This window comes from Chlamydotis macqueenii, chromosome 2 (genome assembly GCF_036417535.1).
Source record: "Chlamydotis macqueenii isolate bChlMac1 chromosome 2, bChlMac1.mat, whole genome shotgun sequence".
Taxonomy (NCBI): Eukaryota; Metazoa; Chordata; class Aves; order Otidiformes; family Otididae; genus Chlamydotis; species Chlamydotis macqueenii.
Genome location: NC_141557.1, coordinates 142,263,057 through 142,333,728, shown reverse-complemented (window position 1 = coordinate 142,333,728; position 70,672 = coordinate 142,263,057). Strand labels below are relative to the sequence as shown.

General features: G+C 45.7%; 2 protein-coding genes across 5 annotated transcripts; both read left to right on the top strand.

The window, feature by feature from the left end:
• Positions 1 to 10,705: 10,705 nt before the first annotated feature.
• Positions 10,706 to 38,300, top strand: AZIN1 (antizyme inhibitor 1). 3 transcript variants are annotated; one of them, XM_086741120.1, is made up of 12 exons: positions 10,707 to 11,077; positions 16,827 to 16,964; positions 25,057 to 25,254; positions 27,089 to 27,262; positions 27,544 to 27,716; positions 31,274 to 31,408; positions 33,171 to 33,252; positions 34,615 to 34,689; positions 35,781 to 35,946; positions 36,509 to 36,627; positions 36,801 to 37,015; positions 37,631 to 38,300. In XM_086741120.1, the coding sequence occupies exons 3-12, from the start codon at positions 25,153 to 25,155 to the stop codon at positions 37,737 to 37,739; spliced, it is 1,350 nt and encodes a 449-aa protein (XP_086597246.1). In that variant the 5' UTR covers positions 10,707 to 11,077; positions 16,827 to 16,964; positions 25,057 to 25,152; the 3' UTR covers positions 37,740 to 38,300. The 3 variants fall into 3 exon arrangements, with proteins under 3 accessions (XP_086597247.1, XP_086597246.1, XP_086597248.1); XM_086741121.1 differs by lacking the exon at positions 34,615 to 34,689 and having other exon boundaries at positions 10,706 to 11,077; XM_086741122.1 differs by lacking the exons at positions 10,707 to 11,077; positions 16,827 to 16,964 and adding an exon at positions 25,968 to 26,138 and having other exon boundaries at positions 25,070 to 25,254.
• Positions 38,301 to 58,623: 20,323 nt separating this feature from the next.
• Positions 58,624 to 64,162, top strand: KLF10 (KLF transcription factor 10). 2 transcript variants are annotated; one of them, XM_086741118.1, is made up of 4 exons: positions 58,624 to 58,778; positions 60,533 to 60,772; positions 60,874 to 61,768; positions 62,660 to 64,162. In XM_086741118.1, the coding sequence occupies exons 1-4, from the start codon at positions 58,686 to 58,688 to the stop codon at positions 62,917 to 62,919; spliced, it is 1,488 nt and encodes a 495-aa protein (XP_086597244.1). In that variant the 5' UTR covers positions 58,624 to 58,685; the 3' UTR covers positions 62,920 to 64,162. The 2 variants fall into 2 exon arrangements, with proteins under 2 accessions (XP_086597244.1, XP_086597245.1); XM_086741119.1 differs by lacking the exon at positions 58,624 to 58,778 and adding an exon at positions 59,922 to 59,985.
• Positions 64,163 to 70,672: the final 6,510 nt, after the last annotated feature.

The following is a 70,672-nucleotide window of genomic DNA, read 5'->3' as shown; positions in this document are numbered from 1 at the left end:
AACATTAGTGAAAACTAATTACGCCGTCCTCAGCTCCCCGGCGCTGGAAGAAGAGGAGTTATCGGAGGAGGATGAGCCAAGAGAATGACCTGGTTTTCTAACGTTGTGCGCAGAGAGAGACATAAGCCGTGGCTGATGAGGAATGCTAACGGTACCGTGCAGCTGGCATCTCGCACTAAAGCAAGCAGCCGCCGCGACAGCTTGGTACCGCTGTCAGAAGAAATCAGCACCCGTCTTGCGGGAAGCCGAGCTGCATGCTTTCTCATCAGACTGCCTAAGGGGTTTCGCTGCAGCACTTTATTATTGCCTTTATTTTATACTTCACTCATTGGGTCATTAAGGATGCCACGCGAACGCATGATTTCAGTCTCTCATAGGGGACTCTGGCAAACAGAAATGGTACATGGGCCCCACGGCTTTGTGGTGTCACTGTCCTACAGAAGCTCATTGAGGTTGTGGTAGGAAGAGACAGTTTGCTCCATGGACATCAGTAGTAACCATGTCTGCTTCCCATGATTTGCACCTTATTTTTCATATGGCAGAAATCCTACCTCATGCTATCACATCCTCGTCTCCCTCCCTTCTTTACAGCGCCAGGTTGTCCCAATATCCCCTAACGCCCCTTGCCAAGGGCCGGCCAGGGAGGCACCACTGCGGCTGGTCCAAGCCATCGCTGTTCGGCTAACCTGAGCAGATGATCACCGAGCTCCCGCTGACACCTATCTTGGTGCAAGCGGCCACTCTACTCCAAAAAAAACAATGTGCAGAATGTGAGTTTTACCCAGTGCCCTCCCACCAGAAGAAGAGGACTCTATTTGCTAAATAAATCCTTTTCACTTGGAAGAAAAAGATGAAGACCAGACCTGCTGCAGGTGGGACTTTTAACATGACTCCCTATAAAAAGACAGGTGCTACTCTGGAGAAATGCAGAGATTTTAGAGGGCTAAAATCACAGAGCTGTATCGCACCAGAGCCAAGGGAGTATGATGGATTGCCTTTGCTGCAAGGAGAGACTGCTGCTATCTGTAGCTGTAACCTTCCCTCAGACTGAAAAAGAAGAAGCTGTCTGCTGCTTTGTGGTATTTCTGTAGGAAAATTGAAGTTTAGAAGACATGTATCATCTGTCAAAAATCTTTATGAATCTTGCTGTGATAAATGCAGGTGTGATGAATATGTACCACTGAGTTTTGTAGCAGAGAAGCGGAGCTTGTTGTTTGTTGAGGGCTCTTTTATCTAGACAGAGAAACTCACGGAAATGTTATCCCAGCCAAAAGGTTGGCAGGAGACAGGATGTCATCTGGATGATGGGAATATTCTTCTGACCAGCATTTAGAAACCAGAGGGCTTACAGAGGCCATAACAAGACAGAGCTTTAAAGGGCACCAAACACTGCAGTGTCTTAGCTGTGGTCCTGCAAGTGGGATTACCCACGTCCAGTCTCCCTGTTGCAGTTGCTGTTTTTATTCAAGGTGAACAGATTTATGAACACATTGTATGGACAGCAGAATAAAAAGGATGATTTGAATGTCTAGTCCATTTTTTTTTCTCCTCAGGAAAAATGCTAAGATGCCCTTACATCTCCATTTCTACGTAGTCCTTGGCAGGGACTCTTCCTATCATCTTCAGGGGGGTTAAATTGGTGAGAAGAAGAGTCCCCTGCACAACAAGAAGCAAGAAAACATGGAGCTCAGAAAATGGGGAGGGTACTAGGATGAGAGAAAATTCCCGAGGAATTAGATAAATAGAAGGAAGAAACATCAGGGAAATTGCAGAAGAGTGTAAGGCTTCAAGATGTGCTTGATGGGGCTATGGCCAGGCGTGGGTGGAAGAGAAGGGAGGAAGGACTGGGAGAGCAAAGGAGGTTTTGGGAGGGAGGAGGAAAATGTGTGGAGGGTGACTGGGGCAGAGCATCCTGGTGTAGGTGGCTCAGGGCCTGGCTTGTTGTTAGCAAGGTAAACCACAGAAAAGGGAATTAAATGCCCCCTTTTGTAACCCCTCATTTTATGCAAGGAAAGAATTTTCTCCAAATAACAACTAGAATTTGCTGTGCCTGCATTATTTTGAAACTTGGAATAGAACAAATCAAAGTGGGACAGATCTGTCCTTTGATGATAGGAGGAAATTTGAATATGAGTCAAAAATATTAAGAAATTATTTTTTTTATAAGTTGAATTTTTAAAGTCCCTGTGTAATTTTGTGTTGCTTGATTTTTAAGACTTGAGGCTGTCAGTGTAGTGTGACACATTAAAAAACTCAATACTCTTTCTACTGTAGCAGTTAACTCTACAGGAAGACTTTCCAGAGTCTTGAGGATCTGGTATTTCATGCGTGCCCTGCTTTTGCCACCATGTAATTTCAACAGGTATTGAAATATCAAAGCCTGACATTCACAGGGTAGCTTTAATAACTTGCACAAATGGTAAAATTTGGGCAAGTCCTTTTTCTGTAAGTCCAGGCACTTACGTTTTCAGCCAAAATATTATTTCTGTGATCAGGTGCTCTGCTGATACCTGCTTTCAGCTTTTTATTTTGTAAAGCACTTACATTCCTCAGCTGGATTAGGTCCACATGAAGAAGACATATACTGAAGGAAAGGGGTGATAATGGAAATTCAGAGTGCAGAGCAGCTGAGTAAGCTCCATGGCAAGCAGTGCTGCAGTGTAAGGGCTAACAGTTCATAAGATCAAATATTTGTGTTCTCAGGGACTACACTCTTCATTAATTTGCAATTACCATGATAAGCTCATAATAAATTTCAGGAAAAAAAGAAGTAATAATTGTCTTGTTAACAATTAGAAGAGTCATTATGTTAAAAATGCCATAAGAACATTTAAATTCAGGCATTTTCCTTAAGATTATATATTCATTAAATGACTGTAAATGACTAAGAGGCAGTATAATTAAGATTTTTATTTATGCAATGATGAGAAATACATACAAAACTCTTATAGTTCAAGATTTCTTTTTGAAAATTATGACTTGGGCATTGACAAGGACTTATTAGATGAAACTCGTTCAAAGAATGACTTTTCTTCAACACTTTAATATCTCAATTTCAAACTTATCAGTTTGCCACGGTTTAAGATGTATTAGACTTGTTAAATGCAAGAGTATAACCATTAGCTTTGGATAATAAATGGCCTGTTGTAAGAAATAATTTAGCATATCATCAAAGCAAATAGTAGAACTAATTGCATTCCATTTATCATTGGCTGTGTCAAATCTAGTGTGGTATTTAAAAGCAAACTTTGTCTGAGAATTAAATGGAAGTCATTGACATTGATTACGCTTATGATTGTGTTTACATGTGGTAAAATCTCAGAAACACAGTCCCTGGATATTATTATAATCATTCATAAGCATTTCTGCTTCTATTGCAGAAAATTGTAAACATTTCTTTGGCTTCTCAGAGTAAACCTAAGGCCAAAGCCCTGCTCCATAACTAGAAATATATTAGGATGTCCTGAGTAAAGGACTATCTGGGAGCTGGTAGCCTTAAGTACACGCTGCTTTAGGCATTTCTTTCTCGCGATGGATGACACCTGGGCAGCCACCTCTCCCTCCAGATCCAGGGGCATCTGAGCCGATGTGGGCATCCAGCTCAGCTGTGGGACTGCAGCAGCTTCCCAGGAGCTGTGCTGGGTCCCTGCCCCAAACTTCCAGGCAGCGGAGAAGAGGGGAAAACAAATTCTAAACTATGCAAGAAAATTATATATTATAATAAAGATTTATTTTTTTAATTTCAAGAATGAACAGCAATTATCTGCCCCTTTGGAAAACCATCTTTAACAAAAAAGTCCAAATCCCAGTCTTGGAGCGCCAGGCAAAGTTAACGGCCCAAGACTAGTTTCAGTGGTGTTTTTCATGAGCAGATGCAGGGTAAGCAGGCAGGGAGTAGCCATGGCAATATGCTTACTGGTACCAGTAATAGTTCCTCAAATAAGACCATCTCTCTCTTCCTTGCAATGGCTGAGCTCTCTGCGTGGAGGTGAGCAGCAGAGCCATGGCCCTGGCAGGATACCTTGGCTGGGAGAGGACTGGGTACTCCCAAGGACTGCCTGGGGCTGAAGGCAGCTCAACAGCTCAACAGCTCTCAGCAGCTCGGTCCTCCTTCTCCAGAGAGACCTGGCGGGGCCTTGGCTGCAGCCCCTGCTGTCCCGGCTGCTTCCTACCCGTGTGTGACCCCACTGCCCCGCAAAAATGTCTTCCTTGGGGTCTTGCCTTGGGGTTTTGGAGATGTTAAAACTAATTAAGGTCTTCTGGCTTAGCACTATGTCTTCTGGTTTGAGTGTGCACACTGGGTTGTATATTCTCACTACTGAAAATGGGGCAGTATCTTGAGCAGATGATATCCATAGCTATTGTTTCACTTCCAACGATGTTACGTCTGATCCAGGACGTTGCCCCACATTCCTGAGCCAACGGTGGCTGAAGTCCTAAACAAGATCAGGGATCTTAATGGGAACAAAATTCAAAAGGGATTTCCTTCCCCATTTTTGAGGACCACAGAAAGGCTGAACCTGGAAACAGAAATTGCAAGCTACAAATCTTAGGGTTAAACACCAGCCCCAAGAAAGAAAGAGCGGCAGGTACCCAAAGACAGTTTCCAAGAGGTGAAGATCAAACTTGGCTGCATACAATTAGGGACTCAAAAGCATGTTGACGGGTCACCGGTTTGAAGGCCCAGAGGACCAAGAGCATCACTACTACAGTGGTCTGACAACCAAATGCGTAAGTCCAGAGCCTGTTCATTCCTGTGTGTACGTGACATGGACCCTGCAGATCCTTCTGTATGCTCTTAACTGTGTCACAGCGGTAATCATTCTGTGCTGGTCACTGCTGCCAGCCTATCGTCTATGGGCCTCCTGGTTTGTATGGGGAAAGAAAAAAAAAGTTATTTTTGAAAAGGTCTGTCAACTTCTAAGTGAAAAATGCATATGTTACAGAAAATTCAAATGCAGAGGGAAGCAAGTAGTGCCACATTCTACTCATCTTCCTCCTGCTAACATTAGCAACTCTATTCATGCAAGCAAAGTAAACAGGATTTATCTTAAACGGGTCAAATATTTTCTTTCAAATGTGTTGTCGCTTGCTTTGAAAGCAGTGAAAGATTTTGCTAGGGTTTTTTCTGTCTAAGAGTCCTGCCCCTTTCACCCTGGTGGGAAAGGCCTCTGCCTTGACTTGTGGTTCTCTCATCCAAAAATGTGTGAGACAACGTTGTTAATGAAACAGAAAATGCAGGCGCATGTTTGGAGGCATTTCAGATGGCGCTGGAGTGCAATCTCAAGAGACCACTTTCCTTCTCACTGCTCTTGGATGACAAGGGGGAGATCACCGCCACCTCTCAGAGCTGGGAGGGCGATGAGAGACATTGACAAGTGCAAAGTGCTTCTCCAGGGGTGAGCTGGAAATCTTTCTCTTGAAGACTGTGAGTCTTCACTCTCGACAAAATGCCCTACCAGCCAGGGGAATCTCAGCAAAACTGGGGGCTGCTACGGGACACTGTGTCTAGAAATCACGAGAACATGTGCGTGTTCAGAAAGCTGGAAGGTGACTGACAAGAACAACTAGCAAGCCAAGCAGCCCAAAAACACTCTTAATGATTGCACAGAGCTAGGGCCACATTTGGAGAAGACGACTTACACAAGAACCACAGGGCTGAGAATAAACATCTGGGAACAAAAACTCCTTGCAAATGCAACAAAGAGAGTATTCACTCCAAAAGAGTTAATAAAAAAGAATCTCCCCGTTTGGTAACCACCAGTAACAGCACATGATATGCATATTTTTAACCTCCTTGCATGGTACACAGACCACTTTATCCCACTTTAGTGTTTGGACTGTTGCATTTTTAAGGTTATACAGTCTTATCACTGTTGACTAGTTCACTCTTCTGGGAACCACTGCCTCCTGTTTATCCGCAGAGGGAAACTCCATGCCTCTTCTCCGATCTGGAGATATCAGTAATGAGAAATGGTAAATTCCACAGAGGCCTAACCCTCAGCCTCCAGTGGATCCTCAGGTTTTAGTGATGACCCATGACAGGTGGATACGAGGAACTAGAGCGCGTGTGATTAATACACAACTCAGTATCTACCACATAATGAGCTCAAGTCATTTCTAACCTGGGCTGGGCTTGGGCACATTTCCTAACAGTAAAAAGTCCATACCCCATTGCAGATACCTAAAACTTTTGAGTCTTCTTTACCAGTTCACGTGGCATGGGCATGCAGGTTGCTAAACTCTCAGGTAATGCTCATATTTGAATAATCTTTTCAATAGTCCTTATTTAATACCTCAGTCTAGGTTTTTTGGAGGTGAAAACATTCTAGCATTGGACTGATAGGAGATGGTAGCTGTAAAAGCTGGGCTTATGATATATAATACCCGTAAAACAGGATTGAATTTTCTCTTGCTCTTTCCTTCTACCTTTGATTTTGTAAAACAACCCCAACTTAATTCGACTTACTTGTGATATCTTTAAATAGTGCTTTGAGCTGCTGCTTCCATTAATTTTCCATCTGTGACATCACCCCATGGGCATCTATAGAAGCTAAGTCAGTCAAAATAATGCTGGTATATACACCTTTTTTAACCTTTCCTTTGTGTAAATGACTTAACATGAGTATGGGATATATCCTGTAACTATTCCATGTATAAATTACACCACTTCTTCTTCTGAAGCCAAACTAATCCATACTAGGAAGTTGGGACCTTATTTCTGCCCCAGTTGTTTTCACCCAGCAAATGATTTAGCAAATATAGGTGAGAGGTGACTGCTCCATGTGAGTTAGGACAGAGATGTCTTTCCTCCTCTGAGGGCTTAATAATTGTGAATCATTCCTCCAGACAGTTATCTGTATTTCCGTCAACTGGACAGGAACAGTGAGAGCTCCCAAGTATGCAGCGATGACGAAGGTCTGAGGATCAGAGTATCAACTGATATTACTTCCACAAGGCCCTACTTACACAGGTCGTTTTACTACAAAGAGAGACTATTTGAACTCCAGTATTTCCACAGCGTTGTGGGCATGAGGGATCCAGGGCTGTCACAGCCTTCTTTTTCCTTTTCTTGTGCCTCTGCCCCGTGCATCAGCATTCCTGCCCCGAGCAGCTCAGACAAAAGTGCAATTTGGACTGATTCTTTCCTCCCACCGCTATGGCTGGGTGCTCTGGCTGGAAGGCTACAAGTTGTTAACGATACCTGGCACCGAGTGCCGCTGCGTGTAAGAGGAGCCACGACAGGGACCATGTTGTCAAGTTCAAGCATTCAGAAATCGAAGCAACCTTTTCCCTACATCCAAAGGTGGATCGTTATTTGTATTTGTCTTCTGTTGCACTGAGTTTTCAGTAGCTGGGGACATTTTATTCTCAATGGAAGATTAAATTCCTGTGTAATCACATAATTCCTGCACCTGAGGCTTTAAGAAAAAACACTGACTGCTGCAGGAGTTGGCAGCAGTGGGGGGAGAGGAAGAGGAGACGGAGGAGGAAATAATCTCATTCTCTCACCTGCAGGAGCGGAATCCAACCCCGCTGCTGACTCCTGGTGATAGAGGGTGCATCAGAGAGGGAGAGGAAATGGGAGAACCAGAGGAGAGAAGAGGTAGCCCATAGGAAGACATAAAGAGAAGGAAATACTTGGGATTAGCAGGGAAGGTCATCGGGCTATGCAGCCTTCAGACATCTGTCCAAACCAATTTGAAGCCCCTGACTGCTGGGTTGCCTCACCAGTGAGTATTTTTTGCACTCCAAAAGACGAGGCGGGGAAGGGTGTCTTTCCTGCTCTGGTTATCTGCGTCATAGGGATAACACCTGATTTTATCTACATCCAACTGTGAACCATGCTGAAAAGGAAATGTGTGGAGGCAAAAAAAAAAAAAAAAAGGGAATGTGGTAGAAGTGCCTCACAGTTGGAAGTAAGGGGAACTCAGGGCTGGACATATATTTTGTACTCTGCTAACTTTTTATCTTCAGAGAACAAAACGTGAATTGCTACTCCAGTAATCTATGAAATATATTGTGTGTATGGAGCTGTACAAGGTTAGGAATCCAAGTATTAAAACTGAGTGTAGAGAAGTGTTAATGAGGTGGAAGGAAATTTTATGTTAGCTTTTTTACATTTTGCCTCTCCAGACAAAACAGGACTGCTATTTTGTGTAGCACTATACTAAAAATATATATACATTGAGCTGTGGCATCAGTTTTCTAGTTCTGCATTAATATCACCAGTGGTAGTGGAAACACTGTATAAAGTGTTCATCCATCATTTTTTTCCCATTTTGTATATTGTGACTACACAGTTCAGTCTTGTACTCTCCCAAACAGTGTGCCATTTTTTTTTCCAGTAGATTTGAGAGGATGAGGTTTATGTTTCTGTTTTCAAGTGTTGCTTCCTCCATATGAGCAGGAAATCCTCCCTCCTTCCATACGTTTTTAAAATAGCTGACAGTGCCCCCAATTAATTGCCTATAAAACTGAAGTTCTTTTTCCTGTCCTACGTGACTGTCCTCCCTTCTTAAATAGTCCATCTGTTTTCTTACTTCTGGCAAGAATATTAAAAACATCCCCTAACAAACCAAAAACTCCTCTGGGAAGATGAATGTAGATGAGGTGGCAGTCACTGATGTGGCAGTTACATCACTTCTATATTGCTGGGATATCTTTGGATATTACCATCAGGAGACATCTAAGAACACAGATAAAATACATAGTTCTACATAGAATTAGTGTTGACTTATTGTTTGCCTTTTCCCTGCTAGATCACTTTTTGGCTGCACCTAAACACTTCCAAACTATTCAAGTCCTTTTCCTAGTTTAACTCCTTTACAAAAATGTGTTTTAAAAAATCTGCCTTCCCAAAGAATACAGCTTTCTAGATTGCTGCTCTGTGTGTCTCACTATAACCTTTGTCCTCCCCTCTCACTGTTCCTCCTTTCTTTGCCTGTTAATGATTCACATTTATTGTGCTGTGTCCAAGCTCTGCCCAAATCGCTCTTACTATCTCTCTATACCTTTTTTTTTTTGTTTGATTTGTTGGGTTGTTTTTATATACTCCAATTCCTCCTCCTGCACTTGCATTCTGGAGTAGGAACCCAAGCAAACAGCTAAGTCACCAATGAAGGGTGCAATATAGAACATACATGAGAAAACAGCAGTGCAAGCCACTCCATTTTTAGTCCTCAGTGCACGGTTTGTTGCAAATGTATGTGAGAGGTCTTCTGACTTCGTAATCAATGTACCTGCTTTCACTGACTTCATCCATAACCTACTAGTGCCGTTACCAGGAAAGATGAGACACTGTAATGAGACTGCATATGTTTGTCAGTTCACTTCCTCCTCATTTAAAATAATTTGCAAAAGAGAAGGTGACAACAGATGAGTAAACAAACGCCATCCCTGCATCCTGTGGAACCTCAGTCTCATTTTATTTCTGAAGAGATGACAGGTGTTTTATCTGTTCACCACTTCTCTAAATTGTCTCTGCTATAAAACTAAACAAACCCAGCTTTGCTTTGGAAAAAAAAATAACCAAACTGTACAAACATACCTTTGTAAAAAGAAAATTAATGTGCCTTGAGATGAACAATTACTTTCCAGAACAAGTATGTCTTTCAGTGGGTCTTGGTGAACTGGATAACTACATATTTTAGTGTCTGGAAAGAATTGTGACTACTGGAATGAGGTTTTTTTTAAAAAAAAAAAACAGCCCAGTGTGGTTCGGTAAAGCTGACATGGCAGACTGGGGCTGCCAGATGAGGGTTCATCCTCAGCTCCACCATGGAACAATTTTGTGACCTTTAACTGAGGCACCTGATCTCCGAGCAGCTGAAAAGTGCTAAAGGCTCTGGGAAATGGTGAAGATGTCCAAGGGCTCCAGCGAAACTCCGTGCACAAAGAGATGGGCCAGCCACAGCCTTCAGGTCACATATTTACTGACGGGAGTTCTGAAGGTCCAAAATTCGTGAAAGACTGAGGCTGCTACGAATGCAATGTGATCAGTCTTCTCCAGTGAGCGTTATTAACAGCTTATCAATGCTCGGTGAATCAGTGCCGCTTATTATCACAGAATCATAGAACAGTTTAGGTTGGAAGGGACCTTTAAAGGTCGTCTAGTCCCACCCCCTGCAAGGAGCAGGGACATCTCCAACCAGGTCAGGTTGCTTATTAGGCTGTTGTTAACCCGGTGAACGAGGCTTCCGACTGCCCATCAAGACCTGGTTTCTCTTCCCACCTGCTCAAAGCTGCTGTGACACAGGACGGGTCTCAGTTTGGTGGAAGCTATTACTGAAACACAGATTTAAGCTGCCGTATGAACTCATTCACGCATGGGTAACCCGCCCGCCCTGGATCTTGCGGGACACCCGTAGATGAGCCCGACGCGATCCCTGCCCTCTGTCAGCAACGACCCCGGCCCCTCCTGCAGCACCCGCGGTGCCGGCCAGGGAGGGCGGCCCGCCAGGGACACCGGCCTCCCGCGGAGCCCGGCCCCAGCCCCGCCCCGTCCGCACCTGCGCCCGGCCCCGGCAGCAGTGCAGAGGCCACCGCGCCGCCTCCATTTTGGGCGGCGGGGCCCGGGTCGGCGGTGCCAGTACCGGTGTCCTCCTGCCCGCCGGCGGCGCTCGGCGCATGCCCGCCCGCCGCCTCTCGCGCCCCGGCCCGCCGCCGGGGGGGGTGGTGGTGTCGGTGGCGGCAGCGGCGCCTCCCGCCCCGCGGTGCGGTGACGCGTGGCGCCGGTCCCTCCCCGCCCGCACCGCCCTATAAGAGCGCTGCCGGCAGCGGCCCCTTCTCCTCGCCTTTCCGCTCGCCTCGCCGCCCGGTGGCCGCGCTCCTGCCTCCGCCCCGAGCTGCCGCAGCCCCGCGCCCCCGGCCCGCTCCGGCTCTGTCTCTCTCTGCCTGCGCCCTCTCGTCCCAGCGCTGCGCTGCGCTTCCCCCGCCGGTCGCCCCCGCAGCCTATGGCCCTGGAAGGCGCCACTGCCGCCGCCTGTATTTCTGCTGTAGGTTCCCACATCCCTCTTTAAAAATTCCGCCTAAAAAGAGAAGACGATTTACCAAATCTTTCGGGCCGTTATCTCACGTGAGTACCGGTGCCGGGGGTCCCGGCGACCTCGGCCTCCCCGCCGGGCCGGGGCTCCCGCCGTGGCGGAGGCGGCGGACGGGAGGGAGGGAGGCGGTGACGCCCACCCTGAGCCCGGGGGCGTCCCTTGACACCGGCGGCGGGAGGGAGTGGAGGGAGCGCCCCGGGGCCTGGGGCTCAGGGAGGGGCAGGCCCTTGTTCCCCCCAGTGTAAGGGAGGGAACGGGGGAGCGGTGGCCGTGGCATCCGGGAAGGGCGCCCGGCGGGCAGCACCGCTGCCGTGGCGGTGCCGGGCGGGGAAGGGGATGAGGCTGGTTCCTCTGGCAGCCCGTTCTCCGTTCGCCTGGCGGCGTGGGGCGAGACCGGCTGCCGCCGGCGGCGGCAGATGGAGAGCGGCGGGATGACTCAGAGCTGAGGCTCCCCGGCGCGCAGCGAGGCGCCGGACGTTGCGGGGCCGCCGCCCGGGGAGCGGGCGAGAGGGAGCCGGAGACCCCCGCACCCCGGAGGGCGGCGGTGGCGGCGGCGGGCGGAGGGGGTCAGCGGCCGCCGTGCTAACATGGCGGACAGCCCTGCGTGTGAGAGGCGGCGAGGCGGGAGGGGGAGGCCGGGGACGGCGGCGAGGGCTGCGCCGGAGCCGCCGTTCCCCTTTCTCCCCCAACTCCGCGGGGTGCAGGAGGGCGGTGGGGCCGCAGCTCCGCAGGGAGCGGGAGTGGGGGCTCGGCGGCCGCCCTAACATGGCGGATTCCTGCGGAGGGGGGCTGCCTGGTGTCTTCCCCCTCAGCAGCCGGGGTAGTGCCCCGCGGCGGGAGACCCGTTCCCGCCGGGCCTTGGTACCTCTCCCAGTGTGCCCCTTCCTGGGGAGGGGGCGCGGGGTGTCCTCGCCCGGACCCCTCAGGGAGAGGGGCGCCCGGACCCTGGCGTGCATTCCCCTCGCCCTGTGGCAGCTGCCCGGGTTCGGGAGCCCTGACTCCCGTGCAGGTCTCGGCGGGTCCCTTTCCCTCTGGTGCACCGCACGCAGGAAGCCCCCCCTCAAGGCCGCGGGGAGCCGCTGTGTGAGGGGCTTTGAGGCCGGCGGGGTCGGAGAAGCCGGAGAAGTATTGGTGGCACGGCCGTGGCGTCTCTCCTCGCCTGCTTCTCAGGGGCCATGTTGTGTGCCTGTAGCCGTGGCTATCCATCCGGGCTCCCGCTGTCACGCTGCTCTTCCCCCCTCACCTGAGCTGTGCCTGTACAAGGCCTCACCCCGTACCCCTCGGCATGGTAGACTGGGGGGACACACCAAGGAGCAGGGCAGCAGGGCGAGCTGTCAGGGCACTGGACAAGTTGTAAGGGCATTGCACAAGCGACACTTCCCAGGACAAGCACTGGGATGACGGGGCAAATTGCCTTCACACAGAGGGGCCGAGGGTCCTGTGGGGCACAGAAAGCAGCACCCTTCCTTCATGTTCAGGAGTATCCTCTCTTTGCAAGGAGTGTTTGCTGGTCACCTCAAGGACGCATGTTTTCTCCCTCCGCTTTGGTCAGTCTGTTAGTGTAGCAGTAGCAGGTTTGGTGCTGCCAGTGCTTCTGGAAGTCTCTTGGTTGAGCCTCAGCCTCCTTGGCTTGTCTGCCTCCACCAGTAGTTGTGGTCCAGTTAGATACTGCTGTACTGGTGGCTTTCAGAAAGTATGGGGAAAAGAGGGTCTGGTCACTGCTCAGCTACCGGCTGTGTGCGTGTGTATAAAGTATGTGCACCTGGGTGTCAGGGTATCCCCAATGTGCCTGTGCTCACTGTGGTGCCGTTCCCTCTTTGGTGAGAGATCAGCAGAGGTGCCTGTTACTGGTTGTAGGGCAGCTGGAAGTATGGTGTGGGACTGGGGGGTTCATGTGTGTCGAAGGGAAATGGTGCAAATGCAGGAATGTGGGGCAGCTGGCATGGCTGAGGAGGATGCTGTTCTGGCTTATTGCTAGACAGTGCTGCAGGTCTTTTCCAGTTGCAGTCTGGGCTCGTTGAAAGCCCAGGAATATGCGTGTCTGTGCTGGGGAGCCCCCGTTTGTGGTGAAGAGGGAAGAAAGGCTCCAGAGAAGATTTAGGCTTTCTGAAGTGCGTCTCCTGCACTGCCAAATTCTGCACAGCTGACATGTGCCAGTAGGCAGGAGAAGTGCTGCGTTTCAGAACTCTGCAGCAGTCTCCAGTGACAGAGCAGGATTTGATTGTGTAGTCCCAGTCGAATGTAGCCGCCCTGAACAAAAACACTTTGTGGTGGCCAATAAAGCGGGTTAGACCTGCCCACCCTCCCAGACAGACCTGTGGCTGGGTGTCTTGTGTAGCAGTAGGGAGTGCTGCCCCTCTTCTGCCTCCACCTTGCCTGCTGGATTTTTGGCTGTGGGGATCCTGCACTTGCCTGCTATTCTTCCTTGGATAAATGTGGGAGGCAGTGGTGCTGGGGAGGGGGGTGAATAATGGTGATGGTAGGAGGGGTTTGTTCCAGTCTGGACTGGTCCAGTCTAGTTCTTTCCTTCCTGTCACCGTGTGAACAATGCTGCTGCCGCCGTGCCTGATGCTTGCCACACGGCAGCCCCCTCCCCATGTGCTTCAGGCTGCGGTGAGCTCCCCACAACCAGCCTGCCTGCTGCCCCCCCATCCCTCCCACTGGGCCTTGAGCCGCGGGGGAAGGTTGTTAAACCCCAGAAAACGAGGGGTCTCTACAAGACTTTGGGAGGGGGAAGGATGTTGTTTGGTGGTGGACTGCAATGGGAGTGTTCCTCCTGTGGGGACGGTTTTACTGGAAGCAAGAGGCAGACTTACTGCCTTTCAGCGCTGCAGCCTGCCCCCAGGCAAGCAGCCTGTGCCTCTTGGTGCTCCCTGTGCTGGAAGGCTGGTGCAGGTGTCTGTTTGCAGCAATGCTGGGCTGTATGGTCTGGAAATGATTCCATCTCTCCAATTAAAGGAGAGGCAGAGTGCTCTGGAAGGAAATTAAGACCGTCCCTTCCTGAAAGGGAGACTTAATTGTGTAATGGACTAATTTGGGTATAATGGTAAATTTCAGTTCAATATGCTGTTGATGTAGTGCAGGAGCAAGAGTGTGGTTGACGGGATAATTCCTCGGGGACCAGTGGTCCCTTCAGGACCTGGGGACTGCCAGGCCACAACACCCTGGCCCTGATCTGGAAGAGTCCTATTGTAACAGAAGAATAGCTGGAATTTTTTGTGGACCAGAGTAAATTTGGTGCCTCAGAGTCTGCCAGTCAGTGTAAATATGCGAGGTCATAGCATTGCTGGATTTTTCGGGTTTACTTCACAAATATTTTAGCTCGGGTCACTAAAGGATCTCTTTTCAGAAGTTGAGAGATGCAGTGGATTTTTATTCCTCCCTCCTGCCCCCCGAAGAAAATGAATCGGTGTCCAATTTTGTAGGCCTGTCCGCATCAGACAGCGTGAGGTGGCTGGTGAGCTGGGAAGGGCCTGGCCTCCGCTGGCCTGCTGGTGCTCATAAAGCTGCAGGGATGCAGTTGTTCTGGCAAAGCTGTCACTGTGGATGACTCGGGTGTTATTTGTTCTTCAGCTGAGTGGTACTGTTCAGGTATGAAGTACAGCGTTGCTGGTCAAGCTGCGGTGAAACTTGGGACACCTGCTAATAGAATACACTAACAGATGATATATGAATACATTCATATAGGTGTCACTTGAGTATTAATAGGCAAAAGCTGCCTTATCAATTATTTCTGCAGCTCAAAGCTCACTGTTTAGCAAAGAATGCTTTAAGACCCTTAAACAATGAATGCTTTGTTGTGGCTGATCACGTGCAGTTTTCCTAAAACTGGGCTTGTCCATATGGTTTATGGACATGTAATGCACTTCTGCTTAAAATGGTAGTCCAGTTCTGCTACAGTACAGCAAACTAACTCTTTGTGCTGGTTAAGGCAGAGTAAAAGTACCTTCCAAAAGGTTTGAAAGGCTCAAATTGTACTGTTTTCTTCTCCGAGTGTTTAATATTGCCAAACCTGCACAGAAGAGGGATGTCGGACTATTTTCTGTATGTTTGTGTAGACCCTTCAGATAAATAATTCTCATTTGAAAGAAATTCTGAAGGGCAATTAGAACTCAGCGCAGCTCAGAGTTTATTATTGCTACGGAAAATGATTGGTTTTTATTCCAGCTCCGTGGGAACTTTCACTGCGCACTTCCTTCTTGGGACATGTGAGAATATTTATTCGAACAGTACTGCAGGTGATATTTGTCTGAAGCGTGGCTCCTTAAGTTTTGCACTGAAGGTCATGCGCTCTCCCTAGGAGCACCTGTTTTTAATGACTTGTTTTGCTGGGAAGGTAAACTTAAATCACTGGAAAACTTGTGAGAGTTCTTGACTGTAATCAGGACAGCACTAGAAAATAGCAGAGCCGTTAGTTAATTTTATAAAAGGAAAGTGTTTCCAGCTTTTAAAACTGTTACATGCCTGCCGTGAGAACTAGATGTTACTGACTTCTTCCTTTAGTGGAAGAAAGGGATGAGATTAAAAACACTGCATATACATGAATTCTAGCTGGCAGAATTCCTTAATATCCCAACTAATTTTGAAGCATTGAGGCTTATTTTTAATATTATATGCTACTGAATGCTAATCAATACAGTAAAGCTGAAGATACTGCTCTGTGGAGTTGCTGTGAAACAGACTCAAGTTACGTTAACTCTGTTTGTAATTCAGTACTTTATAGAGTATACAAGTTTAGTTTTCTAATAGCAAGAATAAGTGGAAAAATACACTTCAGCAGTTTGCTTAACTGTCATGTGGTTGAAAAGATGATCATTTGGGTTAGGTGATTCCCAGAAGCCAGGTTTTATACTCAGCACATGTAGTATTACTTAAATAATGAGAGCAGCAAAGATTTATTTTACAATAGGTTGGCACATTCCATGTTTAATGCCGTAGACCACAATGAATTTGTAGAAACTTTGTTGTATGTTGAGTTTAGACATGACCAGTTCTGTACCATATTTAATTCCATGAAAATGACAGTTCCTCCTAGAAGGAATTGTTTCTCAGCAGGGCTGATTAATGTTTCTTTGACTGCTTTTTGTATTCATTGTGCTGTTTTGTGTGATTGTTTTACCTTCATTTGAGTAAGCTAGCCTTGTACTTTAAAATGCTGCTTTGGTGTTGTGTGTAATAGTATTTCGTCATTCCTGAAAGCAAACATAAGTTTATTTCTTCTTACTGTCTTGCTCATCTCTGGATTTGCCTATATGGTGTTCAATTTCACTATATAAAGCACTATTTTTCACCCACTTAGCTTTTTCACCCATATGTCGTGTTCATTTACAGCAGAGGAAGAAAGAACACAGCAAGGGAATTCTAAAATAGAAAGGAAGTGGGGAGGGGAAGAATCACAGTGGTTACAGGGTTAAAAACACTTCTAGGAATGTAGACCAATATTAAGGCGTTCTACCCTAAAGCAGGATCATCTAGAGCTCTTTGCTTGTAGTTTTGAAAATCTTCCAGTTCAGACTATGAAAGATAAGTACAAGCAAGCAGTTTCATGTGCCTAATTCATGTGTTTTAGCAGTGCTTCATCCATCTCACTTGATCTAGTTCAGAGTTTATGTTCACTCTTGAAAACTGGGCATTTTATGCAATTATAAACTTTCATGGTGGGGTGTTGCAAGCCTTCTTAAAAGCACTGTTGAAAAGTCATTTGTTACATGTTTATAAGATAAAGCTTTTTTTTTTTTTTCTGGCTATGAAATTTATTTTTGTATGCATTTTCTCCCTCAGGGCAAAATCTCTGATCAAGTTTACAACTATCCAGAGGGCTTAGGAGAAGTGCTTTATAGAGAACAGTTCGACTTCAACGCTGAGCCACCTTGGGAACCTAGCTGATGATAGTAGGGTTCCATCTCCTAACTTGTCCATGTAAGTATCTCTTCCTTCTCTTCATCTGTATGCAGGAGGATAAGCACTTCCAAAAATATAAACACCATGTATTGGCTTTTTGATAAGCAAGATAACTGTTTTGATGTAGATTATAAAAATTTGAAAATAGTGGTGTGCATATTATATGGGGCTTTCATTCAAGAGAGGACTATAATTTTTTTTACTAACCTAATAGTTTTCTTAACAGAGTTAGCTGATGAATTTCTGAGAGATTTAAACATGTGTGAGTAAACTTTGCAAATAGTTACTTTTCTGAATTATAGCTGTAGGCTGCAGAAATCCTAAAATAAAATGCTGTAACTTCAGTCTCTCAGTGGTAATCATGAAGTCATTAATTGGTGCTGCGTGACTGTTAACATCAAATCATGATTTGTTGAGTACTGTGTGATTTCTTACAGTATTTTATACTGAAATAGTTAAAACTTGCTATTGTAAACAGTAACTAATGCTGATCATGAAGGGTGTGCCTTCCCAAATGCCTATCTCTATTATTTGCTAATTACTATCCACTTCCACAAATAGTTGTAGTTGAGCTACAGTAGAATGTGGAATTCTATGTTGGGTGGAAATCATGTACCAATTATAAATGCCTTTGCATTTTTTAAGAGGCAAATAGTTATTAAAGAAAAACAAAACCCATGATGACTGAAAACAAATGAATGTGCGTAGCTGATCTTAAGGAGCACAGAAAACTCTGGAATGTGTGTGGTTATCCTGTTCTGTTAACATAAAACAATAGCTTTATGTGGTTTCAACAATAGCCTTAAATGAATTTGTAATATCTGAGTTAAGCTGATTTTGTACAGTATTACTTTTTTCCTGTCTAGCTGAAGGCATTTTTGTTTGGCTTAGTACCTATAAGTTACATAATGCTTTTTAACGTAGAAGTTGAGAATGGTTAAGTGCATCTAGCTGAGCTAGATACTTTTTAAATACCACAAAGAGTCCAAATGCCAGTTGTGTTGGTATGCCTACAAATAAGGTACTTAATGTAGAGGATTCTGTTATTTGGAAATACTGCAGTAAGGGAGGCACCCGGTGAGCCTGATTTATCATGATTTCTGGCTTTATCTTCAGAATTTAAATTCTTCTTGTTTTTCTTTGAAAATTACTTAATTAACTGCATATATCTGACTCTGTAGATGACTGCTCTATTCCAGTGAATACAGTTAACACTGAAAATTCTCTGAATATCACTGTTATTTTGTAGGTGTCACGTGATTTTTACAAGCAAAATATCTGAGAAAATTCCCTTGTTCAATTTCTGAGTTTTCGTTCACTCTTATATGTGGGTAAAATGCTTGCATGACGTTTTGCACTTCAACAGGAATAAAGTAAAGTAGTAAAAAGATAGGTAAGGCAGAAGAATTGCTAGGAGGGAAGCAGTGAGTAACGTATAAAATCTCAAGGTACTATAAATGCATTTTAGTTTCTAAAACTGTTCTGAAGGAATTTTGGCTTAGAAGTTTTTCTCTTTGAGGTGGCTGTTCTGGTACGTTCATTGAGAGTATTCTTTCTCTAACTGGTAGACTGATGTGCTGTGGCAAATAGTCCAAGGTATAGCTTGTTGTAGAATGTAAATGCCACTGAATTTGCTGCATTTGTAGCTGAATGTTCAGATTATCTGTGTGTTTATTGTGATCTTGGATCTGTTATGTGTTCAGTAATAATATACTGTACACAAATGTAAGTAGTTCAGTATTGAATGTAGTGGTGATGTAGGTAGCGGTAGTCTGCAACTGTTTGCCGGTAAATCTATACCTGTTTTGGTATGCTGAAGCACAGGTAATTTCCTCAAACACAGCTAAGATGTAAGTTAGCCAGCTAATTGGTAGTTTGAGTCTTGTTCAACTTGCAGAGTGATTTAATGGGAAAAAGGTCAACTGAGCTTTTAAATAAAATTATGTTCCAGTGGAACTCAAATACGCATGTTTTATCTGAAGGTGTACTTAAATTCCTATTAAACTTGCTTCCTTTTTAGAATTCTCTCCCTCCTACTTTTGTCCTTGTGTTACACTGGCCAAGAAAGTCCTTAAGATTTAGTTCTGTCTTGCTCTTCAAGCCCTTGACTTCCCAAGCAGTCTGGCAATTGCCATGAAGTCTTGCTTCTTTTAAAATCTGTTCTAGTTATTGCCATCTCTGATTGGAAACTGAGGGGAATTAGCGATGGAAATAAGATCTATTAACAAGCCCTGTTTACACCAAGCAGAAGCAGTAGTTAGGTAGATTGACTAGCCTTTAAAGCTCTCTTGACTTTGTCTAAATGGGACTGATTTGCAATTGGGGAACAGGAGGACTTGGACTTTGGGGGGCGATGGGGAGGCCAAATACTAATACTGGCTAAGGAAGTAAGAGGATAGGATAGGGAAGTAACAGCTTGCATTGTCATGAAAGAGAAGTGCTGATATGGTACCACAGAAGTATACATGCACTTACAAGAGTACTTGCTTTGATAGCGTATTGTCTTTGAATAATATATTCAAACTTCAAGAAAACAGAAGGAGGTTCTTGAAAGCATGGTTCCTGTAGGAGATGTCAGATGGGGCACTATCTGTTAGTATCTACTCTCTTTGCTTGCTTACTTCAGCAGAGATGCTCTTGTTAGGATGCTCACTTAACTGTGTGGAATACTGCTGAGAGAATGGTAGGATGCAACTAACCTTGTACTAGCAGCTTGTACAGGTACTCTGCTATGACCCTCGGTGGATTTGTGCTGAGAGGCAACTTGAATAATGCAAAATACCCACTGCCATTGTAAGTAGAGACACCTGCTTCAGCACGTCCATCAGTTGGTTAGTGGCTGCATGTGAAATGGCATCTTGGAATTTTTCTTTTTAAAGATACTCCCATTATAAATAAGCATTTCCTGCACTGAAAACAGAGGATTCATGTTTCTGCTTTTCTAGTATACCTGTACCACAATGTTAGTGACTAAATGCTTCTACTTTTTTGATCTATTACCCCTGAGGAACCACTGTTGTAAGGAATTTGAGATGAATGTATTTTACCTCTTTATGATTTCTGCATCAGTATAATTGTTAATCTCATAAATATTTATTTTGCTTAATCAGACATGTAGTTGAAAGACAGCATTGAAACCCCGTTGCGTTTGCGGAGACTTTGTTCTTTGCAGAGGAAGTTTTTAATGAAAGAAGCAAACCTTCAGGTTGTTGGTTTTCTTTTTTTTTTTTTCCCAGGCAAAACAATACGTAGTTCTGACAACATAAACAAAAAAAAATTGAAAATTATGTATTTGTTATGGATGCTTCTGTATGACAAGCATGTGTTTAGTTAGTCACTTTTCAGAGCATTTTAATTTTTTTTTATTCCAGGTGTCTACACTAATTGTAGTGTTTAAATATGTAAACTTTAAGATAAAAGTTCTTCATCTGGGAAGTCATTGTGTTAAACCCTAAAGAGCCTGAGGATGTAACGCTTACTTCAAAGAAAGCAATTGCATGCCTGTGTAGAAGTCTCATACCACTTGACAGCTTTTGTTTGCCCAAAATTATATGTCCTGGAGCATTGTGCAGACCAACATTTCAGGTGGTAAAATGGGTGGTGTTATCACAGTAAGTCTGTCAAATCATGACTTGCAGCAAGTCAGCGCTTCCAGCAAGGACTAAACTGAGTACTGTAATGATTTCTGACTCATCTTACAGACATAGAAGTTGTCTTAAAGCCAGGCTCTCTATTTCCTTCTGCCTGTATTCATTTGATATTTAACAAATTTTGTAATTTATTCTCCTCCCTCCTCAGGAGTGGGGCCAGTCAGAACAGAGTAAGGTTGTAGCACGATCCCAGGTCCTACTGCAGGTATTAACCCCTTAAATAAACGTTTCTCAAGTATGCACAGTTTTGTGGTGTTGCTGTAGCAGTCCTGTTAGGAATTTCAGTTTTCTTTGTAGAATGTTCTTCCTATCTTGTTCTCAACAAGCCTGTAAAGATGGAATTTCTTCCAGAGCAGGAGAAACTGGGAGAGGAGAGGAGAGGAATGGACGTGACTATGAGGACAGAAGTTGGTAGGCTGATGATAGCTTTTTTACTAGATGAGTTTTGCTAAATGAAAAAGCTTAAATGTCACGTACATGCTTAGGAAAAGCATTTGCTGTCTAGCAGCCTGAGAGGTTATACTACGTTTTTTATGGTTTGTTGCAAGCTATTTTATTTACAAAGTCTTTACTAGCATGGATTGGTTTTCCTCCCTGCTTCTTGACCATAAGATGCTTTTGAATGAATGAACTACAAGAGGCAATGTCTATTTTAAGAATTGCCTTCATCAAAGCTAACAAAAAGCTCTTGCTGCCTGATTAATCCTTGCTGTTGTTCAAAGTTGATGTGGTCAATTAGTTCAGTAAAACATAAATATCTTTACCATTTTTTTTTTAATGGAGCAGCCTGCTGGTCAGAAACTAACACATTTATTTTTGCTCTCAAGCATGTATTTTTCTTAGTCTTTGATATTAGGACTTGACTTTGACTTAATCTGCCTACTTAGTAGATCACTGTTCTCTTTGTTGTTGGTTTTGGGGAGTTAGGGGTAAAGAGGCCTTCTCTTTTGTTTTACTTAAACCAGTTCTCCCTGATCTCCCAAAAGTAAAAGGACAGCTTTTGGAGGGAAGTGTTCTTCTACACCATCTCTGTCTGAAAGCTATAGACACTGCAATAATAAACTATGAAAAAAAACTTTTTCTTTTAAGAATATTACAAAATTAGCTTCAATCCATTCCCATGTAACTCAGATGAATACCACATCAAGACTTGAAGAAAAAAATGCTAGCTGTTTAAACCAAGGTTCTTCATTTCCACTATGAGGCACCAGCAGTTAGCCTGCAGAGTGTGTATGGATTGTGAGTCTAAAATCTGTTCAGTGCTGTGATGAGTTCCACTGGGTGTGCTGAGACCTCCCAGCAGGGTAGAGCAGGGGTGTGCACTCCTTCAGTGGAAGGGACTCTTAACCATATGCATGATTTAGAGTCTAGGAAGTGGCTTGTAGTATGGAGAAAACAAACAAACAAACAAAAAAAAAACTACACCAAAACTTTAAAATCTAGCTAAGTAGTACCCTTGTATATACAGTAAAACCATAAAATGTTTTGGCTTTTTAACAAATTTGTACAATATATCAGGGAGCTGTGAGCTTACAATGAGAAACACATACTTTGTCCAACTTGAATAAACAATAAAAAGAAGCTCGGATATGAAACTTCTGCCAGCCCAGTCACTTCTCGCATGCATTCTGTTGCAGTTACTTAGGGTATTTACTGTTGACTGTGAGTGGGAAGGGGGAAAGAGGAACTGGTATCATGGAAGCTCATCCTGTACAGAGTTACTGTGTTAAAATGTTGATACCGAGTTTTGTTGGTATTTTTTTTTTCCTGAAGTCATAGGACAGATTTGATGTATCCTAAAATATGCTACAGATTTAGATGTAGCACAAAACATATTTGAAATTTGACATTTTTTCTTTTAACACCCCTCTGTCACAAAAGGATTCAAAACCTTGTTTTTGAATGGTTAACAGATCTGCTACATTTGAATAATCTGCTTAGAATGGAAATCACTTTACTCTTGCATGTGTTCACCATGGTTGTTTACTTATTCCTCTCTTTGGGTATTATTTTTCTTGCAAGAAGACAACAAAAGAGGTACTATTGTAGAAAAAAAGTTTAATGTGTTTATTACACAGCCAGCAAGTTCCTGAGGATGCATAAATACTTTAAAACTTGGTTAAGCATTAGGCTGTTTAAGTCATAGTATGAAGAAATTATGCTAAAAAGTAAACTCTGCTGTTAACTTTTTTCTTGTTTTGATCTTCATTTTTTGACTATTCCAGAACTATAGCAAACTATCAGTAAAATGCTGATGCCAGATTTTCTTTCTAGGGGTGGGGGGTGGAACCCAAACAATTTTTTAGTACTCTGCTCCTGGAAATCATGGATGTTTTATGGAGGTGAACGTTTTGAGGACTTTGTGCTAATCAGCTGGCAAATCAAGGATGCTGATGAAGTACCTGTTCAGAGGGTGACAGTAGCTATGTAAACATGACTGGCGTTCGTGCTTGTTTCACTGATTCTAAGTCAAACTTAGTTCACAAGCTTATTGTCTTTTTTTTTTGTGTGATTTTTTTTTTCTTTTTTTTAAAAGAAGTTTTGGCTAATACTCACAAACATCTTCAGTCAGTCACATCTAAGTTTATCCTGGTTATAATAGTGTCTACCACCTAGTCTTTGTTTTTGTAATTGTAATTTACTTAAATCCTTACCTCAGTGTGATAATTGTCTTGCTTTTTCATGATTGCTTTGGATCTTCAGGATTCACTTAAATAAGCATATGGGTTACTGTACTTGTGAGACAGGTATGTTCTCCCCCAGCGTACTTGTCTTTGTCATTCAGCCTCTGAATAACTGAAAATTCTTGCTGGCACAGAATTAAATTCACCTAGCAGTAAATACTTCTCTTAAGAAACATAGGTGGCGTACTTGAGTTATGCAGAAAGCATACAAAACTGTTGGCTCTTTTCCCTGCTATTGGGTGTAATGACTCTTGGGTGTAATTGCTGTTTAATTATCTTAGTTTTAACTTGAGCTAAAGTAACTTTGTTCATATTAATGATGTTAACCAACCTTATGTTGCAGGTTGTGGAGTTTTGGGGTTTTTTTTGACTGTAGGGAGGTGGTGAAAGAGGCATGAGACACAGTTAATAATACCATGGCCTTGTGACCATTTGAAGCCAAAATTATGTTCTTAGCTTTTAGAGTCTTGCTAAAGTGTGTTTTATGTTCTGGTTTCTGTCAGCACTTTTAATCGGAAAAATAATTTTGTTATTTTAAAGCCAAGTACAGGTGGCTTTAGAAAACAACCATCTCCCTCTTTTTTTTTTTTTTTTTTTTTTTTTAGAAAAAAACAAGCAAAAAAAACCAAACAAAAAAAACCCCCAACTATTATGTAACTTCTCTTGAGATTTTAAAAAGTCTTGGATGCTCATGTAAAGGAGGAATCCAGTTAGCTGGCTGGTTTTGATCAGTCTTGTGTTAGTCATAAAGATGACAGTTGAAACAAAAGAAAATCTGGTCAGTCAGTTGCTGTAAACTAATAAACTGCTTTTAAACAAGACCTACAACTCTAATAGAATGTAAACTGCAGATTGTAATCATCAAGCAGGACTGGTTAAGGTATATAATCAGCTGTTGGTAGTTTTCTGCTGTCTACTGATTTTTATTTGAGACTGACTATTTAATCCATATTCTAAGACTGTGTATATTTAACCATGTTTTCTGTCTTTGCACTTTGTTGATTCAGGTTGTCTTTTGGAAAACTGCTTATAAACAACATCTAATTTGTGTGAAGGTTTGAGGATAAACAAGATGCAAATAAAGCTAGACTATAACTGTTACGTTCTCTTAATACCAGTTTCACTTACTGAGACTAATTGTTGTTTTTTAAAACTACTTCTAGCTCATGGCTTTTTTTGTTAACCTTTATGGAAGTGAAGATTTTTAAGCATTGTAGGTAATCTTCTGAACAGAACAACAAAACAGATGTCTAGTAAATACAATGTGTGAAGGCAATGGTTATAAATTAGCCTCTAAAGAAAAACCAGTATGTTAACACAAATATGTGAATCTAATGAATATCAATGCTACCATTTAGTCAATAAACTATAGGTTTTCTTTAACAAATTCAGAAATGTTGTTGTACAGACAGTCTTCCAGTTGTATACTTGAATACTAATCTCGCTTCAGATGCTATACTTAAGAATAGCTGTGCTGAGGTGTTTGTACAAAGTATGCCACGCTAGCAGTATTTTCATAGTTTGCATAAGCTCAACACAGATCAGTGTGCATACGGTCTGGGATGCTTCTCAAGACCAGCCTTGCATCCGTGGTTTCTTACTCCTCTTCGAGTTAGTATAACATTTAAGGATGCGACTTATATTTTATTCTTGAGTTCAGTAGAATTGCACTGTCATCCCTGGCAAACGGAGGGGATGTATGTTACTAATTTTTACGTAGTAGCATAGCATGCGTTGTGCCTCTTTTCCCATTGATTTATGGTTTTTTTTGTACAGTTTGTTGCATAATTTAAGGACCCGGATATAAGGCTTGGAAGCCCATCCCTTGTGTTTCTTGGTTTATGACTGTCGGCTTTGTGGAATACGGCTGAGATGAAAGGATTTCTTGAGGATGCAAATTACTCCATTGGCCTGTTGGATGAAGGAGCAACTCTTGCAGATGTTATTGACAACTGTATTTATGAACATACTCATGTAAGTTTTTTATAAGCTTTCCAAATCTTTTGGTTTTGTTCTCTTAAGTCTTCAAACTAGGTCTAAGTATTTAGCACTGATGAGCTGACAGCAACAGAGGGACAGTTGACTAAAACTCACCTTTTAAAGTAGTTTTCTCTTCTAATTCTACTTCTTTGCTGTTTGTTTGCTCAATTCTGTTGGGGAAACTTGGGCAGCAATCATTACCTCCCTCAGTGTGGCTAGCAGGAAAGTAGTCTGGCTGATGTAATTAAATACAGATTCCCATCTCTTTTTTTTCAAGAGGCTTTTGTAATCAAGGGGGTTTAGACCAGGAACCTGGAATTGGGCAAGTAGATACTGCTGAGTTTAAAAGTTGTGGGTTTTTTTCTCTCTCTCCCTAAAATTGTGCCCAAGTTTAGACAAATATGTATGCTGAGGCAGTTTAAAGCCATGTTTAAAGATTCTGCAGTCAATCACAGTTGTATGGTTATACGTATTCCTGTTACCCTTCTCTCCATTGGAAACACAGGTGTGAGCGTAAACAATGAAGTTTCATTAAGCAAATACTGTATCCTTAATATGCTATTGTTCACTTTTCTCTCGGTTTAGCAGAACTAATGTTCAAATGCAAGTGCCCAAGTATAGTACAGCAAATAGCTAAATCCCATGGCCTTCTGAACTCAGGTGTAGGATTCCCAAATCCTGATTCCTAATATTCTTTTTCTGTCTAGCAAATAAATAGGTAAACTACTGGCAACATGTCATGTCTCCAACCACTGGCTGGCTCACAGAGGATAGCTGCCTCCTGCTGCTTTCATTTACTCCTTTAGCTCAAGGGGTAGAGGCCTGTGCCATGGATCTAAAGCTCCAGATCCCATTCCTGCTGGTGACCCGTACAGGGGGTCAGTATGCTTCCACCCGATGGAATTTCTATTTGTGTTTTTTAAACAGAAATGAAGACATTGTATACAATAAGCCACAACGTAGTTTCATATCTGTGAAAGTCAAGTGCTAGAATTAACATTTGATGTACAGTCTTAATTCAGATAAGTCATATATTTTGTGATGGTCTTTAATTGATATATAGTAGGCTGTCCATTTACAGGAATTTTACTGAGTGCACATTGTAAGCAAATACAGAATCATCTGTTTGGATTTCAATCCACTACATCCACATCATGACTTCACATTGAGAAGGACTGTGGTAACAGATGCACAAGGGGACTGTTAACTGTCTGTGCACTTTCTTGAAGATTATGTACTTGACTCTGCAACCTGAGTTTAGTTCTTCAAATTCTATTTGAATGCTGTGCTTCACAGGCTGTGGAGAACAGTCTCAAACTTGTCTTCCTGCATTGAAAATTTGTTTGATAGCATTTTAATTAAGTGAACTATTAGCTAGATGTTAAAATAATGGTAGTGCATTGATTTTATTCCTTTTATAATATCTATAAATTATGTTGAGACTGTGGAAGCTTTTGTCCCAGTGGATTTTTTTTCCTCCAAAAAGCTGCAGACTTCTGAAAATACAAAGTCGGAAGAGATTTGTAACCTACTATGTATTTTTAGATAAAATCAACATTTGGCATTTAAGTATTAACTCCTGTTCAGGAATCTCAGAATATTGTCTAAATAGCATTCATAATATCTCTGAAGTGGTAGGTATCCCTTTGATATTATTTTAACTACTTCAAATTGCTAGGTGAAAGTAAACAAGCAGTTGTTCAAGGTCAAACCTAAAAGTTAATAGCAGGATGAAAAAATGTATATAATTCTGTTTCATGGGTTATTTATGTTTTGACAGCAAACTCAGAATTTCAAACACTTTATTTTCCTCATTTTCCTTTTTTAGACTGGAAAAAGAGCATTTTATGTTGGTGATCTTGGAAAGCTTGTAAAGAAGAACATACAGTGGCAGAATGTGATGGCACCAGTAAAACCATTTTATCCTGTAAGATGCAATTCTACTCCAGGTGTACTCGAAATTTTGGGAAACCTTGGCGTTGGATTTGCATGTTCCAGTAAAGTAAGTTTTTGTTTCCTATGTGTCTGTGTGCCTTATTTTCTTCCATCTGTCTGCTGTTTTAAAATCAGCTTTTTGGTATTGAGTGCCATGGTTATATAATTACATTGTGAACTCCGATGTAAGTGGCTTTGGCACATCTATACTTCTACCCTAGCAGCAGTGGGTAGTTTTCTCTTTAATATATTTGACTGCTTAGTCCAGTACTAGAGCACATCTAATAAAAGTTCAATAAAGACAGTACACTGGGCTGTGTCAAACTCTGGTGTGCTCCTGTTTTTCAGTCTGAAATGGCATTGGTACAAGACCTGGGCATTTCCCCTGAAAACATAATATATACAAATCCTTGCAAGCAAGCTTCTCAGATAAAGTATGCAGCGAAAGCTGGAATAAATATCATGATTTGTGACAATGACATTGAGCTGAAGAAAATTGCACGTAACCATCCAAATGCTAAGTAAGTGTCAAAATTCTGATTTTTTTTTTTTTGCTTTTTATGTGCTGGAAATTTAATTTTGCCTGTGTTCTGGGTTGTCTGAGTTGCAAGCAACGTACATGGCTTTTAATACAGTTCGCTTGTATCTATTTTTTTCTCTGTCTCTTTTGAAGGTAGCTTTTTTGCAACTTTTTCCCTACTGGGTCTCAGCTTCCTAATACAATAGTAAGGCCCTTGTTTTGGGAGAAAGGTTGCGTTTTGATTTCATAGGGCAATCTTCATGTAAAGGTTTCAGTGATTAAACTTCAGAAGTTTGTCACCTTGTCATCTGCAAATACATCTTCCTTCTGCTCTGTTGTGGCTTCAGTGTTTTCTTTCAGGAGTGTTCTGTTTGGATTATTAGTGGCTCCAGCTGAAGTAAGGGCTGAGACTACCAGCAGATGAGCATGTGCTTTGGGTCCCATCTAGGGTTTGGGCATGCTCTTCAGGTCTATTAAGTATGCCTACAGGTATTTCCCCACTATTGAAAGTGAGAAATTTGATTCCAGTTCTGTTTTTTAGTCACTTCAGCATTGACCCAGATACTTTCTGTAGAGAGGTGATCAAAGCTGATATTCTGGTTGTTAAATACAAGAATTTGATTGCTGCCAATGTATTGTAGTCTCTTTTGGACTGATAGCTACTCACGTCATTGAGCGTCACATTCTTTACATATGAATACTTTGGCTGTCGGCCATACCTTCAAGAAACTTGGAGTCGGAGCCTAAGTGAATGTTACAGTGCTTTCCAGTGATTAACAAGGTATAGCTAGCTTCCCACAAGTGTCAGCAGAGCACACTAAGAAACTGAATTCCTGACATCCTTTGCACAGCCCTTGGTTCTAGACAGTCCTTATTAAAGTGTTTGTCTTCCCCAAAACTCTGGCCGTAGTTGTAGAATTGTGAAGATTCTACCAAGTTCAGTATGTGGACACTCCACTCATCCCATGCGGTTATTCTTGTTACCTGTTTTGGGTTTGGTTTTTTTAAGATAACCGTAAGAGTTAATATTGCTGTTAGTAGTGATTACACTTTATGCTCTTGGAAGCCTGTCAGTACTTTGCATACTGGAGAGTACTTCCTGTGCAAAGACTATCTGTGACAAATAATTCTGTGTGTAAAATGCTGGCCTTGACACGCTCCATGCGTTTGAAAGCCTTAGCAATGCTAAAGCTGTCTCTTACGTCATCAGTGTTTTACCAGTTATCACTGGTGCTCTTGGACTCAAGGAAATGAATCAACATAAAAACTAACAAAACACGAACAGCCTCTTGTAGAAGATGTTGTCTATGGGAACATACACAGCAAGATAAGTTAGGTTGCAGATTTTTCTTGAGACAGAAATTATGAAGTGGGGAGACAGAATGAAGGAATCTCATGAGCCAGAGAAAAACAACATAAACTCTTCACATCTTTGCAAGGGTCCCGTAGTCTAATATTTGAAAAAGCTCCTGTTTACCAAGGACAAGAAACTCACTTTCTTTGAAAAAAGTGCATTTTGCCATCTGAATTTTCTAGAAACCTGATCTCTAGCTCTCGTACTGGGTAGAGATTTATTTGCTTGTTTTATTGGGAATCTCTTATTCAGGTCATTAAAACTTCAATGCTGAAGTGACAACTGAGTTTTCTTCTTTCTCTTCCTTGGCATAGTTTAAAAAAGTCAAAGCCTTTATATAGCCTTGTTCTTCCTATGTGTGGTTGTTATAGCTAGGTTGTCTTTCGGTAGATGACGCTAACTACACTTTGGCTGAGAAAATCCTTCTTAGAAAGTTGTAATTCTCCTCATTTTCTGAAAGCTCTTATAACTTTCTGCACTACACTCAGTAATGGGTGGGTCTCTTTATATAATTTGTTTCTGCCTTTGGAAGTTGTTAGCAACTTGAAAGACAAAAGAAGAAATGTCAGAGAGGCGTACTTAGTCTTTTACTGCTAAGGTTGCTGATGTCCTAAGAGCTCCAATATAGTCATAGTATCAATGCTTCCTTAAAAATACATGAAAATTATTCTCTAGCCCTGCCCTAACTGGCTGAAACCCAGGAGGAAGAATCCTACGAGGTTTCTAGAAATCAGAATTACACTTTTGCAGTGGTTTGCACTAGACAAACACGTTGACTCACTTATAATGCTGCCATAACAACTCATCAATAAAATTTAACATTGGATATCTTTAAGAAATGGTTTTGTCTAGTCTTAATGTGAGGTTATAAGCCATAGTATTATAGACTTGAATTTTTAAAAATATTTTAAAGGGTTTAACTTTTGACAACTGACAACTTTTGTTATATCTAGCACTTTTCCCAAATTGTTTACAAAATATTGTTTGACTACAGATTTCTTGAACAGAATTGTCTGCTAGTGGAGAAATGAGAGGCTAGTCAGTTTCTCAAGATTAAGTGGTATAAATTAATGAGGATTGCTGGGCAACCTGTGTGAGAACTTAAGAGTTTTGGTTTTTTTTCTCTTAACAAAATGCGTTTTAAACACATCATGGCATATCTGGAAAGGACTTTTAGAAGACAGGTTAGCTGTTAAGCCAACATCTATTTTGTAGTGGCTAGGCTAAGTTTTGCTTGTTGCATGTCTTGAAAAAAAAAAAAACTATTTCACTTTGGGTGTGGAGCTTCTAGCATTTGTTTATGCTCTCCATCTTGGTTAACTGTAACATGCTCTGTGCAGTCTGTGTGTGTCATGACACAACTTCTGTTCAGTTTACCACATGGCTAATTGATTTCTATTATGGGGTGGAGGAGGAGGAAACTTGTGACTTTTATTGGTCAGCAGTTTAAACTTGTGAGTTTTGGGGATATACATCTAGAAGTTTTGATGTCAACATGCCTTTGCCACTGTAGTGTTATTTCAATGTAGGAAACTGTCAATGCTGGCACTGCAGTTTGCCAGACCTACCCAGAATGAGGTTTTGACCAGAGGGAGGAAGCTGCATAATACTGTAAGAGGTGATACTCACTGCCTCCCAGCTCCTCAAGTCCCCTGGAAGAAGGGGCAGGGAATGGACTGACACCCCCACCCCATCCCCAATCCATGTGCTCACCAGGAGGGGAGGTGGAGGGATGTGGCCAGGGTGTTCTTTCAGGTTTCATGTGTCAGCCTGGCGTCTTCCAGATGCTGAGTTTAACCAAATCTGATACATGACTGACTGAAGGGCAGTCTCCATGCTCTCCTCTTGGTTAGAAAGGAGGACTGAGATGGGAAAAGTGTATTGCAGTCTTAATGAGGTATTCTTCCTCATAAAACTGTTAGCAGGTAACATTCTCTTTTATTACAGCACTCAACAGACTCTTGCTGCTACAAAAGAGTCTTAGTTGCTGCATTTCGAAATCCCTTGACCTTGCTGGCTCATGTTTTAGCCCCTAATTGCTAGTTTTTTCTCTGTACAGGATTGTTTTTACTAGGTTCACTTGACTCATCCATCGATGGAGCTGGAGTACTGACAACATAATCAACACACTTCTGACAGTCTTCAGGCTTCACATGTGCTGATGATGTAAACCAACTGCCCCAATCATCTTCCCCTTCTCTTAGGCTCTTACTGCACATTGCCACAGAAGACATTACTGCTGATGAGGAGGTGAATATGAAGTTTGGCACCACCCTGAAGAACTGTAGGCACCTCATGGAATGTGCTAAGGAGTTGGGAGTCCAAATAGTTGGTGTTAAGTGAGTAACTTTATTGTTCTCTGCTGCCCGAGCAAATGTTTGTATGATGTACTGAAGACATAGAATACAAAAAAAAAGTATCCCCCCTTTGGCACTATTTTACAGGGGTTTAAAAAAAAAAAACAACACAGCTTTTGGATCCTGAGTTTCCGCTTGCAAGCAAAGCGCTAATATACAAGCAAAAACTAGTATGAGACAAAGTAAATATTACAGACATCAAAGCAATTTGAAATAGAGTGTCAAAAATCCTTCTGTCAGCATAAAAGCAAAGTTTAGAAGCCTCTCCTGTTTTCTAGCTGTACTCTTGAACTTTCATGGTAACTTCACTTGTAGTCTTTATCGCTGGAAAAATACAACACAAGTGCTAGTGTAGTGTGGGATAGCTTGTACAGACTTTGAAGATGAACATGGGCTTGGATATGTTACACTTTGATTATATCAAGACAAAATACTCAAATAAATTTGGGGTTTTTTTTGAGTTGCAGATAGCAGGAATGAATCCTAGTGTTCTGAGAACTTCCAGATGATCTCTGGTATTTTAATTGGAGTTTGACACAAAGATTTCACTATATGGAGGAAAAATGCATGCACAAGTCTTTGCTTTGTCTACCTTCAGATACTGGTGTATCACATGCTCATGACTGTTTCAAGAAAGCAACTAAACAAATAAAAGAATGGGTCATCAAGACAGGAAAAAGTATTTAAAATGGAAGCTAGATTTTGAGGATTTAAACCACAGCTCTTTTGATATAAATCTGATGTTAAATTAAAGCCTAAACATATTATAATCATTACAAATTACAAATGTATTAAAAATTAAATTACATTACTGAGAAAATGTACCTCTCTTACATAATGTCTAACTTCAACAAAAATCACACTGCTTTTGAGCATTCTCTTTATAAAAAAGTTTAAAAAAATCCACATCTGGATTCATGAAAGTAAGTTTAAAAAATTGACCTTTGCCTGGCATTCCTTAAAGGAGTAGACTTGGAGTAGAGAGTGTCATGGCTCAGATGGCTGTGGATATGGTCTGTCCAGAACCAGCAGAACATACTAGTCTTTAGGAAGCTGTTCATGAGGATGTAGGTGCTTGTTTGAGCACCTCAGTTACTACCAGTATTATGGCACTACTTAAACCTTTTGGACAAGGAACTAGAGGGGATTCGGGAGCTTGTGGGAGGCATCAGTACTTCTCTGCTTCTGATGACCTGCCTGTTCGGTCTTGCTATGAAACTGGGACCTGGCCTGGGGTGAAGAGGCTTCAGGAGAGGGCGTCAGTGGGATACAATACTCCCCCTCTCCCAAATGTTGGAGAGAGTAGATAGTGTGCACAGTACAGCCTTAGCTTTGGGAAGAAAACTGGGTGGCCCAGGAGACAGGGTACGGCAATACAAAGCAGGGTAAAAGAGGGGAGACTGTACAGGTACTATGTTAGCACTGGCTAACTGAAGAACAAATTTTAACCACTTTCATAGTGAAGACTGAAAGGTTCAGTAAACCTGTTGTTATTTCTGAAAGATGAGAATATTGTAGAGCATTTTTAGCATTAAGAGCAAGACGGGCCCCAAGTACAAATCCAATGGAACGGAAGGCAGTAATCTTCTGAGCTTATTCTTTGCACAGTTACTGTATTATAATGCATGCTTGTCTTCGGCCACTTGAGAATGAATTGCTTCCACTGCTCTTTTAGATGGTGAAACCGTTTGCTTGGTCTGAAAGCTGCACTGTTGAGTGTATTAACTGTATTTTTTTCTTTCAGGTTTCATGTGTCAGGCTCTTGCAAGGAACTGCAAATGTACATTCATGCTATATCTGATGCTCGGTGTGTGTTTGACATGGCTGTAAGTAAATACATACACACTTGCAATTGCTACAGTAGGGGATCCATTCTATTCTAATCATACTAACGAGCCAGCTACATCACTTCCAAAATATATCCATGTAGGAAATGGAACTTCCAGTAAGGGACTAAATACTCCATTATGAGATGTGTGGTAGAGGTAAAACAAACTGTATAATCCTGACTGTGGACAAAGGGTAACAAATACTGTCCACTGACAGGCAGTAGCTTTGTGTAGTATTTTCAAATAAAAAAGTTTCCTGTTTTGGTAAAGGCTTGTTGAAATTCAGATGTCAGTCCTGCACAGAGATAACTGAAACGGTACAGTTACATTAAAATATTAAGCATTTGGATGCTGGTATTTATTGTGATATAACCACTAATTTGGTGCATGTGATCTCAGAGATGATTAAGCATCACAAGAAATCATATCACAGAATCGCTTGTGTTGGAAGGGACCTTAAAGATATCTAGTTCCAGCCCCGCTGCCCTGGGCAGGGACACCTTCCACTAGACCAGGTTGCTTAAAGCCCCATCCAACCTGGCCTTGAGCACTTCCAGGGATGGGGCATCCACAACTTCTCTGCGTAACCTGTTGCAGTGCCTCACCACCCTCACAGTGAAGCATGTCTTCCTTTTATCTCATCTAAATTTACCCTCTTCCAGTTTAAACCACTACCCCTTGCATATAAAGGTGTTATATTGTGGGGCTGGGAGGAATACCCAAATCTGGATTAAGGAATGGATTTGTTGAATGTTTCAGATGACTCTTTTGAGTCTTAGATGTTCTGTGTGTATTTCCCATATTGCAAAATTAAAAAATCTTTTCTCTGAACATCTGTCTTCCTATAAATGGGAAGCTTGTAAACTAAATAGAGAAGACTGCAAGTCTTTACTCTTCTTACTGCAGTTAGTGTGTTTTGTGGGACTGGTAATGTGTGGATGGCAACAGAACTGAAGTTCTTGCTGATCTTTCTGTAAATTCATTGTAGCAATCTTGCCGTGTAAGCTCTATCCAAATAACTTGCATTACACATATTTGTAAATTCCTAAAACTTTTGTCAGAATACACAACCCTGTTCAGCAAATATTGTTGGAATATAATAAATGCCACAGATGGGCAGTTGATGTTGCTGTGGGACTTCTAGTTGAGAATTATGAAACCAGCCTCTATTGACATCCCAATGCTATTACTACTAGGTTTAATGGAGCTGTACTTTTACGATGCTGTTACTACCTCACCAGACGTACTCTGCTAAATATGCTCAAAAGTACATAGAAAACCACAACAGTAAGGAGCAACAAAAAAATATTTTTACAATTACAGTTGTCCATGTACTTACATTCTGCCTATGCATTTTAGGAAGAATTTGGCTTTAAGATGAACATGTTGGATATTGGTGGGGGCTTCACAGGTTCAGAACTTCAGCTGGAAGAGGTATGCAATGTATTGGAAGTTGAAACTCTAGTTTTGATTTAGGAAGTTGAAAGGGTTAACCTTCAAACTGCAGCTAACATTGATAGCTGAAACCTAGTCTAAATTCCATGTTAGATTGTAATTCATAAGATACCAATAATGGGTTTTATATTCTTTATCATGGGTAGTGTAATTAATCCTTGGAGTTGGTGATTCATCCCATCCTGTTCATATGGGATGAATGCTAACTTAAGCATTTCACAGATTTAAAGTACTATCCTAAGCCATCTTAACAGTAGTAATTCAATTTTTTTTTGGCAGTTGACTGTTGTTGTCCAACTGGTTACTCTGTTGCATGGTTGGGCCAGGATTGCTTAGCCTGCTTTGGATCACAAACCATACTGCTACTGTATGAAGTTTCTGGTACTTTGCTTTAGAACTGAAGACTAAAGGTCTTACTTTTAGCTTTGCTTTGGCTAGCCTTTGGACTAAATGTCACCTCTAGTATGCGGTGACACATAAAACAGAATAACCTCTTCACACTGTTATGTTGTCTTAAAGACAAACTTCTTGAATGTAGGATAGTGAAAGTGATTCAGTGAAAAGTTACTAACAGCCATCAGGGTTTTTCTTTCTTGATTCTAACTGTTCTGTTACTTGTCGAAAATACTTGTTAATCTTCAAATATCTGACTTAAGATTTGAGCATTGATGTTAAATAATTCATTATGTTTCTTATACAACAGTATTCAGAACTGATCACAAAAAGGTCCTTTCCTTGTTCTTCTGGATTCATATGTAATTTTACTGATCTGTTGTGCTAGACAAACTCTGAAATCACTTGCATAGTCTTGAGTGTACCACAACTAGAACTTTGGCTGGGAGGGGGACTGTGTAGTACTTGGAATCATGGTACTCAATCTTCTGTGTTTAGCAGAATGCCCTACTTTCTTAAACACTTGAGTAAATTTTGGACTGCTGGTAAGAGCACTTCTCAGCAAGAGGAAGCTTTTGGTGTACTTACTAGAACTGTTGCTGACTGAAAGGGTGTGTGTGTATCTGATGTACGCAAGCTGAGTTTCATTGGTCTTGCCTCTGACTTCAATTTCCTAGGTTAATCATGTCATCAGGCCATTGCTGGATGTCTACTTTCCTAAGGAATCTGGTGTTAATGTGATTGCAGAGCCTGGATGTTACTATGTGTCATCTGCATTTACACTAGCAGTTAACATCATTGCAAAGAAGACCGTTGAGTATGACAAACTTCTTCCTTCTGGAGGTAAGGGTCATATTTTTTTCACATGTTATAAATCAGTACAGATAACTGCCCACTTCTTTTAGTCAGGAGGACTAGTTTGCCTCAGCATATATCTAATACATTCCTTTATGCTTGCATTGTAATCTGCCTTTTGGGTTCTGATTACATGTTATTGGTCTCTCTCTTTCTCTGTTACATTTATGTGGCACTTGTTTCCGTACTAGGTTTGACTTCTCAATGGTTAAACCTATATTGAGTGCTTTACAGAAGGTGTACTAGAAGGTTCTGTATTAAAAGAACATAGAAAAAAGTGTAATAGAGCTAGCTGCTTCTCTGCTAAAGTAGAAACTTGATTTATATTAACTGTGATTATTACTGTAAGTATTAATTTTATTAAGGCTCGCACTTTATGTTACAACTGAATTTATAATCTGGTCTCATACAGATTACCCTGCTCGTAATTCTCCCATTCCAGTATATATGGAACCCCCTTGTCAGGAGAAAGCAGTTGACTTAAGTTAGATTGCAAAAGGACTACTTATGACAAAAAATGCATGCAAGACAACTTCTTTTTTACTTCCAGTGGAGCAAACCAGGAATGATGATGAACCAGTATTTACATACTACATAAACGATGGTGTTTATGGTTCTTTTGCAAGTAAATTGTCTAAGAAACTGAATACTATCCCAGAGGTTCACAAGGTGAGTCCGTCTATATTCTTCAGAGATAGTTCTTATTATCCTTATGTTTTTATATATTTAACACTTCATAAGTATATAATTATATATAATTTATAAAATTATCCTTATGTATTTTTGAAAAATGTCATCTTTAATAAACTAAAACCTGAATTACCTGGATCATTTCCATGTAGAAATACAAGGAAGATGAGCCTCTGTTTGCAAGCAGCCTTTGGGGTCCATCCTGTGATGAGCTTGATCAAATTGTGGAAAACTGTCTTCTCCCGGAGTTGAGCGTTGGAGATTGGCTGATCTTTGATAATATGGGTTCTGGTACCTTAGGCGTCCAGTCTACCTTTAATGACTATCAGAGGCCACTGATTTACTACATGATGTCTTTCAGTGACTGGTAAGAAAAAGTCTCTTGACAGTGACAAGATTGTTTTCACTTTCTTCAAAAGTGTACACTTACAGCCAAATATGATTTATTTGATGACAAATAGAGGAATATGCAGCTGAGCACAAGTGTGCCTTTTTAGTCTGAATTTTTACTATCCTGTATGGCTTTGCTAAGACTAAATTGAGCTGTGATAAAATGCCTGCTTTACTTTAGGGTGGACAAAGGAAAGCAAAATACCCACTGTGGACTTCAGTTGTTGCTGAGTAATAGCCTTTTACTGCTTGCCATCAGCTGTTGGGGTTTCCCAACGCTAGTAACTGCAAGTTGCGTACAATGTTAGTGCCATCACTGTGGGCAGGAAGGGCAGTAACGCTGCTGTGGTCATGGTGGGAGTTGGGTAGCCTGTTCTGGTGCAGAAGCAGCCAGGGCTCCGCTTCTGCCAGTGGAGAGTCACAGCCTTTCTGTGTCTGCCCTGCGCTTGCATAGCTGCTTGTCCCTTCTGCTGAGACTGGGGCCCACCTATCCAGGGGCAGCAGACTTCAAATGCTGTATTCAAGGCTGGCTTCTGATGTGAAATTGTACATGAAAACACCTTATTACAACTCTCATCCTTTCCTGCTGCAGGGATGAGATGCAAGATGCTGGAATTGCTTCAGACACATTGATGAAGAACTTCTTTGTGCCTTCTTGCATTCAGCTGAGCCCAGAAGACCGCTTTTCCACTGCAGCTTAAACAGGCATTAACGCTTCATTTAGACCTGCAGTTGCAAGTCTGTAGTTTGTCTGGTCAACATTCCAATGTGGAAGAAATGGAACAATCTTAAATTCAATTCATTCTCTTCAGAACTTGAAAAAATAGTAATAACTAATGGGGACCAGGCAAAACAAGCTACAGCTACAATTTGTGGGGGGGTGGGAGGGTTAGATAATGGTGTCCAAATTTAAAATCAAGTTCATTCAACCCCTGAGCGTTTAAATATGCAACAAAATGGATGACTTAGTGGAGATGGAAACCCATCACTTGGGTTCTTCAACAGTTTACATACAAGTACACAGTTTTTATACTAAGGATTCCTGTTAGAAAAGTCTTGTAAAGTTATTGTCTTTCGCCCAGATATATCAAATGTCAGTGGGAGACCAGTGTGACTTCATTAGGTGTTTAGTGTATTTAGAATGTGTAAATTTGTGCTTTGAACTGTAGTTTAATAAATGTAAAATTGCATCATAGTATTTGTTGTATTTGACCCTTGATGTATCCCTTGTACGATTGCAATAAAACTTTGTGTAGATTTTACTGTTTTCAGGCTAACTTTGGGAGGGGCTAGGCAGAAGAGGTAGCATAAATAGGTGTGTACATGATTGTTTTGAGAAGCCTTCTTTTCTCTGGCCCATTATTTCAGCTTTGTATTAAACCATAAATAATTTAAGCTTGATAAACCTGTATAACCTGAAAGTCATATGAGTTCCTGGAAGGCTAAAAGGCATTTTGGTGGGTTTTTTTTGTTTTGGTTTTTTTTTTGTTTGTTTGCTTGTTTGGTTTTTTTTTAGAGTATGACCTTAGATTCAGTTCTTAACACCAGTTGGCAAACTTGCAGTAGATATGGATGTACACAGAGAGAGGCAGTGTTTTAGCTAGCGTGCATGTAGGCAGCATGGGTTAGTACAGCTCTGCAAGTTGTCACAGAGCCTTTAGCTTTTCTTATTTAATGGTGTTTATTGAAGAATCTAGGTTTTTTTTTTTTTTTTTTTTTTTACTTCAGCCAGTTCTGTATAGTGCTGACTCCTAAGATTAGGGCTACACAAATCTTCAGAAACCTCAGTGCTCTCTTCTACTGGACCTTCTTCTAAGGTAAAGCACACTACTGGAAATGCATCTGCCAACTGCATTGCGTAACTGGAACTGCTGAAACTGTTCAGCGGATTTCTTTATTGTGTTACTGGAGCCTCTTTATTTCGTCAAGGTTGTTTTCTTACCTTTTCCTTTTACCTTCCCCTACTTGAAAACTAGGAGGAGAAGAAGAAGGGGTATTGGGGCTTTGAAGTGGTGGTTTTAAGTTATGGATCCTGCAGTCAAAGGGGACTTTTTTAACCCTTTAGTTGGAGGTAAAATTTCTGCTTTTTCGTTGCAAGTCCACTTTACATGAGTACCAACTGGTACGAAATCTTAACTTCTGGCTTTGTAAAGCAAATATTTTGTAGAACTTGGACCTTTTATTTGAAAGAAAAATCTCAGTTTGGACTCAAGTTGTCAGAACACTTTTACAGTTAAGAGGTACAAATTGGTCTATGTTTTGAAGATGCAAATAAATTTATTACTGGAATTAAATGTGGAAGTAGGAAAGGGACTAAATAATGATAGCAGGAAAGCTGTTCTGTTTTTGTTGTGGATTTTTTTAACCTAAATTTACTAACCATCCCCGTGTTTCAAGAAGCGATATGTACTTCAGTCTACCAGTTAAGGACTTTCTCTAGACAAAAGAGCCTGGTGCATGGTTTTTGACTAAATATAAATTACAGTTGCCTAAGATAACTTACAGGATTCTGTTACACAGTCTTAAGGAGAGTTGTTTTATGTTAACTTGCAAATCTGTTGGGGAAAAAAACCAAACCTCTATAGATGATACAGTGGTCAGAGCAGAAATAACTCATTGTACTTCAAGACAGTTTGCATTAGAAACAGCTTGGAGTTTGAACATAGTATGTACTTCAATTTGATTTTGTGAAGTGTTGCTACTGATATAATAATTGCAAGACAGAATTTTACGCAAAACATAAAAGCTGGATGGTTTTGATCTAGTACTTGGAACTGATTAGCTCTGTCATGCTTGATGCATGTCTGCAACTCCTCTTGTTGACTGAAGCCAGTGCTCCTGTAGCCCTGCTGGTATGGCTAGCTGTAGTAGCTGGAATTTCTTTTATACTGGTATATGCAAACAGTGTTTCAGTGTCTAATAAAACTACTCATTGTGCATGCCAAACAGATCCCACCTGCTTTGGCCTGACGTACCTTCCTGATGCAGCCCTTCAGCCTGCAGACCCTTTCCCAAGGAAGATCCAGGGCTGCAGCCCGAGACAACGCAGTGTTACCAGTGGTGCGCTTATTCCTCAGGAACGGGAGAAAACAGTTCTACCTTTTCCTCGTATGTCTAAGCACCTGCGCAACTGCCCTACATTGGCTTGAAATAAAAGTTGGTGCCCTGCATCCACTATTGGCTCTGTTGCCACTTCATAATTACTGCTTTTTGGGGGAGCAGTGGAGTAGGCCAGTACTGTGTTTTGCAGTAAGCTTATTATGCAGCTTTGACCCCTGTTTTTAAATAATAATAATAAATCCAAAACCCAACAGAAGCAGATGCTTTAAAAGAGGGTGCAATGAAAAATCTGCTCTGTAGCTCTACTTACCTCGTGGAAAAAAAAAAAAGGCTGCTTTTACTGCCTGGCAGCTGGCTGCCTGCTGCAAGGAGCTGGGAGAAGCAGCAGGGTAGGCAGCAGAGGTGGCTCGTCTTAACTGCTCTGACTGTCACTGGAGGAGAGTCATGTCTGTCACTGCCACTTCATGCACTGAAGGAAGGTGTTGGACAATACACACAGTTTTTTGTTACAATGAAAGCACTATGCTGACTGCAGGCTTCTTGCTTATTCCCCAAACTCTTATTTCCTCACTTCCCTTTATTGACATTCAAAATCTCAAATAAGTAGTGGCATTAATTCACTACCACAATTTACTTTAATATTTTCACTTTAATATGTGAGGACTTGTGTGCTTCAAGTACTTTCCCTGAGGGTGAAGGAAGAGCATGGTCCACCAGGTCTGCAGCACCTGCCTTACACACACCGCTTCCCGCTGCTGAGGGGGAGCGGGTTGGTTTGTGTTCCCCAAGAGCCTGACAAGCATGGGAGCCTGTCTGCTCTGCAGACCTGGTGGACAGGGTGGGAGCAGTAGCAGTGCGAGAGCGATGTGGACCCCCCCTTATTACAGTCCCTGTGCCTGGAATAACAAGCTCGCTCTCACTTAATATTTTAATCTCTTTGCAACTGCATAGTCTTTAATCTGAATTAGGGGCATTAATAGGATTATCCCATCAGTGGCGTAGGACAAAGCTAATTGCGCTTGTCAGCCTGAGTCAGAAAAGAGAAGCTTTGGGGAGGTGGCAGCAGGAGCTGGTTCCCCCTGCCTGCAGCTTGACCAGCTGCTGCTTATCACCTCTGCGCTGAGAGCCAGCAGCCTCTGGTTACAGGTAGGCCTTTCTCCAAAGACTGTGTGTTGCCATTGCCCTAAGTTCTATCGAATACAAAACTTTATTTTAACGCTCTCTGACTGAAATGCTGCAGTAGGCAGGAGTGCAGATCACAGCCTCTGTCAAATGTGCATCATGCAACCATACAGGTCCTACTATACTACGTCAATATAGGGCAGATACTTGGTATCAGTCAAAAATGGGAGGGGAAACTATTTCAGCCCAAGAATTTATAGTGTGATTTAGCAAGTACCTGCGTGATTTGTATATTTCGCTCATATGGGACTCAGTCTCCCATATCGAGATGGATATTCCCATTAAAAGTTTCAATTTATCCAATTACTACTATTTTCCAACAATGAACACCTCAATGGCAAGTTCCTGCCAGCTGTAGGTCTTGAAGTGAGCGGCCCTGGGACGCGGGCGCTGAGGGGAAGGCCGAGGAGCAGAGATGCTTCCATGTCAGCTGCTCTTGACCCCGAGGTGCTCACAGCCGCCCGCCCCAAGGCGAGCTGCCCTGGCGCAGCTTCAAGGCCGGTGCTCAAGGCCTGTGCTGTCAGCAGGGCCGTGTCATTCCTGCAGGATAGGGACAGGGACCCGCCAGCCACCCCACCCGCGGTCCCTGCCACTACACCCCTCCGCGAGCTGTACCGAGAGGAGTGACTGCAGCTGAGGGACAGCGGGGAGAAGAAGGAAAGCCATCCCTTGGCACCCAGATAGTTGAGAACAGGGTTTTTTGTTTTGTTTTTGTTTGTTTGATTGTTTGTTTGGTTTTGGTTTTGGGTATTAACAGAGGTGGCCATGAAGGCTGCATCATCTCCTGTGCTCCCTCAGGTCCAGGTTTTCATTTCTCTTCCGGAGCCACTTGCTGGTGGTGTCACAGGCAGCCGCTGCCAGACCCAGCCCTGCCCGCGTGGCAGGCACGGGCGCCCGCGCAGAGCCAGCGGCGGCCAGGCCTCACCTCCCGTAACCCCGCCAACCTAAATCGCTTCAGCTCAAATTTTCCACTTGAGACGTATGCGAGACCAGAATAGATTTTCAGGGTTGGGATTTTTTTCCCCCATTAGCTAAAGGAAGGCCAGGCAATGCTTTGCAGTGTTTGCTTTTAAAAGGTCACCCAGACGGCCTCAGGGACACCCCATTTCACGGCAGACCCACGGGAGAGAGCCCCTCGGCCTCAAGCGCGCCGAGCTCGGGGCGCCGGCTCGGCCAGTGCTCCCCTGGCACTCCCAGCCTGTTGTCCCTCAGGGACGGTGAGCTGAGTCCAACAGAGCCACGACGCAGTTTTTCCACGGTTGCTGCTGCAGCGGCTGTCAGGGCCAGGTCGGGTCCTGCGAGGATGTGGGCAGACGGGGCAGGGCTGGGCTGCCACAGGCAGAGGGAAAGGCAAGAACAGAAAAGGGATTCCCAGCTTCTGCTCAGCTCCCAAAGCCGCGTTTTATTTGGTGGCTTGTGAAAAACAATTCACAACGCAACGCTGGTTCAGCTCAGTGCATTTTGGCACACTGTTCCTCTGCTCCTGCCAAATCCATTTTGCAATTTCCCTGGAGCGGGGGCTCTCCCATCGCCTGCACTGCCAAAGGGCCAGACCCTCACTCCAGCAGCAGCGGGCAGCCCACAGCCCCAGCCCCGCTGCACCCTGTCCCTGCTGCACCCACGGCACACACCCCATCCGCACCCACCTCCACATGCTGCTGCTGCTGCTCTGCCTGCACAGCCGGCTGCAGCTGCTGTCCCCGAGCCCAAGGCCTTGAAGGATGCCACCTGCTTGGGCATCTCTGTGGGGTTCAACCATCTCAAACCTCAAACAAGGCTGTCGGCGAGGAGGCATCCGCAGCTCAGCTATGAAAGGGCAGGCACATAAAGCCCAGCAGCTCCCTTGTGCTGCCCGTGCACAGGTCTGGCTCCAGACCTCAGCACTCAGGACTGGATCTGCTGGTGCTGCTCACCTGGCTGCAAGCACGTGGGGCTGCGGCTCTGGGTACCAGCCCTGCACAGCCACACAAAGCTGCTCCTGGCCCAAGCAGTCACTGGCAACCATGAGGCACCTCTCTCTGTTCAGAGTGGGGAGTTGCTTTGACATCAATCCTCTGTTAAACTTGCAGAGCAGTTATGTTGGCTGTAGCTTGAGCAGGAACAAACCACTGCCCTTGTCCAAAACCCCAGAGGACACTACAGTTAGGGAAGTTTCAGAGAAGGGAACTCTGTCTCACCTGCCAAGTGTCCTAACATGCACTCATGCAAGACTAAAGCCCGATGGGACTGTTGTCTGCAAGCCTCTGCATGCAGGAACGCGGACCAGCTGCACACCAAAGCCCTGAACTTCAGCCGCAGCCAAGCAGTGTGCCCGGCTGCTGAGGCTCGGGTGTCCTCCGCACGCAGCAGCCAAAGCCACGTGCTCACCAGGACAGGGCTCAGCCCTGCAAGAGACCACTCTGGACGTGCTGTGGGGGCAGAGGAGAGAGGAGACGTGGTGCTGCCAGTGCTCCCTGCCATGCCGGAGCCTCCTGCAGTCCATTATGGCACTTTCCTCACTGAAGCACCAGGTTTTTCCAGGAGCTGGTGCAGGTTCCCTGTGCCGCAGGCTGAGCCCTTCTGCCCTGCGTGCTGCCCTTGGCACTGGCAGGGCATGGAGAGAGGGTGGCTGGGCTCCCTTCCGCTGCCTGTTCCCATGTGGTCACGTTTGCTTTCTATGTGTGAACTTCTTTTGACTCTCCAGTGACCGCTTAAGATCCCCTGAACTCAGATGACATTGTTCCTTCAGGCTTCTGGGATTTGTCTCATACTCTTAACACCTTCACCTAAAAATACGTTCTCTCACAAGCTCTCTGTTGATACCTATGTTTTACACACACACACCCCGCTGGGCTTTGGGACACCTGCAGCACGTCCCCGTGACAGACATGCGATAGATGGGTCATTTCTTTACCCAGTACAGTTCCCAGCTTCTCACTGATCATGCACTCAAATGAGATGTAAGGTGATTTGTCTCATTTTTAACTTTGAACAAATGACCGCAAATCCTAGGAGCAGGGTTTCAGATAAGGCATTCAGTGGAAGGGTGAAGTTGAGGACATGTGCCATGATATATAAAGCAGCCTGGGCTGGAATAAACTAAGCTCAGACTAGCTGAACACCCTGACAGCAAGCCAGAAGGCATTGTTTTGGCATTAAGTAGATTGTTAATTTCTTCAAAGTAATTGAAATATTCAGCTTCTGCAGTAGGCTCTCCTGTCCAGTTGAACAAACTGGTAAAAGCAAGCAGCAGAACTGTAATGCTCCAGATTAAAGTCTAGTGTTTGGCTTAGTACCTAGTTCATAATTTACGTAAAGTTCCTAAGCTGTCTATAAATCTGTCGTGGTTTAACCCCAGTCGGCAACTAAGCACCGCTCAGCCGCTCGCTCACCCTGCCCCCCTCTGGTGGGACCAGGGAGAGAACTGAAAGGATAAAAGTAGGAAAACTTGTAGGTTGAGATAAGAACAGTTTAATGACTTAAATAAAAAATATATTAATGATGATGGTGATGATAATAGTAGTAGTAATAACAATGAAAAGGAAAACAACAAAAAGAGAGAGAAACAAAATCCAAGAAAAACAAGTGATGCAGCCACTCACCACCTGCTGACTGATGCCCAGCTCGACTCCAAGCAGCAATTGCTGTCCCCAGGCCAACTCCCCCCAGTTGGGCTGGCTGTCCTGGCTGTGCCCCCTCCCAGCTTCTTGTGCACCCCCAGCCTCCTCGCTGGCAGAGTGTGAGAAGCTGTAAAGTCCTCAACTTAGTGTAAGCGCTACTTAGCAACAACTAAAACATCTGTGTGTTATCAACATTATTTTCACCCTAAATCCAAAACACAGCACTATGCCAGCTACTAGGAAGAAAATTAACTCTATCCCAGTTGAAACCAGGATGGTGCCTAAAGCATGGCCACTGCTCACTCTAAGTAAAAGCAAATTCCACAGAGTTCTGTTTATTTCGGTGTGTCACTCCCAAGGAAACCTCAGTGGGAGGAAAATAGGAAAACGTCACCCTAAACCAGAAGTCAAACGCAGTGTTAGAAGAGTGGCAACAAGACCCAAGTCAGGTCTGAGGATGGGTTTGCTTCCCCCACACTTGGGCGTGCTCCAGCATGCCGTAGTCCATCAGCCTGCTTCCTCCGTCACCCAGGCAGCTCAGAAAGGCAACACTGACCCTGCGCAGCCCAAGACCACACTGTGTAGCCCAGCTAACAGGGCAAGGTGGCTGGCGTCCACCTGACCACAGTCACTTGTACATGGGAGACGAATGGGAAGAAGATGCTAGCACTGGCCTCCCCCGAGGTGAGGGCTGATGGTTTGGCGGCAGCAGAGCAGCTGGGAGGGCACTGGACGGTTCACCCTGTGGCTGCAGCTCCTCTGAGCTTCAAGCAGCACCTTGCCAGACACGGGGATGAGCGTAACAAGCCACACTGGGAAGCAACGTCAAGGCAGGCTGTGCTTTGCTCCTCCTGCCCGAATAAAACTGCCTGTGCAACATGAGCGCCTCCCGTTCGGGACCCACATAAACAGAGCACACGTGGCCCCAGCAGCCTTTCACCTACCAAACTCTGTTGACGTATTTCACCCCTTGCTTCCCACCCCCCGCTGCAAACCAGTGCCTTTGTGTGTGTGTGTGTGTGTGTGCACGGGTACTGCATTTGGCAGGGCCATATGGTGTTTTCCTGACATCTTTTGAGGCCAGATACGTAATCGTACTGCTGAGTGATTTAAGATGAAAAAACCTTTCCAGGACATTTAAGCTGTATAAATAATCACAATAAAAGGCCTCTATAAATTTGTATGTTTAGTTCTGACAAGCTCCTTGCTACTCTACTCAGTACAAAATATAGACAGACTGTGGCTTAAGAACTTCCTCAGTAAACAAAACAGCAAATGAGTAAGATAAATGAACATGTCTAGAGAAGCAAATGTTTCTTAAAATTCCACTTGAACAAATTTTAATTTTTATTTTATGGCAGCAAGAAAGCAGTACTTAGAAATTATTTTAACAGGGAAAAGGTCTCGCCCCGATGTACTAAAATAAGCAAAGAATTATGGCTGAGATTTTCAAATCTGCCTAAGGGATTCAAGTCTCAACCAAACCAAACAAAGTGAGCATACAAATCCTTTAAGCAGCCTCGAAAAATCCTCCTATCCATGTGCACAGGGCTGCAGATATAAAAGTATACAGAACTGCAGGAGTAAAAGACTTAATATTTCTTTCACCAAAGCAATAACTTCAAGGGATTCTAAGTACACAAATACATAAAAATTAACTCCAGTGAGCTGCAGTATTTGAAGGAGTGCTCAGTTGGGCTGTCATATGATCTAATCAATACTCATTGTTTATTTAAGAAGAGTAAATTTGACCCAAAAGTTTCTAAAGCCTCGAGCTCTCCAACACCCAGTGCCAGCAGGATTATTTAAGGGCATTCATCTGGAGTTGCCAAATAGCCCTGCAGTAACCAAAAAAACCCCCACACTATTTGAGTTTGGTTTGGCCAGACCCCGTGCTATTAATAGTCATGCCAAAGAGGGGAGAGGGGTCGGCGCATATAAGGCCACACATAGGTCTACTAAAAACCGTAGCTTTGCTGTGTCACCCTAATTTGGATCCATAAAGCTTCCTTCAGCATGGGTTGCCACACTGTGTTTGTTTCTTTAGTTTAACAGATGCTTTCCTGCCACAGTCGTATTTTGCATATATGTACATTAGTGTCCCAGCTCTGCCTTCCATAGGTGTGCTGACCAGGATGGTACACCAACGATTTCACTACGACTGCAAACATTCCCAGCACCTCCAGTTGCTCTTATACAAAATCTGAGCCTTTAATTCAATGCTTGTAAGGAAATAGATCCAAACTGCGACAAACTGACAAATTGTGACAATGCAGCTCACACAGGGTAGAAAACACTGGGGTGGAGGAGAAGGGAGTATCACACCAGCTTTAGGAGCTCCCAGGGCTTCTCTAGAAGTGAGAAGTCCTGGGAACCTGAAGTTCTTCATCTGACTGAGAAGCAGGCAAAGCTTTCTGGAGAACTGTTATGGATGTTTCCTGCTCCAGAGAACTATACATTACAGCCTTTAATGTACACGGTCTCATGAGGCTGACCTGGATTTGAGGTTAACATCAAAGCTTCCAAAGGACAAAGGAAGCCAAAGGGCTTCCACCTTCCTCCTTTTGTCTGTACTCATGTTCCAGCACCGGTCCCAGCCAGCGCTCACTGACCGTGAACAGGACCCATGAGGATGGCATCCACTGCCTGTGCATCCAGGTTCATGCAGTGGAAGGCTGAATACACAAGCAGAATAAAAGTGTGGAAAATGTGACCCACCTTATCTGACAAAGCCTTTTGTGGGCACAAGAACCCTCTGACCTTCATTCATTGCTTTCTCTTCCACCCACACTCAATGTTCTTTTTTGGAAGGGCTCTGAAGATAGTTCCTGGTAAGCGCATGATCCTGACCGCGCAGAGCTGGATGGAGCTGTTTTCCGATAGTTAAAACTGTTCCAGCTGCAAAACAAACAGATGTACGCACACAGGCATTACAACATCAATGTTTCCTTTACAACTGCTGCCATCAAACAAATGAAGATGGTCTTCAGGAGTGTTTCTCGATACAAACAACTGGATGCAAGCTTTTCTCTGGTGGAGATCTCTCTTTCATATTCCACCTTTCAGCTCTTGCTCAAGACAGTTCACTGCATTGGGATCAACAACCCCAGAATCACACCGTCTTTCTTTCTGCACAAAATCCGCATTTTCAGAATCATTTTGTCCTGCCCCTGCTGCAAACCAGACAATTACTTTTCAACAGCAACTGTGAAAAGGCTTCATGGAAGTTCACGCTGAAAATGAACGCATCAGTCAAGCTCCAGCCATTTCTCTTGATGTAGAAATAGAGCTTACCTGCAAAACCCACCTGAAGTTAACTCAGCAACAGGAAAATACTAGAAAAATGCTGAAAGTGAAAGAAATAAATATTTCATAAATCCAAACATTTCTGGAAGTAGTGAGAAATGAATGTCAATTCTCTCCTGGGGAGAACAGAGCTAGTTATATATGAACCTTCTCCTGACTTTTAAAAATAATTTTAAAATACAATCTATGCTTCCGAACCAGCTCTGAAAACCACAGAGATCACAAAATCCTTGACCCCAATCTTAGGGCTACACCCAAGGAGACAGACCCAGGGGCCGGAGAAGAGATTCATGGTGGATGAGTACATTTCTAAAAACCCAGCAGAACAGAGCCACTGCCCCTCAGCAGAGCCACCTCCGAGAGATGGTAACAGTCAGCTGCCACACTGCGTACCACACCGAGGGGAAATAGGGGAAAATGGAGACTTCTGACACAGGACAGAGGAAACCACACTGTTCCCTGGGCAGCAGCTCTGGGAGAGCCTGGTTCCCTACAGACTCCTTAGAGACTGTTCTCTACATGCCCCATCTCAATAGCTACAGCATCCCTTCTCCACTTCCTTGGTCCCCCTGGAAGATCCTCAGGCTTCCTCAACTTCTAAACTTTAGTCCCTGGTGCCTCCACCACAGCACCTCCTCTCTCTCCCCACAGCTTTTACCCAGGTCCCTTGGCAGCAAAGGGCAGTCTGTGCCATGTTGGAGCTGCAGCCACATGTGTGAACACCTGCATCCCAAGCCGCCAGCAAACAGGCAGGCCCGAGCTCGCTCGGTCCGTCCGTCCACGAAACTCTCCACTGCCCAGCTGATGGTTATCGTTGGCCTTGTGGGTACTCATGGTGGGACCCACCTCACCTCGCTCCTCAGCTTTGTAGATTCACCCACCTGTGGTAGCTGCCCAGGCCCCCACTATCGGCACAGGAGATGGAGTCACCAGAGCTCGGAGTGCAATTCATCCCACACCAGGGAAAAACGAAACATGCCCAAACCCTGTGGTTTATATTTACAGCACTCCACTGACTATAAAAAGAGCTATAAAAACAGATGCTTGTGTTATAAGCACCTAATCTTAGATAAACTCCACCCATAGTGACTCTGGGTACATTTATACTCACTTTGCTATTTGAACCCGAGAACAACCTTGGGCCCAGGGTCAAACAGTGCAAACTGGCTCGCTTCCCAGCTTCTCACAAGGGTCCTCTGGAGCAGATGATTTGCACCCATTGAAAAGATGAGCGGGACCATGCCAGTGCACTTCCCGCCTCCCCAGGCCTCCCCGGCCTCCCGTGCCAGCGCACTCACTAGCACAAGCCACACTCCACAGCCCTCCGTGGCTGTTTTGCAACAGACATGTGGCTACACATCCACACCCTTCCAGGTGTTGACCTCATCCACCATCCCATCCCTTCTTCTCCTTGTGGAGAGGAGACTTTGGACCAGGGAGACAGCAGTCATAGGCGGTTTGGACTGATGAGGTCTTAACAAGGCTGCCTGCCAGCCCCTGAACTGCAGCTCATCACTCACTGGGTCCCCATCTCAATGGACTGGAGAATCGCCACCACCCTTTGGAGGCTGGCAATCACTGCATTGACGTGGGTCCCATAACCAGCTACACGGGCTCAGTCCGCACCACCGATTCTATCGGTAAAGCATGCCCTGTCTACTATGGACAAGCCAGTGCCCTCTTCTTCCAGAAGAGCTTCCATGAGGTCAGGGTGCCACTCTGCATGTCATCTCAAAGAGGGCACACAGAGTCCCTCTCCTTGTTACTGTGGCTCCTGCAGAGTGAGCGTCTGTCGGACCGAGGTGCAGCGTGTTTCCAAGGACGAGCTGTGGGACAGAGGTGACTCTCTGCAACAGTGAGCTGCATGACCAAAGTGCTATCTCCCATGGGGAGCTGTGCGAATAATAGAATCATAGAATGGTTAGAGTTGGAAGGGAACTTCAAAGGTCATCTAGTCCAACCCCCCTGCAAGGAGCAGGGACATCCCCAACTAGATCAGGTTGCTCAGAGCCTTATCCAGCCTGGCCATGAACGTTTCCAGGGATGGGGCATCCACCACCTCTCTGGGCAACCTGTGCCAGTGTTCTACAACTTGCATTGTAAAAAATTTTTTCCTAATTTCCAATCCAAATCTACCTCCCTCTATTTTAAAACCATTACTCCTCATCCTGTCACAACAGGCCCTACTGAACAGCCTCTCCCCATTTTTCCTGTAGGCCCCCTTGAGGTACTGGAAGACCGCTATCAGGTCTCCCCGGAGCCTCCTCTTCTCCAGGGTCAACAGCCCCAACTCTCTCAGCCTGTCCTCATAGGAAAGGTGCTCCAGCCCTCTTATCATCTTCGTGACCCTCCTCTGGACCTTCTCCTACTGGTCCATGTCCTTCTGATGTTGGGAGCTCCAGAACTGGACACAGTACTCCAGGTGGGGTCTCACCAGGGCAGAGTAGAGGGAGAGAATCACCTCCCTCGACCTGCTGGCCACGCTCCTCTTGATGCAGCCCAGGATGCGGTTGGCCTTCTGGGCCACAAGAGCACGTTGCCGGCTCATGTTGAGCTTCTCGTCCACCAGCACTCCCAAGTCCTTCTCCTCAGGGCTGCTCTTGATCCATTCTCTGTCCAGCCTGTATTTGTGCCTGGGATTGCCACCACCCAGGTGCAGGACCTTGCACTTGAATGAGGTGCATGTCTCCAAAATTGAGCTGTGAAGTGGGTGAAGTGACCCATGCACAGGATAATTCAGAAAGCGGTGAGCTGCCAGCACCCTGCTACCACGCAGGCAGTTGGGACAGGTTGCACATTGCATAACCTGCACGAACTCCAGCTAAACTGCTCCACAGGGATCTGCAAAGTCCAGGGGTTTGGCACACCTGATGAAAATCTTTGGGCAAGTTTTTCTGGTCATGAGGGGAACCCTACTGATGCAGGTTCCCTCCTTGTGGTCTCTGACAAAGCCACCACCATCTTTGCAGACTGTACATTTGGAGAGTAAACAGGGATCTCCTCTGCAGCTCCTCGTGTAGATCTGAGATCACAGTGGAGATACTTGCACTGAGCAGCACCAAAGCTGGCTTTCACACAGGCTCTTGTTTTAAAAATGTAAAGTAGTATTGCTCAATCCTTATACTGCTGCCAAGAGACCATCCAAGCAGCAAAGCTGTGACTCTTATGAGGTCTCTTAAATGAAACACAAGGCCCGGATCTCCATGGATCCCTCAAGTGCGCCCTCTGCCCTCAGTTCCTGTGACATCTTCAGGAAAAAAAAAAAAAAAAAAAAAAAAAAAAAAAAGAGATCAATTACTAATAGTGGGTAGATTGCTTAACAGCATGCCAGTGGTGTGTTTTGTACCATGATGCCAAGGGCGTGGTATGTGAGCCAGGCGTTTGGCAAGGGACAGCAGTGGGATATGGGAGAGCTCAAGGCCTGCTGACATGCACAGGAGGAGTGTCCTGGGTGCAGGGAGCCCAACTGGATGCAGCTCAGTCTGCACTGTACGTAGGACATGCTACCTGCATTTTTGCACCTGCATTTTCCTATGCAAAGACTATTTGCTTGCTTTAATATAAACTAACAGGTATGCAGTGGGTGTGGGATCAAGTATTCGCATCAACAAATTAACACTGCAGGAGCTACTGACAGCTCTGTCTCATCTGTCACATGGGGCTGAAACTAGCCAACAGTTCAAAAACAACTACAGGTAGATAGGTTTAAAGAAAAGAAGGACCTTCGTTCACCTGACTTCTATCAAAATATCTGTAATGGGAGGCATTGAAATGCTGCTGCCTGTGTTAGGAGGAAAGGCAAAGCTGACCCTGCTGACTTCTATACCGTATTGATGTGTCACATGGGATGCCCTGGCCACACCACCATCTCATCTCCTTCACACCTCCAGGATTCAGCCCACCAGAGGAACTCTTGAAATGCAGCAGCCATTAAGTCACTGTGTAACTAGTAACTTCTGGTTTGGCATTAAAAAAGCACACAAATGTGCTTCTAATGCTTCCATCGGGAAACATTTATCCCATCGCAGCATCCATGGGTGGCTTTGTTAGCTACACAAGCTCACCCTACAATGCTTAGAGGCTGTCTCCTTCTCATCTTACTGGCTAACAGTTCAGCTTCTAAGTATCTGAGTTTGTTAGCAGAAATTCAAATGGATCAGTTAGGTTTTATACTAAATAGTTAAATAAATCACGATACTGGGAAACCTCTGAATATAATTCCACCATTCAAGGTGGTGGAACACACAGACCCATATGTCATCCCTGCAAGCGGAAAAGGTTCTCAGTCATGTTTTTTTGATATTTTCCAAGCTCTGTCTGCAAATCAACAGTGCCACTTTGCCATACTCTTCCACAGCTCTCCGAAGGTATCCCTGTTCTTGTGAAATGGCACATCTCCACATCACACATTGAACCCAACAATGTTGCCCTTTACTGGAGGTACCAGCAAAACCACCAGCATTGCACAAGTGAAGAAAGACCACGCGAGATACTAAACAAAAATAAATGCATGGTCGCACCATGTGAAGTGAAATAGGAAGCATGATCTACATGGAAAGAATCAACAAAACATTCCCATATTAACTCCTGATTTCCACTACAGAGAATTCCCAGGATTTCTTAGACAAAGACATGCAGTGAGTATGCGACTTGGCTGGTTTGAACTGACCAGACACCCACTCTGGCTGACCTTCCAAAAAGACAGATGGGAAGCAGGGCTGTAGCTGGTAACACCATCCTGTCCAGTGTCCCGAGAAGAAATACAGTTCTTGTGACAGCCACAGGACCCGAGGAAAGTTCTGGCTGGCATACAACCTGATGCTGCACTGAAGGAATTTAATATAAAACTTCTCACAATCTTTAGTGAATACTGAAGCAATCATTTAATCACTCAGGTTCTTTCTGCTCTGACTAAAATAACCATCTCTCTCACAGTTTTCTGTGAAACACGTATATGTCTAACATCAGACGTTAAAAATACCTCCTGATGCCCCATTACAAGAAGTGGAAAATGGCTTTTGCTTATTAGTATGTAGAAACCAAGAGTTTGGGATAAAGGAGCAACTTAAAATGCCTTCTTAATTCCACAAGCCACAGATAACAGCGCTGCATTTCTTCAGAGCCAGGTGAAATTCAGGAGGGTGAGATTCACTTGACTTAGCCTCCGTCCCTAGACTGCTGGGCAAGACTGCAGTTAGACAGCTGGCCAGTGATTTACCAGCCATGTTGCCAATTCTTTTCCCTAATTTATCTTCCCAATCCCATGACAATTTAGGTTTCCGCATCAGAAGAATATGACCTGCAGGCTGGATAGGTGGTTTTCTGGGAAATTTAAACTTAAGATATAGTGTAATAGGCATACATAAATAACCCACAAGTGCTTAGAAGTAAAAATCCTAAACATCTTCCCAATGAAAAACCCAGACATGTCTGTTTTCTCCTGGGTGGCATAAAACCACATCCCCAGCTTCTCTGGGAAACTGAACGGAAAATACAAATATATGTGAACTGACAGGGATCCTTTAGCTGCTTCCAGCGATTGCCAGAGAAAATCAGTTTCACTGAAAGCTGCTCACTTGCCAAAAAGAATTTTCTCTCACCTGTCCTAAGCTTCATTAAGGGCTTTCAAGGTTTCTTTTTTTCCCCTCGCCAGCCCATCTCCTATGGCAGCAGTGCAAACATCAGCACTGCTAACAGCCTCTGAAGCCTTCCATTGAACGGCGCTGAGCAGGCACGGTAGGATTAGAACTGCGGTGACTCAGGAACAGCCACAAACGCTCCAGAGAAAATGGGCGATGAGCAATACTGTGTAAAATGCACGTACACAGAAACTAGGGTTAGTATCACGTCGGGCTGGGGAGGAACGTGGCCCTGCCAGCCAAATAGGACTTGCTTTGTCTGGCAGTCAGACTGGTAAAGCAAACTAAAATGGATAAACTCAAGTCTTAATTAAAACTAAGTTCTGGTTTTCCCCTGGTATTCTCACAAGCAATCACAGAACCAGGACAAAGCAAGTTTTTCCCAAGGCTGGGATGTGTGAGGAAAATGGGGTGTGAAGAAGAAGGGAAAAGAACTTAGAGGAGACAATAAAGGAGACAATCTGCCTTGTTGCTGATTACATGCTTCACCTCCCCAGTTATCTGATATATAAAGCTCTGCAACTGCTGTCTGTAGCAGCAGAGACACTTTCCCAATTATTAATAAATGAACAAAAGCAGTAGTAGGCGTGCCAGGGAAAAGAGAACGGCCCCACACTGTACAGCCCTGAACTTTCTGTCTGCTGCCTCCGGTCCTCCTTCTGCCCCCTCCCCATTCTTGGTTTGCTCCCTTCCTTCCGTCCTTCCTCTCCTGTTTCCCAGCTGCCACTTTCCTGCCATTTCAGAGCTGCCTTTCCCTGGCCACCCCCTCAGCCGCAGCTGCTTTCAGACACCCACTGCATCGCTCTGCATATGAAAATGAGCTGTCACATTTTCCAGCCTCTGAAACAGAGATTATTTTGGGGAGAGGTGGTTTTGACAGTTCTGCCCTGCAGTTCACAGGCAGAGCACAGGGCAGGCTACGTCAGTACAGGAAGAGATGAGGAGGGAGGGTGCAGCAGTTCAACACACAGGGCTCCGGGCTGTGCACTCTGAAGGTCCGTGGGGTGACACAAAGCTCCTGTGGGGTACGGGAGTCAAGGAGTGGTTAAGTCTCCCCACTTCTGACGGCTGCTTGTTCCCAACCCGAAACCAACTGCTAGCAGTGCTGCTGCAGGACACACCACTGAGATGACAGTCCAGCCTGCCTGTGGGGGACAGGCACGGCAGAGCCTCTCTCCACCCTCTCACACAAAGTCCCTCACCCTGGCTGCGTCCCTATCACCAGGCACCAGGCAGTCTCTCACAGAGCCCACGCTCCCTGCCAAGTTCCACCATCAGCATCCGGACCTCAGCTGAAGGCCTGGCCTAAAGGCCCTGAAGAGGGAAAGTGTAACAGAATTTTGACCTACCACTCTAGCCCCAGCCATTCTGTGCACTTTGACTGCAGCTGGTCAGCACATAATGCAAAACTTGTGGGGCCAGAAGGTCCTGTGCACCCGGACGGCAGCAGCAGAAGACAAGCCCTGACATGGTGGGAACAAACCCCGAGGGGGAGAGGAGACACTAACGTGGGAGGAGGGAGAAGGAGCGGGAGGTTTCCCAAGGGACCAGAAGAGCAGGCTGATGAGAAAAGCAGCTGCAGGGACTCACTCTGGAAATTGAAGTTGAAATGAGCCAATTAAAAGACACAAGGAAAGATGGCAGTTGGAGAGGCAGAGCTGGGAGCATCCTGGGGTGGAGCGGCTGGTGGTGTTGGTGGGGGAGGAACAGATAGGGAGCATCCAGGAGGATCCAAGGAGGCAGCAAGGTACGAATGGCCCTAGGTGGCGTGGAGCAGGCTCCAGCAGGTGCACTGGGAATGGCCATGGGGAGAGGCTTTCACGGAGCGAAAGCAGTATGGATGCCACGGGAAGGAAGATGCATTAAGAAATATTAAGAAGCAGGGTGTGTGTGCTACGGGCACATGAGACGGGCAACTGGGAAAGGCAAGCTGTGAGGACTAGTGGAGAACTACCACTGGAATGGGTGCCATAGGCAGCAAGGGCGGTGCTGCAGCACCCGGAGGAACAAAGGCAAACGGCCAAGCGGTCCTACCGGGAAGCCAAAGCGAGTATGGACAAGGAGGTAAAGCAAGGACAGGAGGAAAGAGAAGAACGGGAAAAGCACAAAACAAGAGAGGCTACCTGAGGCAGGAGCTGATACTGCAAGCCAGCTCTTTGTTATTTTCTTACAGTTATGCCATAGCAGAGTCCAGAAGCACCTGTCTGTGCTGGGTCACATCCTCCTTCATGTCGCATAAACTGAGAGAGATATAGCCAAAACACCAATGTATTTACAACAGCCTCGCTCACTGTCCCCTGAACGCTACCCCTATGACAAATATAAAAGGCACGTGATCCAGCCCAAACATTGCTATACTAATTTCTTCATCTTTCCATTTTATATGGAAATAAGTCTGTGTTTTCTCCAAAGAGCTGTTAATGTCTTCTAGAAAACTACTGCAGAATCACCTTAATCGCCACAAATAGTCTAGCGCATACCTCCAACATCTTGCCGTAGCAAGCAAACTAAAAATGGTAACAGTATTTCATGTTACAGACCTGCAGTTCATGTTGGCCACTGGATTTCTAACACTAAAGTTTTCACTGCATCAGTAAAACGTGTGTGTTTATGCATGACATACATGAAAAAAAGTGGCAAAGATCTGCCTAATTTTCTGCTGTTCGTTTTGTGAATGAATTTATCACGCAGGGTTAAACTGTAATGCTGGTGCAACTTTCACAGATTTAGCTTTAGAGGCAATAATACATTTCAAAAGCTATTTCAAAATGTTTTAAATAAACATGATTAGAATCACAAAAAAAACCCATGACAGAACCTGCCATAAAGAGAAAACACAGAATTTCACCAAGAACTGTTGTGTATTACTTCCACAACTTTTATTTCAGCTGGAGTGGATGCAGACAGATGCACTTGCGAGCCAAGAAGTCTTTCCCCAGCTGTGCCTTGCGTGACAGTAGCACCTTTTGGCAAAGGAGAGCATGTTCCGGGTGTCAAGCATCAGCGTTTTTCCTGTTGATTTCAGTGGGAAATCCACAGTAAACATACTTTCAACTGTTTGCTAGTTTGCTACTACTAGTGAAAAGGATTTGGATCATCCTGAAGTGAATTCTCTTTTGGGTATTCCCTCTAGATAAGGCAGTCAAGCCAATCGGTTTCCCTGCAGGCACAGCAGGGATCTTACAAAATCTGGCCAAAAGGCAGGCAGATACTCAGGTTACACAACAGAAACAGAAGATGGGAGCCGCTGGTTTCCCTCTGTCAAGCAGCACGTTTTATCAGAGGTGACAATCGTGGAAGCTGTAGGAGTGAGGAGAGAGGGGTCCCACCACTGGCTGTCTGGTGCAGGGGGGCACAGCAAGGGAGCGCATCCCAGCAGATGCTCACATGGTACCAGCATGAAGCCAAACAACAGAAATTCCATCTGTACAAAGTACCAGTGGAAACATTAGCATTAAAGCAATACTCAAAGTCTTCCTGAGATTAAAATTACTACTCTCCTGTTAATACAAAAGTCTTTGAAGTAATTAAGAATTGTTTTAAATTATATTTTACTCTGCGCTCATGTTTTGCAATTGTTCTATCTTCATTCTTCCTTCAAGCTGAAGAAACTGCTCGTTTGCTACTCTTGCAGAGGTTTTTTTTCACTTTCAGACATAATTTAACATGCTGGGAGGTTTCCAGCCAAGTTAGAGGAGGATGTAACCTGCTGTCAGATCTCTTCTGTCAATTGGGGTCTGCTGACAAGTGGAAGGATGAAGCAGAACGAGAGAATACCGGACCCTGACGCCGCTGAAAAGGGGGAAGAGACGAAGATGTATCTTAGAAGGAAAAAAAAAAGTAGAAACATGGTCTGAGCAAACAAGGCTGGACTGCTAAGGAGGAGAAGGAGAGGAGACCTCTGCAGTGAGGCCGAATAAACAGGAGAAATAGAACTGAACTGTAAGGAATGGTGCCCCAGCACAAGCGGCACTCAGGAGCTGCAGCCTGGCTGGGGATGCCGCTCCTCAGGTGCTGACACACACCGCCACTTCCCCTGTTTTTGTCACAACTTTCCGACAGGAGGAAGAACCCGCCTCAAACTCTGCACCCAGCAGAACGTTACCAAAGGCTCTGGCCCCTCGGGAGCGCCGCAGACCGTACTGTAAGGTAACGAGCCGCGACCCCGCTAACGGGCAGCCGCGGGCCGAGGGGCGCCGGGGCCTCCGGGGCGGGGGCTTCCCTCGGAGGGTCACGGTTCCAGGCGGGCAAGCGGCTCGGGAGGAGGCCCGGGGCCCTTTTGGCGGGAGGCTCCGGGCGGCCGCGGCCTGCAAATCCCCGGAGGCCACCCCGACGCGTGGCAGCACCGCGCAGACCTGCGCCTGCGTGGGCCCCCGCCCCGCGTGGGTCCGGGGGTGCCGCCAGGACACGGGCCGCGGATGCCCAGCCACGGGCTCGCCTTTCCTCCGAGGGAAGGGGCGCAGAAGGGGCCCAGAGGCGGCCGGGCCGCCCCCAGCTTTCCCTCAGCTCGGCGGGGAGGCTGCTCCCCCCTCCCCCTCCCCTGCTGCCGCCGCGTGACCTCATGCGCGAGGAAGCGCCGGGCCGCCCCCGCCCGAACGCGGTGGGGGGGGGGGGGGGGGGGGAAGAGGGGGGGGTAGCACTGACTCAGCCGGCGGCAGGGACTCACCGCGCGCACGCCGCGCCGACACGCTGGCCACGCCGCGGGGCAGCCGCCGATCACGCGCGGGTGCCGGGCGCTCATTGGCGGCCGCCTCACACACCTTTGCCGATGATTGGCGGCGGGCGGGCGGGAGCCCCGCCTCTCCCCACCCACACCCACCTCCCCTCCTCCGCGCGCGGGGCCGGGGGAGCCGCCACCTGAATGGGGAGCGGCGAACAAAAAGAGGAAAATCAAGACAGCGGGCGGAGAGTGGCGGCGGCGCGGGCTCCGGTCAGTCCCAGCTCTCCGCCACCGGTGAGTGACCGGGCTCGCCCGGCGGGGAGGACAATCGGGGCGCCGTGTGGGGCTGGTGGGGAGGGAGTCCCCGGGGATGGCGCGACCGGGGGATCCCGAGGGGGAGGTGCGGGGGCGGCCGGCGGCACGGGGATCCGCGGGCAGCGGCACGGGCAGGAGATCGGGCTGAGGCAGCAGCTGGAGGGGGGGACCCGCGGCGGGAAACTGACTGTTGCTGGTGTGGGGACAGAGCCGGGGAGCCCTCGCGGCGGGGAGGGAGAGGAGCTGCCGGGAACCTGCCGGCACCGCCGGGCCGCCGACGTGCAGTCCGTCTGCCTGCGTGCCCGGGCACGTCCAGCTAGAAGGAGCGGCGGGCTCGGCGGCTGCCTGTGCCAGGCGGCGGCAGCTGGGGAGGAGGAGGAGGGAGCTGGGGGGATCCCGGCGCGGCGGGGTCAGGCGGGGCGATGCCGAGCCCACCGCCAGGAGGGGGCGGGCGGTGCGGGGGAGACCCAGCCGCAGCCCCCCCCCTCAACCCCCACCCGCCCCCACGGCCGTGGGCTCGCTTCCCGCGGGGACGCCGCTCCGCTCGCCTTCCTTCCCCCGCGGCGGGAGGCGCCGGGTGCGGCGGTGGCGGGCTCCCTTCCTGCCAGCTGCCGCCTGGCTGAGGGCGGGGCGGGGCGGGAGGGAGAACGGGGCGAAACTGGGTGAAAGGTCGGCGCGCGGCGGCGCCCGCGTTGCTGAGCAGGCGCTGATCACGCTTTGTTCACATGCCCCCGCCCCGGGCCTCGCCTCGATCATCACCGGCCAATGGGCGCCGGCGCGGCGCGGCGCGGGGAGCCAATAGGGAGCTGGGGGCCGGGAGCGCCGGCGGGGTGCGCTAAGGTGAGGGTGGCGCGCGCCCAACGGCCGGGGGCAGGGACCGCGCCTGCGCCCCGCCCCCCTCGTCCCGCGGCGGCGGGGCCGACAGTGGCGGCCGGGGCGGCTCCCCCGCCCCCGCCCCCGGCGCCGGAGGGGTGGGGGGGCCGGGTCTCCTCAAAGAGATGAGTCTCACCCGTGACTCCGGCTGCCTGGGGACGCGGCTTCGCCACCCACGCCATCTCAGCGGGGCGGGGGAAATTCGCCGGCAGCGGCGGGCACCATCCCTCAGAAACCGAAAGCCGTTTTGGGGATAATGGTGGAACACGCGGGTCGGGAGGTTTCTGCGTGGAGTGGTTCCGCGTGGTGATCGGTCAGAGAGTGACTGTACATGTATATATATATATTTCAGTTCTCCAAGCTGGTGATTTTCCTTGATGTATGTCTATGTGAGAGAGACCTTTTGAGTATTTTGTGGAACGTTTTTGGTAGCTAATACCTTTTGAAGAAAATGCACATTAGTCCCAATATGGTCTATTCTCATGTGTCAATGTAAGCGCAATACTGAGCGCTCTGTTTAAAGCCAGAATGGGTTGGGAAGGAAGCTTTGGGGGTTTTGTGAAGATTTTTGTTAAGCTTTCAGACACACCACTTGCAATATGGAATAACTTAAACTGTTGCCGAAGGTTTGGAGGGAGTTCTTTTGTCTCAAGAAAATATATAATTTTCACCAGATGGCTACATTTCCCCACTAATAACTTCCTAAAAGCGTTACATAAATAAGATAGGAAAATACAGGCATTACCTCTACATGACAAAGCATATTTGTCTTGTTTTGTTTGGTTTTTATGATACCTTCTTATAAGCATTCAGACTTAGGTGAGGTTTAAAGTTTCGTTTTTTTCCTCTAACTGAAACAGGAGGAAGAAATGGAGATGATGACCGAGAAACAGAGAGATATTAGGTATTTCTGGAACAATACTCCTGAAAAAAGTGATTATGAGGCTGTAGAAGCCCTTATTTCTATGAGTTGCAACTGGAAATCAGACTTCAAAAAACATGCAGAAATGAGACCTATAACTCCAGCGTCTGATATGTCAGAAGAGAGTGACGAGACTTTGCTTCCTGGATCAGCAGACTTTAACACGATACCAGCATTTGTAAGTTTTTGAATTTGTTCATATGTGTGCTTGTTTTTAACAGTTAGTGTGGGAATGTGTTGGTGACGTGCCCCCCCTTACTGTGTCTCTCTCCCATGCAGTGCCTGACCCCCCCGTACAGCCCTTCCGACTTCGAGATGTCGCAGGTGGTCCATCCAGGGGCACCCGCTGCGGTGCTCAGCAAGTCACTGGCCGAGGCAGCCAAGCCTCCTCTGGCCGCACCTCGGAGAGAGGTGGAGAGGCCTCCAGCAACTGGGCCTCTGAAGGCTCAAGCGACGAGCGTTATCCGCCACACGGCTGATGCCCAGCTTTGTAATCGCAAAACCTGCCCAGTGAGAACAGCCAGTGTGCTGAAATACCAGGACAGTGTTTCGAGGGAAGCAAACAGTAAACAAAACACCGAAGCAGAACATTCGGTGTGTTCTGCCATGGTGCCAAGCAGAGCCAGTGACAAGACCGGTGAACTGCCGGTGGCAGAAGGAAAAACCACAGAACCAGCTGTCAACCCGGGGCTCCTGACAAAGCCCCCACTCAGCAGGCATCAGCCTGTCCCTGGGTCGGTGCAGCAGCCAGTAGGGGTGCCACCGCCCTGCCCCGCCCAAGGCAGCGGAGCCCCCCCTGTGCCAGTGATTTGCCAGATGGTCCCGCTGCCCCCAAACAACAACGTTGTGACGGCCGTAGTGCCCAACACCACGCCAAGCCAGCCACCGGCTCTCTGTCAGCCCATGGTCTTCATGGGCACCCAGGTTCCCAAAGGTGCTGTTATGTTTGTTGTGCCCCAGCCGGTTGTGCAGAGCACAAAGGCTCCCATTATTAGTCCCAACGGCACGAGGCTTTCTCCCATTGCTCCCGCTCCTGGCTTCGTGCCTTCTGCAGCAAAAACCACTCCTCCAGTTGATTCTTCAAGAATAAGAAGTCACATTTGCAGCTACCCAGGATGTGGGAAAACATACTTCAAGAGCTCCCATTTGAAGGCTCACGTCAGAACACACACAGGTTGGTTGCTGTGGCTGGATGTTAAAAATTAATGTTGAAAGTTGCAGCTATATGCAGAACTTGTCAAGGTTCTAGCCATTACCGGATTTATTCATGGAACAAATTGTGGGGCAGCAATGAAATACTTTTTTTGCCAGCGTGCATTCTAATGCTGCCTAATCTCTGACAGGAAATCTCCCAGAGGGGAAGTTGACTCAGCAGTTTGTTTGTGCTGGACTTGCTTCATGTCAGAAGACATGCTGTAATGCTTCTTACGAGGGTGGAAGCAAGGCCTTGCCCAGTGTAGGTTATCCTTTTCCAGAGTTAAAGACGCTTTATTGGGCTTCTCCGCAGGAATGCCTTTGTCAGAAGTGGGTAAAACTTAGAGATTCTTTTATGAAAGAATATAAGGATCCACTCCAAGCTATTCTTACCATAGTTGTTTTAGAGTAACTTCTCCACGCCTCAGCTCTTAATTGCTGTGGCAAAAAGAGTCACGGGTATTTTCACATGGGCACTGTTACATAAAACGTTACTACAGGTTGTGTTTCAGAGGGTGGTTCTGGGCATGCCGCATCGTCAGCATCTGCTGATCCTGTGGAGCTGAGAGTTGAAATCAGTTGTCTTGAGACATAAAGAGCATCTCAAACTATTTGGGTTCCAGCGGATTGTTAACCGTTTATACAACTTAGCCTTGAGGATAGTGACCCTGCATGTTTAATTTTGGTGTGCAAACATTTTTTTCATATTTCATATATATATATAATTAATATTTATGTAGATTTTTGGCCCAACTATCATAATAGTAACTTTTCTTAAAAGAAGTCAAATCCTGCTAATCAAGGCAATAGTGTTTGTTGCTCAGTTAGTACTCACTTTTTTTTTTTTTCTTTGTCATTTTTTTTCTTTTAGGAGAAAAGCCATTTAGTTGTAGTTGGAAAGGCTGTGAGAGAAGGTTTGCTCGGTCTGATGAACTGTCTCGCCATCGCAGAACGCATACTGGGGAGAAGAAGTTCGCCTGCCCAATGTGTGAGCGGAGGTTCATGAGGAGCGACCACTTAACGAAGCATGCGCGTCGCCACTTGTCAGCTAAGAAATTACCAAACTGGCAAATGGAAGTGAGCAAGTTAAATGATACTGCCGTGCCACCAACGTCTGCACCCACGCAGTGAGAGGACTTAGGCTGAAGGTGGTGGAATTAACTGTTGTTGCTGGGATATGCCAGCTTAAAAAAGGCTTTTGCTCCCGGTCAGCGGTTCTCCCGCGCCGGCTGCTGATGGCAGTGCAGCAGAGAGGCAAAGGCAGTCTGTGCTCGGTCACCAAAAATGTTGCCGGGAGAACTAGCGTCTGACTGGAATAGCGGGTGTCTTTTGCACTGGTAGAGAGAGAGAAAGAGAGAAAGGGAAGGTTCTAGACCACAGCTGCACACATCGTGCCAGTTTGGAATTTTGCAAATTATTCCTATATGCTCTAGATCAGTCACATGTAAGTGTTACTGAAGGTTTGCTGCTGATGCTTGAGACCAACTCCGATTTTAACTTTCAGTTTTCAGTCTTCAGTACAACACTGACTAGGAAGACAGCAATGTACGGGTGCAGGTTTGAAAGCCCAGAGCGCACCTGCTGCGTAAGATAATCTAAATCGGTTTTCCGACTTCTGCCACCTTTTCTTAGTAGGAATCTTCCTCCTATCCATTCAGCAATGATTTGGTGCCAGACTCCTGGAGATTTTAGACCTTTCCCCCTGCACGGGGTGTTTAACACACTCAGCTTTAAGCTGCCATACAGAGGGGCTCGGAATGGGCATTTAGGGGCACCGCGTGGGCAGCTGGAGGGTAGGAATGTTTCTGAATCCCCGTTAGCTTTGTAATATTTTCCCAGCTTCTTTGGCAAGCTTTGTGATTATTACAAGTGGTTTTACCTGGGCATCGTATGATGCTTCTGCTTTTGTGTTGCTTACGGTTTCTTTTATACCTTCTCGCAGTTCTGTGTCGCTGCGTTTTTCATGAACTGCTACAGTGCACTTTTAAGAGAAACATTATAACTGCAAACTACTCGGGTTGATTAAGGAGGAAAACCAGGAATCTTAGGCTTCTTGATGGTGTTATTCTTTGACAGATGGTTTATACTAAAAATGAAACAGATATATTATGTATTGTATTAAATTAGAAAGTTGTGATTTGAAAAGTAAAATGAGGCAGTAAAGACTAGAATTTTAACTGTAGCTTTTGTGATAAATAATGCATCAACTTTCACTATTTCTATTTTATTGTATTATGTTGAGGACACGTATCAGAAAGTGAACAGTTTGAATATAGTGTATTAGATACGCTTTTTGTGACTACTTTAAAGATTTGCACATTTCTTACGTTGTACTTTATACTTTGTTTACAATAAAACAATTTTCTTTAATATAGACGTAAGTGCTTTTGTGGGCCATTACAACACTGGTGAAAAATATTTCCTTTTTCTTGGTGATGGAATGACGCTGTCTCCCCCAGATGGAACCCAGGCCCTGTTCCCGCTGACCAGGCTGCCACCTCGGGATCCAGATCCCCCAGCAGCATTGCCCAGGGCCAGCTGAACGCAGCGCTGGTGCGGAGGTGTCGGTTTGACCCGCTCAGGGCAGGGGGTGGGCTGCATGGTTCCTCTGCTTCTGCCCCCGTGTGATGAACAGCCACTCCGTGCTGTTCTGTGGGGGCTCTTCTGCCTCCTGCCCTGCCCTGCCTGCAGGGATCCCCAGATTTCACAACTGCGTGGCTGTTGACTCACTGCCCTGCCCTGGGGGGTGTTTGGGGCAGGGGCACTCCTTACCTTACCCTGTTTGACGCAGCACCCTGCGTAGGGAAAACTTGAGTCATTGCCCTTTCTTGTTCCAGGGGGAACACGGCATCACAGCCCAGTGCAAAAGAGACGCTTCTTCAGGAGCCCGAGTCCCGCTCCGCCATCTTGCTTCAAGGTATTTTATATTTCACAGGCATGAGACAAAACATTTTAACAGCTCTGGGTCTGAAACCCTTGCATGTCTGCCACTAGCCATGGGGCTAGGAAGCTGGGTTGCCTCTTCAACTCTGTCTGGCACACTGAACTTTTAATCCAGTTTTGTGCCGTGGCCCCATGTAAGGAGGGCATAAACAAAGGGCCACCCCCCAGCTCTCCTCAGCAGCACGTGTGGAGGGCTTTGAACCCCTTCTAGCTCAGCAGGGAACTGAACTTAAATCTGACTTCCCAGGTGAGTGCTCTCATGCTGCCATGCAATAAAAGGGGACGAAAGGGAGTTTCTGCACCACGGCCACCTCCGCTGCCTGTGTTTTCCAAAGAAAATCAGCTGCTGGTGCAGATTTTGTGTGGCATCCAGCCCTGGGGGTGTGTGTGGGGCATGCCCTGAGAGTAGCCACTGGCAACACTGGTGAGGAGGCTGCAGAGGAAAACCTGTTTCTGGCATTGCTGGAAGTGAGATAAAATACAGTTTCTCACTCTGCATACAGAATTTAACACTAAAAAGTGCACTTCTGACTGGTTCCAGCTGAAAGCAGAACTGTAATTGTGAATTTACCTCACATGTCTTTTTTCAAACCTTAACCATGAAAGTCAACTGGAAATTAAGCCAGCCTTTCAGTGGTTTAATCCAAGTCTAACCTCAAAAATGTAGTTGAAAGGACTTTATTAGGTACCTTTTCACTGCTGACTCTGTTGTGCAATCAAATTTGGTTGCATAGTAGGAAACTTAGTTTTAATGAATTTTCTACAGATTTCTGTGAAGGGTTTCCTTACTCCTCTATGTAAACCAAAACCACATCTCATATTTTGTCCTCATGTTTGGGTTCAAGGATGAAGCCAAACAGAAATGCAAACAAAAATGCTTTCAGCACCCCCCCCCCCCCCCCCAATTAGTACTTGGACACCAACACAGGTGGGCACTGGCTGTGGCGGGGCCTACCAGGGTGGCCACTGCTGCACAGACACCCAGCTCTAGTGAGCTGATCCAAAGGGATCCAGGAGATCAGCATGTATTTTGGGAAGCAGATTTCAGAAGTATCGATAAACTCCTCATCTTGCTGCTTAGCACTGATCTCTGAAGTGATGCACGAACATAAAAATCAACACCACAGTGGTGACATCGATGACGTGAGTTAGAGGAAGAAATGTTCCCTGTCCCAGTGGGCAGGGAAGAGCCAGTGGGGGTCTTACAAGTTGTTCTGGAAGGGAGAGTGAGCCACCATGCCCAAAGCAAAGTGATACAACCTTGGTGTGCTTACCTTGCACTGGGGAAGATGGGGGACTGATTTGGGGCAGAGGGTTCCTGGCAGAAGGGGCAGCAGGTCTGAGCAGGATGCATTGGGGGGCTGGGGGCCTGGTTATCCCACCCCCTGGCTAAACCAGCATGGACCAGCAATAGGGGACTGCAGTGCTGGGGCACCCTGCACGTGCGCTGAGTGTGCCTCTGCTAGCGCTCGGGGGATTTTGATCTCTTCAGAGAGGAGGATGGAGAGAGGGCTGGAAAAAGCAAACATTTTCCCTTGTGGTTTGGGGAAGAATAATTTCCATTACAACAGGAATATTTGTGGGAGGCTTAGATGCTCTAGGAGTGAACTAATACATATTTTAAAAGAAGAGGGGTCCTGAACTGGGGCAGCTTGTCTGGCGCTGCAGACACAGCTAAGACGAGAACCAGGGCAGCCTGTCTACCTGTCCCGCCTGGAAAGCTTGCCTTTCTGAGGTTTTTCTTCCCAACCTTTACCATCCAGCAGTGTTATTTCAAGACACCCTTAACCAACCAGTCCTGTGGTCCTGGCAGACGGTCCGTACAGCCTGGCTGCCAGGGTGGGTGCCGCAACGCAGACGTGGTGCGTGCCCGAGAGCCGGGAGGAAGGGTTTTATTGTTGGCCAGCCTGAGACTTGCGCACCGTATGCGGAGGAATCAGGTATTCCCCTGGCAGCTCCCCATTTTCACTGTAAACAGATGATTCATTTGTCTGCTTTGGCAACAAACTTGGATCACCAAGGAAACATTTGCAAGCTGTCAGAAAAGTCAGAATACAGAATCAGGTCAAGAGAAATGATGAATGAATGGATATGCGTATGACGGGCTCAAGCTCCCTGCCGTTCTGCACCATGGATTTCCTGCAGGAGAAATCTTTGCTTCTCCTGAAGCATGTGGTCAAGGTGGAGGGGGGTAATATTCAGCTAGAAGAAATGTTTTTGGAAGGTGTCTTATGATGTAATTGAGCATATCTCATGGAGCTTCCATGTCTTTTCCAGGGATACTGTGACCTGGAACGCTTTCTGTTGTCACCAAAAGAAAATGTGGTGCTTCAGCAATAAGAAGATGAGAGCCAGCCACGTCTTTAGGCATCTCATTATATTTACGAGGAGACAGGGGCTGAACTTGCTAATGCACTTGCTGTGTTGTGATATAAATCAGGTAATAATAACATAAAATGCGTTAGGTAATTCAGGAGCTTTGTTAGGATACCACAGTTTTGATGAAACTTTACACTTGCTTGTGTATTCTACTCTGAATGTTAAAGTAATTGGTGAAAAAAATTCTCCTGTTGCCGCTACTTCAGCTACTCGGAAGGTTTCGGTCGGTATCAACGTACTGGCATGGCAACAACTTCCCAAATAAACCAATGCAGCCGTCGTGGGGAATGCCCATGCGCTAACAGCTGCAGCAAGGCACGAGCACACCCTGCCTTCACTAAATATTCCCCAGGGCCTCTGGAAAACTTAAATGGCTTTGAATCCTTGGGGTATATAGCGTCTTCTCCCTGCCCAGCTCGTCTCCTGTGTGCTTCCAACACATGCAGGAGGAACTGACATTTGTCAAGTCTATTTTTTTAAAAACCTTCACAAATTTCTCATTTTGTTAATGCCAGCTGGGCTGGATTCCATCCCGTTGTCGTGGTTTCATTGTGAGGGCTGGGATCTTCGCGGTGATGTCTGGGGGACTGGCACAGGGTACTTACTGTGAACAGCAACCTCAGGCTGTTTAAACACTTCTGCTTGGGAACGAGAGCTTTTAATGTTTAACTGCCTAGTAAGCAGCTGGAAAATACAACCCCCAGCTCCCCTAAATGAAAAGAGAAGGAGAGTATCACATGCAACCTGAGCAGAATTAAAGAAAATACAGAATACAGAGTGTATGTCAAATGCAGGCTGGTCAAAACGTTAATGAAACCCTCATCAAGCGAAAAATAAAGCGACTCCCCTGACCACCCATCAGCCGTGATGTAATGTTGCCAGTTGTTGTGCACCAGAGGAGTGGGTGCCAAATAAAAAGATAGATAGAAGCTGCACATTGCAGGAGAACAGAGCAGCCATCTTCAAACACGCAATGCAATCAGCTTAATGAAGACATGGTTCTCAGCCAGCTGCAATCAGCATTCATCAGGTAACCCTGACTGAGGGGGAGGGTGCGCAAAGGCAGAAGGGAGGGCCAGGGTAGCCAGAGGGATTCCCTGGTTTGTGGCCGCATCGCAGAGCGCACTGGCCCAAGGAGTGGGGCAGGGGTGGCCTTGAGAGCCCCTCCTGCCCCTGGGGCTATGCACCCTGCACCGCACTGGTGCATCCTGCTGCCGCCGCGGCCTGATGGCTGCACAGATTAAGGGATCGATTGGCTTTGGCGCTCTTGGTTTCCTGCCTGCAAGTGCCTGCACGCTGCTCTCTGGGAAAGGGGCTCCCCCGGGCTGCGGGGTGGGTTACAGGGAGCTCCCACTGCTGGGAATTAGGCCACATGCTTCCCACCGGCACCACAGCAGGCAGGTGATGGTCATCCTGTCACCCTGTCCCCCCATCACCCCGATGCTCCTGGCTCTGTGCTGGCTTCCCACAGCCCAGGGCAGAGCTTGGGAAATGGGAAACCAGAAGTAGCTCCACTGTGTGGGAGCCTTCGCCTGGGGGGCACCAGAGCAGCTTGAACCCCACGTTGGAGCCGTGCCACTGCCTGGCCATGTCCCTTGCAGGCCCTGACCCCATGGGCTCTCCTCCCTGCCAGCACCGGCACTCGTTGAGCCCCCGCCCTGCTCAGCAGCAGTGTGAAATTTGGGTCCCTTCTTCTCAGGAAGCCTGGGAGAGCTTAGTGTCTCTGGGAGCTCACCTCCTCTCTCAGCTGTGGCCGAGGTGACTCACAAGCTTCCCACACTGCTAGCAAAGCTAGTGGCTGCTCAGGAGGCCAATGTGATCACCTCCATCTCATTTCGCTAGGAAATCATGCTCACAGAAGAGTCTTGCCATTTTTCTGAAATAAAGGGGAAACTGTGGCAGCCCTGTGAAATTCTCAATGGAGTACAAGGGTCAAAAATACCTGCCATTGTACTAAGAAGGAGAAATAGATTGTTACGGTCTGGAAGTACCCAGAGGGAAGCAGAGCGGGTGGAAAGGATGTGTACTTGTGGGTTAGCTGGCCTAGATAGCATCGCTTGTGTCCTGCACCAATTCGTCTTAACAATAACCCTCCCAGCCATGGGACAGCAGGAATTATTTCACGTCTTTCCATAGGAAAACATCCTAAGTAGTTAGTTGCTAATCTGCAGCTGGGGGGAATTCTTTGTTTTGATTTTTTTTTCCATTTATGCAAGAGACTTTTCAATTCCCTATTTAAGTGAAGCAACAAGTACGATGATGAGTCACCAGGCCAGGAAAAAAGCTGCAGGAAGGCTGGACTATTTATAAAATGTAAAAGAAAGAAAGGAAATATATTCTAGATGCAGATAGATCTGGAAGGTGACTCCAGCTTCTTTTGTGGGATCATGTATTCCCAGGCACCAGACAGCAAACCTCCCAGGAAGGAAGGGGCAAGTGCTGGCAGGGTGTATGCGCTTTTTTGGAAAAGATTAATTGGTATTGCATGGAGCAGCACGTGCCGCAGAGCCTGCTCGCTACTCGCCCCTGATCATAGAATCATAGAATTTTTAAGGTTGGAAAAGACCTCCAAGATTATCAAGTCCAACCATCAACTTAACACCACAATGTCTACTAAAGCACATCCTGAAGTGCCACATCTACACGTTCTTTGAACACCTCCAGGGATGGTGACTCCACCACTTTCCTGGGCAGCCTGTTCCAGTGCCTGACCACTCTTTCAGTAAAGAAGTGTCTCCTAATATTCAACCTAAACCTCCCCTGAGACAGCTTGAGGCCATTTCCTCTTGTTCTATCACAAGTTATTTGGGAGAAGAGACTAACACTCGCCTCCTTACAACCTCCTTTCAGGTAGTTGTAGAGAGCAATGAGGTCTCCCCTCAGCCTCCTCTTCTCCAGACTAAACAATCCCAGTTCCCTCAGCCGCTCTTAAGACTTGTTCTCCAGACCCCTCACCACCTTCGTTGCCCTTCTCTGGACTTGCAGCTCTCCTCTGAGGGCCATGGCCATGCAGCCATTCTCCCTCTTATTTATTGGCTTGGTACTGGCTCCACATGCTGGGAGGGGAGGTACGGCAGCCCAATCTCTCCGCCACTGCCACGCAAGTGTTGGCTGTGCGCACTGAGGCAGCTCACAGTGAGGAGGGCCAGGTACCACCATGTTAGTCACCGCTGCTGGCAGCGTGGATGTGGGGCTCTGCCAGGAGAGTGACGGTGGAGGTGGCTGGAGGGGCTTCCCACATCGCGGCCCCCTCACTCTCTGCTGGCTCCGAGGCACCGGGCCGTGGGCAGGAAACCTCTCTGCAGTTCAGCCCCTCCAGCTCTTGGCTCATCCCGCTCACACCACTGTACAGCAAGGTGGGACGTGGAGGTGCTGCTGGGAAACAAACAAAGGACAAAGCTATTTGGCAATAATTGTGGAGCCTTTGCACGGCTGGCAAGGGCATTACTGAGTGCGCAAACTGGCCTAGGTGATCTTAACCTGGAGATACCCCAATGAGTTTGGGCAACAGAAAGCAACCAAAGCTTCACCTCCATCAAACACTGCCAGAGCTGTCTCCAAG

Coding starts and splice junctions, on each gene's coding strand:
- AZIN1 (XM_086741120.1), top strand. CDS start 25,153: ATGAAAGGATTTCTTGAGGATGCAAATTACTCCATTGGCCTGTTGGAT. Junction 25,255..27,088: donor GTATTTATGAACATACTCAT/GTAAGTTTTTTA, acceptor TTCCTTTTTTAG/ACTGGAAAAAGAGCATTTTA. Junction 31,409..33,170: donor GTCCAAATAGTTGGTGTTAA/GTGAGTAACTTT, acceptor TTTTTCTTTCAG/GTTTCATGTGTCAGGCTCTT.
- KLF10 (XM_086741118.1), top strand. CDS start 58,686: ATGGGGAGCGGCGAACAAAAAGAGGAAAATCAAGACAGCGGGCGGAGA. Junction 60,773..60,873: donor TTAACACGATACCAGCATTT/GTAAGTTTTTGA, acceptor TCTCCCATGCAG/TGCCTGACCCCCCCGTACAG. Junction 61,769..62,659: donor TCACGTCAGAACACACACAG/GTTGGTTGCTGT, acceptor TTTTTCTTTTAG/GAGAAAAGCCATTTAGTTGT.